Here is a 72089-nt window from a genome sequence, read left to right as displayed (position 1 = left end):
TTTAGATAATTTATTAAGGATGTTCTTCTGATCTAATCCGAGAATCACCAAATAAGGTGAATTTTTTATTTATTAATTTTAAAAAAAAAATCATAATATTATTAAAAAATATTCATCTAACAAAAATTTGACTGCCAAAGCATTTCTGAAATAATATTATTTTATGAGATTAATTGATACCGATTAGATTGAGATTGAAGGCGAAGGAGAGAGATTCCGAATGCTTCCACTAAAATGAGTGTGGTCTGTACCAATCAAGATCATGAGTTGATACTTCCATGTTCTTGCGTTTAGGAGTACTCTCGATCGGGACATTGTCTGATCACTTGTCGATCTTTGCGTACATTTTGGTCTTAGTTTATCGGTATTCTTCACAATTTACAGTACATTTTATTGGGTTGGTCCGACCTATCATTGTCTTGTTCTGTTCAAGATTTTGACCAACTCCTCGCCATTAAATTGTATATAATGTAGCCTAATTCATGTACCCAGCTTGTAGGCCAGAAGAAGTAATTAACAATTCTTTTAAGTTGTTAAATTAAGGTAACTTGAAGGTGTAATACCACTGTATTAAATATTATACCGTACCGGCCGATATAGTCGGTATATATTATATTAATTATTGGTTTAGTATAAATATTATATCTATTTTGTACCGGCTTAAATACCAACCGATATTTCAATCTGTACTGATTTACCTATCGGTTTATACCAATCGATATTTCGGTCTTTATTTTTTTTTTTTTCATTTCTTTAAACTGTAAATTTATTTTTTTATCCCAAATTTAGACCAGATTATATATAATTTATATATATATATGTATTTATGTATAATTTATTAATATATAAACTATTATTCTGAAATATAATTTATATATATAATTTATTCATATATCGACTATCTCGAAAAGGTTCATGAAACGGTATCGGTATCGAAATATTTCGTTCCAATGTCTTGATTGGTATGGCATTCAAAGCTTAGGTTATATATCTATTGTGACTGTGTCGATTGGAATGTGGTCATGTTTTTAGTTACACGTATGTATTCCATCCATTTCTTATGTTGAATTCGGATACCTGAGACGAATTGGCCGGATCGGATAATAGGTAAATCGAATATGAGAGTTTACTTGTATAGCATATATAACTCAATACAATACTTAATTGATTAAATGCTGTCATGTATTGAAGGTGCTATACCATTGGAAGCACAATGAAACTGTGGTTATTTAACTAATTCATGAATTTTCCATGATCAGTACTGTTCAATAGGAGAAAAACAAAACAAATGTATGAGATTGAAGACAAAAGGGCGGAAACCACACCAAACTCATGAGTACTAAATCTGAGTGTGGTTGGTCCCAATCAGAGTCATGAATTCGATCTTAATCCCATATTCTAGCATTAATAAATATTTTAAGAGTAAACATTCCACACAAACCCACCCCCCCCCCCCCCCCCCCCCCCCCCCCCCCCCGGGCGCAAAACAACAAAAAAACAAAAACTCTCGACGTTGGCTTAACTTTAGGGATTCGTTTATTGTTTATTTTTTCCCACAAATTATAGTTTATTTGATTGGCTTGTTCCGACCAATCACTGTCTTGAAATTGCTCAAAGTTTTGAGAAAAATTCTCACCAATAATATATATATATATATATGAGAGATATGATAAACAATGTTTGATGATCAACAGCGTGTCATGTCATACGTACACTGGAAAGACGATGGACAAAGTGGGTTGACATTGGCCTACAAAAGAACACATAAATTAGTCTAAAAGCTTCTTTAATATATGATTTATAGTTAATTTTAGAGAAAACAAAACACACCATAATACCGCCCCACTTGTGTTTATAACAAGGTGGCCTGCAAGATGGTTTTGCGTGCATGGCCATCAAAACCCTAGCTACGAATATTTATTTAGTGGCCACTACTGCAGGGAATTATTATAGAGTAGCTCGAGTGCATAGCTTTTATTTATTTATTTATTTAAAACATATATATTTTAGGCTCAAACGTTAATGTATAATGCTTGCTTGCTTGTGATGATCAGCTTATAGGCACTTTAATTTATATAATCGTGTTATTTTATTATATATATATATATTAACCCTCCATTAATCTTGAGAAGCCACGTTTGTAATCGATCTGGTTAATGCTCTGTTCCTAAGTTTTATTAATTTGTTGGGAATAAGTAGTAGTTTAATTAATGCCGCCAATGACTATTCGAGTAGTTAATTAATAATGAAAGTCATGACCATTATAAATTCTCAATTATTTTACTATATTTTAAGAGTAATACAAAATATAATTTTAGGCCTACTCACTTTTTGAAAAAAAAATGTGGGACCGGCCATCATTAAAAAATTAATTTTTAATTTTTATTATTTTTTATGTGGATTACATATTTATCATCTTTCAGATAGAGTACAAGAAATTTGTATACTTAAGACTGTATAAATCATTTCCCTTACTTTAATTGACCTAAAAATTATCTTTTGATGTTAGAGTAGATCACCAAGATTACATGATATATAACGAATATCTCCATTTATTATCATTTGAGATCCTATTTGGATGTTGAGTTAAGTTGAGTTTTTTATAAATAGTAGTGAGTTAAGATGGTTAAGTAAGTTTTATAGAGTTCACTTAAGATAAATTTAAATGTGTTTAGATGTTAATATGAGTTTAGATGTATTCATGGGAAGTTAAAAAAGGTTGTGGGTCCCGCATGCAAAGATGTGTTAAGTTGAAAAATTGTAGATCTCATATATAAGATGTTTTGAGTTGAAATAAATTTAGTAATTTGAAAATTGAGTATTCAGATGTTAGACTCAGTTTAAAATTAGATTGAACTGATTTGATTTCAGTTCAATCTAACTTTCAAACGAAGCCTAAGAATTCTTGCTTGCAGTTCTTCTTTGATTCATGAAAATTTGTGGTACTATATATACATATATATATAATTCTATATGCAATCACTTTTGCTTACTCTTTTATACAATCTATTCATGTGATTGGTTGTGTATTAAAAAGAAATTGATACAACTAATTATATCAGTAAAGTACACAATCAGAATATGCAAAAATGACTATATGTAGTATTACTCTAAATTTTCAAAATTTTTTTTGGTCAAGTATCCCTATCATCATCATCATTATCATCATCTTTTTGATGTCGATTCTTGCATGAGTAGTGCACGAGCATAAGTACATAATTAATTATGTAAAACAAGTGCCATATCAGAAAGAGAAAATTACAAAATAAATCCAAAAGAAGAGTGCGTGGGGGATCAGATCGATTGAAATTAACAAAAATCCTTTATATTTTTCCTAGATATTGTTGTACAATTATGAGCCACATAAATAACGAAGAAATCTGTTCTGAAAAAGAAATTGCAAGAGAAGCGTGTTACGCAACAACGTAATACATCAAAGGCAACGCCACTAAAGTACGTACTTTGGTCTTCTAATTTGCCAAAACAATGTCATTATCATTGTTTTCTTCCTTCTATCAGCAATAATTTTGTCTTCCAGTGAGGATTTTTTTGTATATATTGGGTTTACAAGTATTTTGGTTTAGGGGATCTTAAGAGGTACGTAGAGCTGCCAGATTTGACATTAGCAGCGCTGGGATATCTTGAGAAGGAAGATCACTGTACATATATACGTACAAGTATCAGAATTTCACAAGTCTCCAATTTGGAAAAACTGTTTTTTGATTATTTCCTTATATTTAGGAAATATTTGGTTTATATTTTTATGGTGAATTTAATTTCAGATAATGCCTGTATATATATATATATATATATATATGTATATATATAATTACATATTTTAATTTTATCCCATACTTGAGATTTTGCATTTTTAAAATCTAATTTTATATAACAATGAGTTTCTTCATCTAATTAAGAGGAGATTTGTATAATGAGTCGAGACGAGATAAGTTAAGATTAAAAGTTAAATTGCTCTTAAGTTGTGTTTTCAGTATTCATGACTGTTCTATTCTTGATTTCTCTCTAGCCTCATCATGAGCTTCTTAATTTGTTGCTTTATTAATTTTTGAAAAAATCTATTCATCATCCTATAATATGATATTAGATGATATGTTCGCAAGTAAAATATAATAAATAGTCTCTATTCATCTAATGTCACATCATGAGATGATGATAGGATAATAAAAATTGAGATGATGAGTAGCATTACTCTTAATCTTTTAAATATCAATTTTATGTTATTAACTGGCCGTCAAAATAATTTTACTTACCTGCGACGTCATATATATATATATATATATATATATTTATCATATTTGAAAGGAAAAAGCTAATGGTCAAAATAAAATGCTTTAGTATATCACCTTTGATATTGTGCTGATGACAAATAAGTACTTAATTAGTGCAGATCATGATCACTTGAGTTAATTATCATTAATTAGAAGTATAATTAATTCTTATAAAAAAATATTATTGGAATTAAGGAGCGAAAGGATTAGAGGGTCAGTGTCAATTTATCAACAAACCATTCAAGGAATATTGTGGTGGAGGGTTATCCACCACTTAGTACACATCTCCACTTATAGAAGCCTCCAAAATTGTCCACGTACACTCATTGCTACATTCAAAAGAAAAAGAACCAGTAAAAAGTCTATAGCGATTGTTGCAAGTGTTTGTTTTAAAAACTAAGTAAATTCATAAGATCATTGGAAAAAGATATGCAAGGTAGGATAATGGCTTCTACTACAACTATATACTACAATATTGTAATTCTTGGCGAGGTACTTCTATTATGTTAACTTATGCTATGATACCAATGTGTTGTCAGAAATAGACACTTTTGGGTTGCATTGTACTACAAACATAGAGTAATTCAACTTGAAAATTCTTTATAAAAAGGATCAAGATTTAAGTCGTTCAACTTGACAGTTTACATTCATTGGTGGTCGGAGACAATGACAATGAAAATTCTTTAATATATATGGGGATCGTGTATAATATAATGTAGCAAATTATAAAATCCCAATACAATTACTATCACAAGAAGTGGATATGTCCGGCCACAAATACAACTTTCCACATAAATTTTCTCTAATTTCCAAGCTGTAAGTGTTGGCCTTTTGTGTGGAGCTTGGTTTTGTTTTGTGGCGGTCTAATGTGATGACCAGACCTGATAAGAATTTGTTACAGCTTTTTGTTGGATTTTCAACGAGACATGGACACAAGCCTTGGGCAGTTCACCCCCGAGAAAATTTTTTGACCCGTTTTTGTACTTAATTTGACTTGACTCACTAATTAGAGTTTACTATATATTGCATTAAACTTTTACATGGTCGCAAACTTGGTTTTACTATATATATATATATATATATATGCATTGTTCCTGTACGACTGTTGTATTGTACGACTGCTGTAGTAAACATACATGTCATGTGTTTGAATGCCAATATTCTTTGCAGTTTGATAGATATAGTCAAGTTGTCGAATCATATTAATTTTGTGTGTTGTATACAATTGATTACGTTTTTGCTAATTTACTACTTTCTCTTATCGTTCCTAATAGTAATAGAGGAATGATATTTGCAGTCGTGGTTGTACAAGTATCGCGCAGTCTTTTTGAAAAAAGCGAATTAATACGGGACCTACATAAAAAAACTAACTTTTTAATCGTGGACTTCACTCTTTTTTAAAGCGATTGCACGGCGTTTGCACACTCTACGACTATATGTAACATTACTTATATTAATATGCAAGAGAGAAATGCAAGATCTCCAACCGTACATATGTCCCACAGCTCCAAAATGTCTCTTCTTTATACTGAGAGATCTATCGATCGATGACAATAATTGAGAATCATTTCAATTGTGTTGTAATTATGGTCTATTTTTTTTTCATCCTGATGGAGTAGTGTTGGAGAGTTTGCGGCACACAAAAAATTACATGTACAACAATTTCTTTCTATAAAATGAAATATTCTTGTAATAACCTCCTATCTCAACATCAATGGAGTTGTAGTTTTTACTGAAATGGTTAATGGCCCTTGTCATTTCTTTCAAGCTCTCCCTTCACATTTGGATAAAACTTGTTTAAAATATCTTGCTTTGGCTGGACTTAAGGAATGATCTGTTATGCAAGCACGACAACGGACAAAGTTACCCCTCATCAGTGTTTGCAATTTCATTGATCTCGTTTCATCTCATCTAATCATTAGAATTTTCTCAAATTTCAATTCAAAATACAATAAACATTTCAACTTTTTCAAATCCTAAAACATGAATAATAATATCAAAAAATAATATTCTAACAATATTTTCTTTAACTTTTACTTTTTATCTCAACTCATCTCATCTCAACACACTATTCAAACCACTTGCATCCTCTTGGCTTAATAATATTACCAATACTTGTATGCGCTCGATTGCATTTATCTCAACCTTGCCTCAGCCTATTCTCTCCATTAGTATTGTTGTTTGTTGGCTTAGATCTCGTTTGTTTTCAGATATGAAATGAGATGAGTTGAGATTAAAGTGGAAAGTTGAATAAAATATTATTAAAATATATTATTTTAATATTAGTTGTCTAACTACCTATTACTTGATGTGCCATGTCGAATACATGCAAGAGTCAAGTATTTTGGGATTTGGATATAGAATATTTAAAAATATCTATAAATAGTAGTGAAGTAGGTATAGGTTTGTGAATAGTAATATTAATGGCAGTGAAATAGTATGAAAATATCTAAGAAGAATTGTGTTTTCAAACATATCCTTACTCTCTCGTCATCTTTGGTTTTAAAACTTCTTTTGACACATCAAAACCTACTAATTGCTCGAGCCTCGCGTGTTTAGTAAGATCAAGAATTGAAAGAAAAATCTACACTTTCTTAATACTTTTGGGTTAGTAGGTCATTTTGGGTTGATTGCATAAATTCGTGATCAGACTTTTAGGATGGCAATTGCAATTTTTAGTTGCATCTATTTTATGTTTTTGTATTGATGGAACGTGGGAGCGAGGATCATTTGCAGTAACCCTATTTTTATTTTTATGGATGTGTTTCACCACTACCAACCCCCGATCACCCGCAATTAAAGAATAAGACGGCTTGAAAGTTCGAGGGACCGCTTCAGATGTCTAAGTTAGTAGTCGAATAATCTCTTAAATACAAAAAACAATTAGAGCCCTTTTACATACTGAGATTCCTCATTTATACAAAGCTCATGAAATATTCAATTACTATGTCATAACTGATCAATCTGTTATTCGAAATTCAAACCTAGGGATTGAGAGAGGGGTTCATTTCATACTTATGTTTTTATATTGATGGAACGTGAGAGCGAGGATCATTTGCTGTAAGCCTATTTTCACTACAAAAAAAGGGCTATTTGCGGCTAAATTTATTTCCGGCGGCAATATTTTAGTCGCAAATATCCAGTTTTGTAACTTCGGGAAAATGTTCGTGTCAACCAGAAAATGTAGCCGGAAAATATAACTATTTGCGGCGAAATTTTTGAGCCGGAAATATTTTGGCCGCAAATAGTTCAATTTCCACTCCAAAATCGACTTAATAAGATTCTCGCCGTTATACGTACATTATTACAGCGACAGTTCTTAATTGTTACGGTGACTTTTTGGGCGCCTTAATAAGTTGACCACTTATTTCCCTCCCGCGTCATACTTTATTTTCCCACGCTCGATTTTTCCCTCTCTTTCTTTCGCTCTCTCTCTCTCTCGCTCTCGGGTTCTTCAGGGGGGTAACGCCATCGCCGCCGACAACTCGCCGTCTTCTCGCCGCTGTCGACTCGCCGTCTGCTCGCCGTCGACTCGCCGTCTTCTTGTCGGTGAGTCTGTATTTACTACTCTCAGGCTCCATTAATCTCTCTCTCACTCTCTGTAACCCTCACCCCTCCGAGTTGTGCCATTTTCATCTGTCCTTGAAACAAATTACAGACTGGTTCTGAGTTTCTTCTCTCCTTTATTTCTGACATTTCTGTAATTTTAGTTAATCAAAATTATATATACTTTAGGTTAGGTTGCTATCGTGCCGCATTATATATTTCGTTGGGTTTGTGTACATGACGAGGCTCTGTTTGTGTATGTATCAGCGGCCTCCAATGTTTGTGACTTTCATGGCTTTCTAGCTGATTATAAAAAAATAATGTTTATGAAACTTATAAAAAATAATGTATTATCTACATAAAGTCAGAATACAAAGCATTAATTTTCTTTTCTTTTTTATATATATATATATTAAGTAGAAACTTGTGGGGTATTTAAGGGCACTAATTGGAAAATCTCAGGAAGTGGAATCTCCTTTGATCTTTACAAAAGTGCATTTGATCTTTAGGCATGTGAATTCTTTTTGGCTCATGGGGCTGACAGGGCAGTGTTCATAAGAATTATACCACAAAGGTCATGTACGTATGACCTAGCTCCTAAGTTTTATATATTAGTAAATTTTTCTAAGAATGTAATTAAGTGACAATCGTACTGAATTAAAGCAATGAGATCTATATATGAGGTTGTTTTGTTTTGTGTTTTTGTTTTTTTGTTTTTAAATGTAATGTTGCTTTATTAGGAACAGATCAAATAAGGAGATCAAGCATATATTACTAGTTGTTGTCCATAACACAAGTGCTGATAATTTCCAAATATCTTCAAAGTTTTATTTTGTTGGAATACTATAAATTATATTTGTAGAGCCAATTATGAGTATATGTGTCCTTTTTTTTTTTTTTTTTGAGATTATGAAACCTCATTTGAACAATAATCAATAGCCAAAATAGAATGTATGTACCTAATTTAGTAATTGCTTCTTTAGAAAGATGCAGTTGCTTCTTTAGTAATTCAGTACATATTTTTTTCCTCTTTTATCTTTTTGGAGCATGTTGCAGACTCTACACCCTCGAATTAACAGTAGTATATATATATATACTACTCCAAAGTTGCATTTGCATGTTGGGTTTGCTGAGGTGTGTGTCTGCATTACGAGCATGCCTGGCCTAGTACTGGATTTAGCATATATGTAAGAAAGGAAACTACGGCTGCTTGAATTATACTCACAACCTTTTCAGAAGACATATCAGTGAATAACTTGATTTTCTCACACGTGTGGGATTTAGCACTGTGGTTTTTATTCCATATTGATTCCTTTACAAACATTGGTGGGTGCTTATGGTTATATGTTGTATTATTATTGAATTGTTCATATTTCAATCTTTACTCTTATGATTTGTCAAATCTGTTGTGTTTATGGGGTGATAAGCTAGCATACAACTTTCTAATCTCCTCCTTATAAAAAACTAGCATATACAACTTTTTGTGTCAAAGATGCATGTAAACTTGTGCATGTTCAATCTGAGTGAACTTTAGAGGGACAGGCCCTAGTTCTATTCAAAGAGCATAACACGAGAGCGAGTCAGTATTCCGTTTGTTACTGATTTAGTGAAGTTTGCTCTTTGTTTGTCAATCCAATCTTTCAACACCAATGTAATGTTTGATTCACTAAAATATTTACAGATTTTCTTTCTTGTTCAATTGAAATTCTCAATCATGATTAAATTGTATGCATTCCATTCTCCTACATTAAGAGGATTGTGACCCTATAGTCAATGATTTTTGTACGCCTATGAAATGTATGCCATGAAATTTAATTCATAATCTAGATTCATTTTTCTATCGCTTAAGAACTTCTGTTTAATTGAAAACTTAAGTGCTTAATTACTCTCTAGGGGACATAAATTTTGGAAGTATGCCATGTCTGCTACAGTCATAAATATATTCACATAGCAGTAAAATAATCCATGTGGGATCGATTGTGGCTGCAGATGAGAACCCTCTCTTGATCTTGACACATGGTCACTTGTTATCAGGCCAATGCCAATGCCAATGCTCTAAGATTGTAAACTCAAGTTTCCAATGTTTTTGAAAAAGCCCAGATGTATGCATTGATATTACTGAAGGAATAAACACTTTCTTTTGTTTTTTTGATTTGCATGCTGTTTGGCAGTAAGCATGTGTAAAAAGAAGAGTTTTTCACTTTTTGGCTCACTTTATTTGTTTCCAACACACATTTATAACTTTTATACATGCATAAAATTGGTACAAGACCAGCTACGTCAATTGGTACTTAAAACAGCACATGCCATGAGCACTTGCATGCATTATTAATTTATAGGATTTGAGAAGCTTTTGATAATGATTGCACAATGTTCTGAATTTTATAATAATTCATATATGCATGCACTTCATTTGCACCTTATTCTCTCATTAATGTGCTACTTATGGTGCTGATCATGAGGGAATTACTTGACAAAAATTAAGCAGTGATGACAACATTTAATTTCTTATTGACCGAACTAGAGGGTAGCATAGAAGAAGATAGCATCTCAACGGAGGATGAGATGAACTAGCAAATTGTGTGCTGGTAATAACCTCGTGATTCCACATTTGTAATTGTGTTTACTTCAATCTAATATCATTTCGCCACTAATTTGGACCTTGTCTTTTCCACCGTTATTCCTCTATTGCAGGAGTTATTACCAGGGGGATTGAGCGTGGCAATATCTTATTGTATTGGCAGTTTGAATGCCCTTGATACTTCAAGTGATACTTCAAGAATATGTGATATTCCATTGAATGGATGTGACTTTCTCTTTATGCTCAATTATGTTGAATAGAAGACTTTTATCACTTTAGTATAATTTTGTGTATACATGCTTGGCAATATATTAGTTTGTTATTTTTCAAAGAATTTGACAAAGTTTATTGATATATTAAGTTCAAACAACAACTAAGGAATCCCCACACCCCTTTATGCCCAGAATTTGGCAAAGTTTATTAGTATAATTGTATATACTTAGTGTGATTGCAGGGATACTCTATTGGTTGCCTTTGCCTTCGATATGCCAATCACTAGAAGAGGTAGAGGTCGATCACAGGGAGTGAGGGGTGGCCGAGGCCGAGGTAGATCTCAAAGAAACCATTCAGTTCAGGATACAGAACCCATTCCTCCCCTTACTGCCCAAGCTGATGCATTCTCAAGCTCAGATGACTCAACTGAGCCACCTGATTGCGTCCCAAGCACAGAACCCAATGACATGCCAGCAATTGATTCACAGAGTGCAAACCCGGATGGTATATCTCTATTTTTCTGAGGTGTTGTTTTACATAGTATGTTAGTGGTTGCTTAATATGATTGTTACATGAGATATATGATGCTAACATGTCAATTGACAACATTAGTACCACCAAGCCAGAAGCGTGGCCGAGGAGCAGCAAAAAACACAGAGTTTGAGAAGTTACGAAAGCATGGAAAGATACCCTTGAGAATTAAGGATGGTGAGACTGCACCTTGTTGTGAAAATGCTACTCATTTTACTACAAGGGTTACATGGTTGGTCAAGCACCATATGGACTTGAGTCATGCTAGCTGGCATGCCGTTCCAGCTAATGAGAAGAAAGAATTGGTAACACGCGTTCAGGTTAGCTTGATTTAGAATTTCATACATTTTCAAATAGAGTATTTGAAATCCCAACGTAATTAATATAAAGTTCAAGCACTAATTATAATTAATACGTTTGTTGTTTACCCCTAGGCTGACTTCATACTCGATTGGACCAAGAAGAATCACCGTGATACGGTTACGAAGACACTTCGGAAGCGGTTTAATCATATTCGTTATGATTTACATAGAACGTACAAGAAATATGAGAGTAATGAACAAGCACTCGCGAATGTGCCACCATTGGTGACACCAACCATCTGGGTGAAGTTATGCGCTCGATATGCAAGCGAGGAGTATAAGGTATGTTGGAAGTATTCACATTGAATTAACGTTGCTTTGTAGAAGATATTTTTTATGCACTGTTTCATACATGTTAAGCTTGACACGTGTGATTGCTTTCATGTATATCATGTCTCGTGTGAGTGCAGCGAATGTCTGAACGGAATAAAGGAAATAGAGAGAAGCAAGAAAACAATCACACGGCTGGACGAAGGTCCTTTGTACGCCTAATGGAGATGAGGGTAAGTACAAGACCAGCTCGATATGCAAGATGCACATCAATGAGACCTTAAGATGATATAGTTTAAGTGTCACTTCATTTAATTTGCTTGTATTGGCAGTCTGGGAATGAGGAGAATTTGGTCGATTTTTTTAAAGAAGTGAGGTGGTCAAAGAAAAAGAACAAATTTGTGACTCCCATTGCTGAAGAGAAATATGTGAGTGTTAAAGTAAAAGCCTAAATTAATATGGGTTCAATTGCCAAATTATTATATGGTGTTGTCTAAGTACATATTCCTTACTAACATATGTGATTTTTCCAATGGTTAATAGTTGGAGATGGCTGCAAAGATGTTAGAGCTAGAGCCGGAAAAGAGGACTAATGAGGCTGCAGCAATAATCTTTAAGGAAGTTTTGGGCCAAAGATCAGGGTATGTAAGGGGGCTTAGCGAGATGGTTATTCCAGAGTCATCTAGAGAAGCAGCTGATGCCCAAATAGCAGAATTAACTGAACGTGCAGAAAGGTTTGAGAAAGCAGCTTCAGATTATAAGGGCCAGCTTGATGACTTACGAGCGAATGTCATGATGCTAATGGAGAGACAAGTTGAATACGATAAGTTCATGGAGAGATATGAGTTGGAGCGGCAGACGCAGGGAGAGTCTCATAGAGAGACTCAGGGACCTGCATAGTTAATATTTGGCCATGAACAATTTTTTATGAATTTTGATAAGGAGATGAAGGTGAAAGTAATATACTTTTCACAAAATGCCTCCTACTTAGTTAATATTTTGTTTAGGGTCTACTGGTGTGGGGTAGGTAGTGTAAGGTTAGGTTTTGTGGATATTTTGTAGCTTATGCCATTGTACGTTTCTCTAGCCACCAACTACTCACATGGAAGTTATTGGTCATTGGATGTCAAACTGCTACAACAAGGTAAGTAATGTCCTACACCCATAGTCTTTTATATTATCTAAAGGGAATTACTTAACAGTTTTCACTTGCATTTTATTTGCATGTTATGATTGAAATCGATTGAATAGTGCAAGAAAGAAAATCATCCCTCTTTGGTGCTACTGCAGTTTTGATTTCTCCTAAACCATCTGGAAACCTATGAAGTATATATGTCACCTATTTCGTATCTCATGCTTTTTTTGTATCACTTTGTATCTTTCTGTTAAAATTTCCTTGTTAAGAGCTTAAAATTTCTGGCTACATACTATTATAGACTGACTATTTGGTTTAATCAATGAAGCGTCGGACGATGATTTACAGATTCGATGACATCCAAGAAAATTCAGATGAAGAGGATCGACAACACCACAACACGGCAGGTGACTTTCTCTAAGAGGAGGAAGTGCATATTTAAAAAGGAACTGGAGCTCTCAACTCTTTGCAAGGCTGAAATAGCGCTCATTGTCTTCAGGGCTACCGGCAAGCTCTTTGATTATGCCAGCCCAAGGTTTCTCTTCCTCCCTCACTCCTCTTTACTTATAGAGGAACATATATCGGGATTATTAGAGTAAAGTAAGTACGTAGCTGTCTACTTGTTTATGAAGATTGACTTGTTCGTGCATTCACTAATTGGGTGAAAGAGAGATAGATGCTTAATTGAAAAGATTTATTTTTCTCTTGTTTTGTTGGTAAAGTTTCTTGAACTGATGGATGCTGCAGGTGAGTCCAGATTGCTTTGCATACAGACTTTTTGGTGATAAAGAAAGATGTAAATCTGGATTGGATTAGATATAGTTTTACTTATATGTGTGGGTGTTAGTTCTGAACAAAAACAAGCTAACCACTGCAATTTGAATGAGTTTTTAAGAATTTATTAAACCCTAATAGAAGAATATAGCTGATTAATAACCAGTCACCATCCAAATTTTTCTTGACATCTGAATCGATTCAAACCCAAGCTGGCCTCCATTAAACTTTTCCATTTTAGTCATGCGATGATTAAATAATTTAAGTTGCATTTTCAGGTTAGAAAATAAATAACTTATTCCCAGCTGTCTTCATTGTATATATGCGTTAATTCAAGTGAAAACTTGAACAGATTGTCTTTTGATTATAATTAATGTTGATATTAAATGTGGAAAAATGATACTTGTAATCTTGAGTAGCTCAATTAGGTGTTTAAGTTTTTCTTTAATGATCTTACCGAAATTGAGGTATTGGTATTGTTGGAAATGACCATCTCATAAATCATAAAACAATTTCTATAAGATTAGATGTTTTCGTGACTATGGTGTTTGTCATTGATATTAATCATTTCTTAATATCAATGACATTACTTGTAGAAATAGAAAGATCAAAACTCCTAGTGTTATATGGAGAATTTCCTGTAGTGAGAAATTTGTTGCTGTGATTGTTAAAAAAAAACTCCCGTGATAAAGGCATGCATGAAATGCAATTGGTATTATTTTGGGATGATAGGTATAGGTGGATGTTGCTGTTTCATGCTTGGGATATTTAGTGAAAGCCTCAAACTGTTCTACTGGGTAATGTTTTAGACACTTGTTGTGATTTTTTATTTTTTTGCAAGGTCATCTATCAATTATTGCTTTGGGTTTTTATTCCTGTGTCCTAGAAATACATTATACTGCTATCTTTTTGGGTTCCATATGTTAAATGTCTAGAGGGTGAGAGCAAATGGGCTCATTAGTGGGATTACAACCAAAAACAATTATACCATATGTAGAACAAGTGAAACAAATATATATACTTGGATGTGCTGCCATCCCTTCCCATTTACTTCTTTATTATCTTGACATGGAGTTCTATACCAACTATGCATGGGGAAATTTATTGCTACATCGTTAAAAAATCTAATTAAAAAATCTGCATGCATAGTTGGTATAGAAAACATCTCTATAAGCTCATGACCTATTTTTTGTTCTTGTTTCTCACAGGATTGAACCAAGCTATCAAGAAATAGAGCAAAAACATTTCATAAGCTGTCAAGGATTGATGGAAAAGCTAGCTAAACCGATATAGAGAAACTTTTACTTGTAAATTTTTGTTACATTGTGATATGTTGGATGGTAATTTTATGTAAAACTTAAAACAATGGCAGTGCAGTGGTTGAGTTTTAAATATGTACTTTGAGATTATATGAATGATGTGTGCTGGCAAAAATTGAATTTCTCTATATATAGTATTTTTTGGTTTATTAACTTTCTTTGTTTATTAACAAGCAAGTATTCATGGAAAAACAACGTATGAATGTACAAAACAAGGACTGCTTCCAAACATTTCCGGCGACAATATTCAGCCGGAATTAATTTGGCAACAACAAAACTTCAATATTTCCGGCTACAAAATTAGCTGTAAATACTTATTTCCGGAGACAAATATATAGCCGGAATAATTTTCCAGCCAACAACCCAGCTCTATTTTCGACTAAAAATGTAGCTGCAAATAAGATTTTCCGGCTAAAATATATAGCCGGAAAAAAAATTGGCGACTAAAATTTAGCCAGTATATATTTGCGGCTTAAAAAAATGTAGCCGCTAATATATATTAGCGGCTAAAAAATATAGCCGGAAAGTATTTTTGGCTATGGATAATAGATATTGGCAAAACTTATTGCGGCAAAATTTTATTCATTTTGCGGCTACTATTATTGTCGGAAATAATATGTATTTCTGGCAATTATAAAAGTAGCCGGAAAATGTTTTACTTGGCTCTTTAATAGCGGCTACTCTGTGGCGACTAGAAATAGCGGCTAATAATTAATAGCGGCTAAATTATTTGTTTTTTCCGGCTATTGGACCCGCCGGAAATGGCACAATTTCTTGTAGTGTTTTTCTATATTTAAGGATCATCAATGTTTAAAGCATGACAAAATCATCAATTATTTGTTAAATGTGAAAAGTATCGTTTCTCATGCACACAAAAGCTAGCAAGTCAAACATTTCGGAGACGTGATTTACATGAATGGAGTGGCCATTTATGGCCATTAATTAGAAGGTTGCATGCCTTAGTTCTGGACTGGCTAAAAACGAAAAACATGACAAGGGTACTCAGGATTTTGGGTTTGCGTCACAATATTGAGGTTGTATTTGTTTTACAAACAACTCATGATGTGCAATATTTTATCACATAACTTATGTGTATTTCAATTTTTTCAAACCGCCACGTGCATTTTGTAACACAACATTTCATTTTCTCGCATAACTAATTATCATATGTACAGGAACTTTATGTGCGTTTTGTCAAGAAAAGTATTTAATTTACATAGAGTGTGAAATCATCACTTGTTTTAAAAGTTTAAATTTATGAAAAGAGGTAGATTTTATTAATATTTATTTTATATCTGAACACTTTCCCTCACGTGTGAGCTAGACTCATCTTCAATGAGTGGCTAAACAAGTGAAATATTTAATTAAATAAGATAGAGTGGAGAGTTAGAATTTGAACTCAGGACTTTTGTTTAATATAATGTGAAATTGTCACTTAAAGTTTAAGTTAATAGAAAAATGTAGATTTTTTTATTCATTTTATATCTTAATACCCTCTCTTACGTGTGAGCTAGACTCCCTCTCAATAGGTAGCCTAATACATAGAATATTTAATTAAATGAGATAGAGTAGAATCAGGATTTGAACTCAGGATCTCTGCTTTGGTACTATGTGAAGTGCTCTAATAGAAAGTCCAAACTACATAACCTATATTTTAAAAGAACTAGTCAATGATACAATTGGAGCCTCATTGAAACCTTATGAAGAGCAAGAATTTTATATTCCCAATCAATGTAGAATCTTATACACCACATATTCTTATCATTATCATTATGATATTACAATCCATTCCTTTAAATTTTTGATGTCCTCGTTGGGCCCGTCCTTCGTAAGAGGAATGGTTCAAGTCCCATATTTTGAATTGGGATAAAGTTTGATACCATTTGAAATCACCACTTATTCTAAAAGTTTAAACCGATATGAATGAATTCTGCTATAATATCATGTGAAATCACCACTTATTCCAAAAGCTTAAACTTATGAAAAAGATGTAAGTTTTATTATTTATTTTATATCTTAACACAGAAATCTTATAATAATAGATATGGCTTGATGCAGTACGTTAAATCTAAAATATCGTTTTATTGTAAAGCATAACTAATATATCAAATCAAATTATGTGTAAGTTTATTTTTATGTGAATCTATCCGTTCTAATTTGTCAAATAACATATGTAGATGGAAAATCTCGAATAAGTGAATAAACAAAATCTGTAACGAGGGCAAAAGGTTAATTAGTGCAAACTCAACTATTTTTATTAATATATATTTTATTATGTCAAGTAAGACAAGAGTACAAGAGTTGTGAAGAGCAGTACCCTTATCATTTTCTCATTCAAATAATATTGTTTATTATAAATATATAGTTTTTCTCAGCATTTATATATATATATATATATATTATCGCGGAATTAAAATAAAACATAATATCCCACGAAATGATAATCACTCTGCTATATACGCCAGAAACTGCCGGAAAATTCCATGTACAATTTTCTGCGTTAAATCTCCACCTCTGCTTCCTTATCACACACCCATGTCTCCCTATATCTCTTCCTCTCCCGTTTTCTTTAATCTTTCCGTCGGTGGATGAGATAGGTAGCTCCGTTTCCAAAACCCCTCTCGGAAAACCATCAGTTGCAGCTTTTACGTTTATACTTTCTATTTTCCACATTGTTTTGTTGTAGCTCAGTTGCTTGAGCTATTGCTTCTTTTTCCTCGGAACCTTTACTCTCCCTTGTTCAATACATAAAAGCTCTTGAGACTCTGTTTTGCTATCTGGTAATTATTCTATAGCTCCACAGCTCTTGACAGAGACTTCCTCTTATATATATAGATTTCCATTTTTATTGTTTGAGCTATTTTCTATGCTATTTTCTGGTAGATACCTTACTTTGTTCCCGAAATTCGAACCATTTCTCAAAGATGAAAATCTCTCTGGGTTGTGCTTTAAGCTTTTTTCTTTGTTATTGGAATGGTAGTTGTACAATCATCAATTTAACGAATAATACGTAATTGCATATGACAAGGAATAAACTTTTTGAGTATTGGTGTACTGATAAGGTTCCAACACAGGTTGAAAATGGCACCCAGAAACAGTCGTGGAAAGGCGAAAGGAGAGAAGAAGAAGAAAGAAGAGAAGGGTACGTATGAATCTGTTATGGATAAAATGAACTGGGTGAAGTTCGGAGCTTGAAGTTAATGTCTTTCTACTGGTTTTTCTGATTTATGAATATGTCATTTTTGCAGTTCTTCCAGTTGTTGTGGATATCACTGTAAACCTCCCAGATGAAACTTGTGTCATTTTACGGGTTTGTTCCTCTTCAGTCCAGCCTCTAGTTATATCAGCAAATTTTGCAACTTGAATTTTCTTACACTTTGCTAATCATTCATCCACACACCACATACCATACTTCTCTTTTTATTCTTGCTATATCTATCAATCAATGAATTTACTATACGTCGCTTATTTTGAGAAGTGAGCAATATTGATATATCAATCAGTCTGCTTACAAATAGAATTTTTCTTAATAAATTAGATATAGTAATAATACTCATGCATATGTACTCTCTTTGTATGTCTCTTAATATAGGTAGGTATATTTGCTAGTTTGTCTAATGGAAACATTGATAATTTTCCAACATCTTAAAACATTTGAGATAAGATTTAGCCATGGTTGCATAGGCCATTGGCAGCTAGCTGCTGGTATTAAACCACTCCATTCTCTTTGCAAAAGCATCCAAATCTGTTTTTGTTGGTAGTAGCCGAAGAGGGCTTAACTTGCACGCATGAATAACATGTTGTGAAACACTGAAAGCTTGCCTAATTTAACCATAAAACACAACAATTTTTGCAATAATTAGAAAATTTGAACATTGAATCCTTATATCTTGAGCCAATAAAACGGATCCAAAATAACCCATGCTATTGTTTTTCCTAATTTATACGAATTTTACTGTTTGACAGGGAATATCAACGGATAGGATAATCGATGTTCGTCGACTTTTATCGGTAAATACCGAGACGTGTAACATCACCAATTTTTCATTATCGCATGAGGTAAAAATCCCTAAGCACCAACACCCTATGTTGATTATTTATTTGTGGTGATGATAATGAAATGAATCCCATTTTGTGTTTTTAAGTGAAAACAGAGATAAAATTCATGTGATTTTGTAATATAGACGGAGCCAACATGGTACAAGACATGTTTGGTGAAAGGGTACAGTTTGGTTTATTAATTTTTTTAGACTTTTGTTGGCTTTGAAAAGAAGTCTGAGAATTTGGTAGCTAAAACCGTAATGAAATTGAAAAATCAAAAGGCTCCAACTGCGAAGTGGTCCTGATGATTGAGATGCTCTAACGCCGTGATGCGCGCTTTGCAACTTGGGCTGGCAGGCCGTGACCAAAAGATCTGTGGCAGTCCGAACGAAACGTACGTTCCCTCTAATGAAAAAAATCCAATTTTTATGGAGGCTCTGAATAAAGACATCCGGGAGATGGGAAGAGGCTCAGACACATCACTGACATATTTTGTTGATAAACAGACACAAATGTACAAACGGAAAAACTGAAAATTATCACCTACGTCGATTTTAGGTAAAAGTAAAAAAAATAAAAAAAAATATTAAAGTAATATTTATAATCTCTTTTATCGATTATTCTTGAAATTTTTTGAATTGGGTTAAATTGAAAAATTTTAAAAAAATTGTCAAATATCAAGATGCTAACTATTATTTTCTTTTAGAGAAATATTACGATAATTTATGAAGAATTTTATTTTAGTAGAATAAATATAGTAATATGATTTTTCTTTCCAAGGAAACGTTGATTTATTAGTACTGGTATGAAAATTATAAGGTGGTTTGGATAAAAGAATATATATTTTTTATTTTATTTCAATTATTATTATTATTTTTTTTATCAAGATAATGAGAATGGGTAAAATTTTTTGATGAAAAGCTTGAAAAATGTTCAATAAATACTCATTTTTCTCATTTTTGTTCAATCTTTAGAATAATTTTATTTTCTAAAAATAGAAATTAAAAAATTTTCTGATAATACTATATCAATATAGTATATAAAATTGATCAAATAATTATAATTTCTCAGGGGTAATTTGGGTATTATGCACTTGAGCTTTCGCAGGTAAGAGGGCCACGTTTGAAGGACACAGTGGACGTTTCCGCACTGAAGCCCTGCATCCTGACTTTGGTGGAAGGTAATTAGCTACTTTATACATTTAGAAAGGACGCCGTCTACAAAATACTTAACGGTGTTCCGTCAGTCTCACGGTGGACATGTTGACGTTGTTGCACTTGCAGAGGAGTATGATGAAGTGCGCGCGGTGGCGCACGTTAGAAGGTTGCTGGACATCGTCGCCTGCACGACCAGCTTTGGCTCGTCATCAACGACCAAGGACGGTTTCAAGTCCGAGGCTAGTAAGAATGCGCCGGGTGCGCAGGATAAGGCCGCCGCTAAGAAATCCACCACCGCCATACCTGGTGGCAGCAGCAAGGCTCAAGGGACTGCGGTCAAGCAGGACCTGGCAATGGAGGTGGAAGGAGATATAACCCACTCGTGCCCCAAGCTCGGAACCTTCTACGACTTCTTCTCTCTCTCCCATCTCACTCCTCCTCTACAGTGTACCCTCTCTCTCTCTCTCTCTCTCTCTCTCTCTCTCTCTCTCTCATATACGCAATATGCAAACTCCCACGCTTACATCTGTGTTTTGTGTATTTATGTATTTCTGTACTACATATTTGTATAATAGGCTGTACTGTTCTTGGAAATAGTTGGGAAGAAGTGTAAGGAGATGTTTGGAGTTTTGTTCTTTTATTTGATTATTATCGTGGTTTAGTTTCTTGGCCACTGTTCAGGATTTTCTTATCGTCTCTCGCTTCCCCGAGAAAAAGGGAAATTTAAGGTTATATTTTAGTCTGGAATGGAAAATGAAGTTGTTCAAGAAAATATTAGTTGCTTTTAAATGAAATTCGTTGCTTGACACAAATTTCACGAACATTGTACCAAAAGTAAATTTTTTCGTTTATTGTTTTGTTTTACGGTTTTGTTTCCTGGGCATTGCTAAAAATCGAGACAGCAGTGCTTGGTTTTGTCATGAGAAACAACAGAGTGACGAGTAATGTATTTCTCAATCTAAGCTTTTGTTAACAATGGTGGATTTGCCATTATTGTTGCAGTTATAAGGAGAGCAATGAGTCGACATTTCAATGAGATTTCAGCGGATGATCATCTGTTCTCCCTAGACGTAAGGCCTTCCTGGACACACAATTCCATACTCATCTATTCATGCATTCGTTCCTGTTAATTTGAAAACATTTGAGGAGTTGTATTGTGATCAATCAGGTGAAGCTTTGCAATGGGAAGGTGGTTCATGTGGAAGCTTGCAGAAAGGGATTCTCTAGCTTTGGAAAGCAGCGAATCCTTTGTCACAACCTTGTTGATCTGTTGCGACAACTTAGTAGAGCTTTTGATAATGTTAGTTTCTTCATTAGGTGCTCTCTCATGTATACCCCTCTACGCACTTGGGCTATGCCCATTGTTCATCAATAACATTTTTTATTACCCATGAAAAAGGATAATGTCAATTTCCCCAAACACTCGATTTTAATAATTTTTTATGTTAGTTCGGTTTAACTTGTATCTTTTCAATTTGAAAATGTTTAAGCTGCATTGCTATATAGAAGTAAAAATGGATCTTGAAAATATAACTAAGATTTCAATTGGATCTTGGTGTTAAATTTGAATTTAATATATTCTGCCATCAGTATAACTTTGAGACAAACATGCAAGATGCTGGGTATAGATTTCTGAAAAACCTGTGCTCAACCAAGCCATTTATGGCCCAAAACAGGCCTTGGTTTGTCTATTTCTTTTTTTCTTTTTTTTTTTTTTTTAAATTTTGCTTTAGTGCTATTCCAAAGTTCTTGATTTTCCCTACTGTGTATTCTCCCCAAACCAGAAGGTTTGTCCCTTGTGCCTTATTCTTAAGTATATTTTTCTTGAAATGTCATTTGTTAGCGCCTAAATAAACAAGATCAAATTATTTGCATAGTTTTAATTAATCATGATGGCAGGCATTGCTTTTTCTAAGATTAAAGTCTAGGGTGGTGTTGAACTCATTACAGGAATTTGCATGATTTGACCCCAAAAGAATGTCCGACTTCATATTTTGTTTTGTATTTTTCTTATTTCCATAACACGGAATTTCGCCTAAGATAGTATATTCTTCAACTTGCAATTATTCAGTTCACTGTTTGATTTTGCTATTGTTTCTCTTATTTACAGGCTTACAATGATCTCATGAAAGCATTTTCAGAACGTAACAAGGTAACAATTGTGGTGCTGAAATTTATTTCCTGTTTTGTACTTGCTTTGACTGACATTGTCAGGTCTAATACTTCTTTCAACCACTGTAGCTCTCATGTTTGGTAACTATGTTCTTCTACTATATGCAGTTTGGGAATCTTCCTTTTGGCTTCAGAGCCAACACATGGCTGGTTCCTCCTGTTGCAGCACAATTACCCTCAGTTTTTCCTCCCCTGCCAGTGGAAGATGAAAGTTGGGGAGGAAATGGAGGTGGTCTAGGAATAGATGGAAAAAGTGATCTTATTCCTTGGGCTAATGAGTTTATGTTGCTTGCATCCATGCCTTGCAAGACGGCAGAGGAAAGGCAGGTTCGAGATAGGAAGGCATTCCTTCTGCACAGTCTATTCGTTGATGTTGCCATTTTCAGAGCCATCAAAGCCATCCAGCTTGTAATGGGACAGCCAATATTAACTTGTTCAGTTTCTGATGGTCAAATTCTCTACAATGATAGAGTAGGAGATTTGAGCACCGTGGTCATGAAAGATGCTTCTAATGCAAGCTGTAAGGTAGATACTAAAATTGATGGAATTCAAGCAACTGGACTGGATCAAAAGAATCTGGTAGAAAGAAACCTATTGAAAGGGATCACTGCTGATGAAAATACTGCTGCCCATGTAAGATACTTTCTGAAAATAGTGATTGATCAATGATGCTTTGTAAAACTGGTACTATTTAGGTAGTTTCTGCTATGATGGTTGAAAAATGTGTTGCATTTGAGTGCAGGACATTGCCACTCTAGGTGTTGTTAATGTAAGATATTGTGGTTACACCGCTATAGTAAAAGTTGCACAGAGAGAGAATGATGAGGCCAGTAATCAATCTCAAAGCATTGAACTCCTTGATCAGCCTGAAGGAGGTGCTAATGCCCTCAATATTAATAGGTACTTATTTACCCTTACAATGTTTGGATTAGTGGAGATTCGTTCTATTTCATTTTAAATTGATAGTATCGATTTAATAGAAAAAAATAGCATTTTAGTCATGTCAGTTTTCAAGTTTTTGATAGGTCAATTTAATCCTTCTTAGAAACACAATATCAAAAAACCCCATATTTTGTACTAAATGGATCTAACCATTTGCGTCAATTAGGGTCATGAATAGCTGGTGCAGCATTTCAGATAATTGTTTTAAGGTTGTAGATCTCATTTTACCGAACATTGGGACAGATTCAAGGATGAATTAGGATCTATCCAAGGCCTTGATGTTACTCATTTGTTATGTACAATTGATAGAGCATTGGATCGAACTATAATCTAGTTTCCTTTTAAGGAAATGCTCTTGAAAGATTAAAACTAGGCTTCTTTCCTGCCTTTAGATTCCTTGAAATGGAAATCATCACATGGGTAGGTTACTTGATGCTGCATGTGTGTGGTGCTTGCTACTAAGGCCCCGGGATACTTTGTTGTTATTTATTATCAACTCTTGCATTATATAGAAGTATCAACTCTTACATCCCTCAAGCACAGTTTACATCATGATTTATTTTGATTGTGTTGCATGTTTAATATATATGCATATTCTCTCTCTCTCTCTCTCTCTCTCTCTCTCTCTCTCTCTCTCTCTCTCTCTCTCTCTCTCTCTCTCTCTCTCTCTCTCCCTCCCCCCTATCCATCTGTCTATGGTTGAGTAAATAATTTGTTAGAAGATAAAAAAAAAAAAAAAGAATCCCCTGGTTCATGAGATACAAATTTTACAGAGCTATCAATTTCATATATTCCACCTTAATTTGTTACCTTGATGCCATAGGTTTGTTAGCTTGCGGCCCTCTTCGAGTCATTTGGCTATGCTGACTGACTCTAAATATGACTTTGTTCCTTTCAGTTTGAGATTACTTCTTCACAAGACAGCACCTTCAGAGCCCAATAAACCAGTATCACATGTCCAAACTTTGGAGCGTGAAGAGCTTAGTGCTTCCCAAGCTTCTGTAGAGAGACTCTTGGAAGAAAGTCTTGCTAAGCTTGAGGAAGAGGAACTAGGATCGGACCATGTTGTGCGGTGGGAACTTGGAGCCTGCTGGATACAACATTTGCGAGACCAAAAAAATACAGAAAAAGATAAGAAGCCATCTGGTGTAAAGAAGGAAATGAAGGTCGAGGGGCTTGGGACAAATCTCAGATACCTTAAGAACAAGAAGAAGAAATCAGATGGAAGCAATATGAAAGTGCAGCCTGAAAACTCAATATCCCATCCAGAAGGTGTTATTGGGGAAGCTAAAAGTTCTATTTTGCCTCTGATAGAATCTCAGCTTGAAAGTGATGTGAAAGAAAACGAGCTTACAATGAAGAGGATGTTGTCCGAAACAGCCTTTGCTCGACTAAAAGAATCAGAGACTGGTCTTCATTGCAAGGTAAATTCTTGTTTGCCTACTTGTTTGCCTGGTAGAGTTTGAAATAACTGACAGTATGTGATTGACAGTCTTTGCCAGAACTAATTGACTTGTCTCGGAAATATTACACTGAAGTTGCTCTTCCTAAACTGGTAATTACTGAATACTATTTTTTTTCCTAATCAATCTGCACATTATTATGGTTATGGTGAATCAGTGACCCTGTCTCTTGAATTTTTCATGCGACTTAGGTAGCAGATTTTGGCTCACTGGAACTCTCGCCAGTTGATGGCCGGACTCTTACTGATTTCATGCATACCAGAGGTCTTCGAATGCGTTCTTTGGGATATGTAGTAAGTGTTTTTTCTGGCTCTGGCCTTTGATTTTTTACTGTTTTATTATCTTCACCTAAATGAGATATCTCATTCACTTTGAAAATAGCTCTTATAGATCTAGAGGATGTGCCTTGTCATATACCGTACTAATGTCTGATACATTAATGACTGTTGGAACAATATTGACTAACCTGTCATTATTGTAATGTATCAGAATTAAATCTCATTCCTTGTTATGTTTGCTTATTTTTTACTTTATTTTATTTTTCTTTCAATTATAGCTGCATCCAACTTGCACCAACTTCAATCTTAAGCTGCTACTTGTATGTGTTTTTCCTCATTCAACAATTTGTGCCTTTTGTTTTCTCTACAGGTCAAGCTTTCAGAAAAGCTGCCACATGTCCAGTCACTCTGTATTCATGAGATGATTGTGCGAGCATTTAAGCACATTCTTCAGGCAGTGATTGCTGTTGTTGACAACACGGAGAAAATAGCAGTATTAATAGCTGCTGCATTGAATATGATGCTTGGGGTTCCAGGAAATGAGGAATCAAATAGATTTTGCAACGCCCATTCCCTTGTGTGGAGGTGGCTGGAGGTCTTCTTGAGGAAGCGATATGAATGGGATCTTAGTAGCTTGAACCACAAAGATGTTAGAAAATTTGCGATTCTACGTGGACTATGTCATAAGGTATTTAATACTAGACCATAAATTCTATGTTTTTGAGAATAGCTGGCATTCTATTATATTTTGTCTAAGAATTTGTATTCTTTAGTTTCTTAAGGATTCATTCTATTCCAGACTGTTGGATTACATTGTATTAAATTTTGTGATACATTGTTGTCTTCTACTCTCTACTTTGCTGCTTACCCTTTTTGAATGCTTCGGATGCATATAGGCTTGTCGGACGTGTCCTCTAAATGGATGATATTCATGATCCTTGCTTAATCTCATAGCTTTTTGCAATATTTTTTTGTACCTGGTAATATAGAGGTTGCAATGTCTCCCCCTTGATTCATGTATTGTGTGCCCGTTTACCTCCTCGACTTGATTTTTTCTTGCAACTGCAATGGTTTCACATAGAATTTTCTATAGTGGGTAGCTTGTATATATTTGTTTGATAAGTTGGTATGTTGTGTATATATTGTGAAGAAAATTGATACGGCAATCAAACTAGGAGAAACCACAACAGGGGAACTTTTTTTTTTTTTTGGGGGGGCAAGGTAGAAGTATATTAAATTAGATAAAAATTACAATGGTGTGTGGGAGGGGGACCTCAACAAACACTTAATGCAGCTAATAAAGAGCAGAAAATAAAAATACATGAATAGGTAAATGGCTCGTTGAGTTGTTCCCATGTTTCTTGGCCTAATGCCAAGAAGATCACCATCAGGACAATTTTTGAAACATTGCAGAGATGGACTGCAGTAAGGTGCTGTTGAACTTCTGTCACACGTTCTAGGTGAAAGTAGTATGAAGCTCCTAGCAAAAAGGACACAAAAAACCAGTTTTTTTGGCAAAACAAGGTTGGGTAGCCACACAATTGACAAAAAAGACAAACGATCAGTTGGGGAGGTGGCATGGGGGCTCTTGGAGAGCTCACAACAGGGCTCGTATGTAACGCCCCAATGGAAGACCCAAACCACATGGCCTATACTCTAAAAGGACTAGTCAATGATACAATTGGAGACCCATTGAAACTTTATAAAGAGCTAGAACTTCTCATTTTCAAGCAATGTGGGATCCCATACACCTCCTACCCTTATCATTATCATATGGGGTATCACAATCTACCTCCCTTAAATGGCTTTGATACCATTTGTAATGCCCTAATGGAAGGCCCAAACCACATGGCCTATACTCCAAAAGGACTAGTCAATGATATAATTGGAGCCCCATTGGAACCTTATAAAGAACAAGAACTTTTCATTCCCAAGCAATGTGGGATTCCATACACCACCTACCCTTATCCTTATCATATGGGGTATCACATCGTAAGTGGCAGTTTGGTGTGGAGTTTCATAGATTTGGGCAGTGGCGGTTTGGTTTGGAGTTTCATAGATTTGGGCTTGAAGGCCCCTAAAAAAACTGAAAAACAGTTGACTGACTGGTAACTGATGTACAGTAGCGGCTGGGAAGGGAGGATTTGGGCTTCTTCCCTGGAGAAGGCCTCCGAAGGAAGTCAGGCGGTGGTTTTTTAAACAAGATCCAGAGTGGGTTCATTTTGTTATATGAGAGACTGCATAATATTTGGTATATGATTATATATCTAGTATTTTTCATGACTTGAAATGTGTAGATTATAGGTGTTATAGATGTCAAGGAAAGATCAATGCTGCCTCAGTGACAGCTTGTTTGTCCCTTTGCCCTCTCTTTCAGGTTGGTATAGAGCTGGTTCCAAGGGATTTTGACATGGACTCTCCACAACCGTTTCGGAAATCAGATGTCGTCGGTTTGGTCCCAGTGCATAAGGTGATGAAGTAGACAGAATAATGGACACGTTCGTTTCTTTGTGTGCCAGATTGATTTTATTTCTCCAGATTTTGTATTTGACTGCATTTTCTGTTTCTTTGCAGCAAGCAGCCTGTTCATCAGCAGATGGGAGGCAACTCCTAGAATCGTCGAAAACAGCTTTAGATAAGGGAAAACTTGAGGATGCAGTTGTCTATGGGACAAAGGTATAAGGATCCCAAAATCATGACTTTGATATCCTTTCATCATCATATGATCTAGTAATGAGGGCTTCAACAGATATTCTCTGTCCCTTTCAGCTGTTCTTTGTCATATATTCGCTGCTTTACTTTTGTGGTTTTGCAGGCTCTTGCGAAGCTGGTAGCAGTTTGTGGTCCCTACCATCGGATGACAGCAGGAGCTTACAGCCTCCTTGCCGTTGTTTTATATCACACTGGAGATTTTAATCAGGTCTATTTGTGCTTCCTTTTGTATTGGTATTACTGGGACATTTCTGTGATAGTATAATGTTGTTGTTATCATTCGGAACTAATGGTAAAATATTCTTAGGAAATGCATATAATAAGTCTGCACTATAGGCTGGTATACTACATACAACTGAAATATAAAAACAGTGTGTTTTCATTTCTTGGTAATAAGGATTTCAAGTCAAAGTTAATTAACTAATTTATCCCAATCACAGGCCACAGTTTATCAACAGAAAGCTTTGGACATCAATGAGAGAGAGCTGGGTCTTGATCATCCAGATACAATGAAGAGTTATGGGGATCTTGCTGTATTCTATTACAGACTTCAACACACGGAGCTGGCTCTCAAGTATGCTTTATTCTTGTCTGATGTGATAGTTAATGTATAGGGCTACAGAAATTTTCATAGGATTCCATGATTAATACTTTTCAGGGTGAAAATTACATCTGATTACTGCTTAGTAATTGTTTGAATAGTCATTGTTTGTGTTATGTTTTATGCACACTCCTATCGTATAAATTTGCTGCTTGGACCTGTGTAATTAGTTGATCCTCTAGCTGTTATAATGGGTTTTCTCTCCATAGTCTTTCACTACATAGTCCATAATTGTTGCTGTCCATAATTGTTGTTGATCAGGTATGTAAAGCGAGCATTGTATCTTCTGCATCTCACGTGCGGTCCATCTCATCCAAACACTGCTGCAACATACATCAATGTGGCTATGATGGAGGAAGGCCTCGGGAATGTGCATGTTGCCCTCAGATATCTCCACAAAGCTCTGAAGTGTAACCAAAGGCTACTTGGCCCAGACCATATTCAGGTTTTGTTTTGGTTATTTTCTTTCTCGATCTGTACTAAAGTACATATGATACAGTCTTATGGTTTTCTATCCTACTGCAATTATACTCCAAAGAGGTGTTGGTAGGCTTCCCCCTATTCCCTTCCCTTCCATATATTTTACCCAATAAGTCTCCTTTATGACAGGGTCGGAAGGGACTTGGGGGAACTTCCAGTGGCTCAGAAAATTTAGAGTTTGGAGTGGGAGCTGCTCCAGAAAAAATGGTCAGAGTTGGAGTCGGAGCCAATATGGGCTCCAACCTCCTAACTCTGACTCCGATATTCATACTTAATATATTTGATATTGTAATATAAGTAATAGGCAGTTGAGTGGCCTAATGGTTGAGACACTGTTTTGCTAACTTTTTTTTAAGAAATGGAGAAAACGACGCTGTTTTCTCATCCTATATATTCATCTTAAAACCCTAGTTCTTCCTCCTATGCATTTCCTTAGCCAACATTTTTTTGTCTTCTCCTCAGCCTATTATCAGGGTCCAAAACTGCGATTTTTCCCTCTTCTCATTGCTTACTTTTTCTTTGCACTCTGTTCCAAAAGCTTGCCCAAAAGAGAAAGGGAAAGAAAATTCTCTCAAAAAAGTCAGTCTAGCAAGTAGCATGCACGTCCATGGCTTCCCTACCTTCCGGTACTTTTATTGTTTGAAAGCTGCGATTTTTTACATGTGATTTTTAGGGTTTTTCCATTTTTTGGGCTCCAAATTCTTTAGTCGATTTCTTTGTATGTAAAATGTAATGGAGAATTTTAAGGAGGAAAAGAACATTTCTGCTGTTCCTTTTTATAATTTTTGTGAAATGTTCTGTTTCTTTGGCTGCTGCTGTGGCTTTTGTTGGGGGATCATGTTGTGAGATGCTAAAATTTTTGTTTGTGGATGTGTGAATACTACTTCAGTAGTACAAGGTTAAATATGGTATTTTCTTTTCTGTTATTTATTTATTTATTTTTATGTTTTCTTTTCTTCTTTTCTTCAACTCCGATTGGAACTCCGACCTCCGACTCCAACTCCAGCAACTCCAATCGGAGTTGGAGCCCAACTTGGCCTCTGACTTTGGTTGGAGTTGGAGGTCGGGGTTGGGCTTTCCGACTCCATCGGAGTCAGAGCCCAACCCTAGAAGGGACTGTTGTTGCTTTGTGTTATAGGTGCAATGGAATGTGGTACAACTGTTATTCTATTTGGTAAATTGCGGTCGGGTTCCTAGATATTCAGTTCTAGTTCCTGCTGTAAATTGGGTTTCCTTTTCAAAGTATCAAACACAAAGGTCATAGGCCAGACGTATATTGAAATGATTGAATGAATAGGTAATCATCATTATTGCAAAATCTGGTATTTGCTCATAGGTTTTCGGACTTTCATTTGGGTTATAGTTGCTGAGGCCTTGCCTCCCCTTATAAAAGAGGTATCCCAATTCAGTTAGGTACATTGGGATGCTCTTTCTGAAAGAAGAGAAAACTCATTTGATGCCTCAATCTTTTGGAGTAGTAACTATTAAGGTTCTCAAAATCCAGATAAAATATAACATGTGAACTAGCATTTTCTGGCAACAGTTTTATTGCGTTTAAGGGTGGCCCATCCAGATATCTTTTCGAGTAAAATCTGAAGTATTTACAGTGTCATTTATCACTAAAACTAAGAGGCTAACTAGGATTTTTGTTTTTAATTCTTGTCAATGAAGAAAAATTTCTCTGGTTCTCAAACTCATGCCAAACACCTTCTACTGGGGATACTGTTAAATATTATGTAACTGAACAACAGAAACTGATAGACATGATGGACTAGGCTATCAATTGTAGCAGACTGCACTCAAGTGACTCACCCTAGTTGCAAGAGAGATACTAATCTGTGAAGTTAGGTGGTAGAAAGCTTGTTATTTCTTACATGCTTGCAAATGATTAATTGTTTACCAAACCTCTGAATTAAATTTCATTGTACACTCAAATTTTACTTCAAAAATTTGTTTATTACTTCTTATAAGTAATCCCTTTTTCTGTTAATCATACAGACAGCAGCAAGTTACCATGCAATTGCAATAGCACTGTCATTGATGGAAGCATATCCTTTAAGTGTTCAGCACGAGCAAACAACCTTGCAAATTCTACGAGCAAAGCTTGGCCCAGATGACCTGCGTACTCAGGTATTTTGGTAGACTATTATGGCCACGTCATACTACTACAATAGAAGCAATGGTATCCGCACCATTCATATTGATTTTTTGTTGGAATTTATATAATTCCATATAATTTTTCTTCTCCCTGCTTCTCTCTTGTAAGTATGTTTTCTAATTTCTTTGAAGCTCATTTAAGCTTTTCATACATATAGTTATTTTAGATATTGCTATAAATTCATTCAGGATGCTGCTGCTTGGCTTGAGTACTTTGAGTCCAAGGCTCTTGAACAGCAAGAAGCTGCACGGAATGGTACTCGAAAGCCGGATGCATCCATAGCCAGCAAAGGCCACCTAAGGTAAGTTAGCATTGCCCTCCATAATTTAGACCTTCATGTAATTGTTGTTTAGTTTTGATGCATGCAGCCGCTGCTAGTATATTTATGTTTTTTTTTTTTTTCACCAAATATTCATAAAAAAATCTCTGTATTTGTCAGATTTCTTGATAGCATGGAGCTTTATGCACCTATTCTTATATTTTTCATGCACTGCTATTGTCAAGTTGCTTTCTTAATTGGCCAATAGTTATTGAAATATTAGTTGATATTACAAAATCTTAGCTTTGGAAATGTAAACATGAAAATGTAGTGGGACCTGTTGCCCAGCTTTATGCTTCAATGTTGCTTTGCAATGATTCCGATGCTACTTTGGTTGGAGTGTAAGCTAGTGATGCTTTTGGCTACATGACCAATGCAATCCGGTTTCAAGTTTACTGGTGTCGTCTAACAGTCAGTTGCTTCCCCCATATATGATTCAGTCTCAAGTATTTTAAGTTGAGTTGAATGTAATTCTTCTGTACATTACTCTTTGTGGCCTTTCCATGCATGATAAGACTGTTGAGATTTATATTAATCTTGTCAAGATGCACTGGAATATTTAACCAAAGAATCCTGTTGTGTTGTCCCCAATATACAAATCCATTAGACTGCTGTGTGCAAGAGGCCAGGCATATCACGCATTGTGATTTCTGTGAAAGTCATATCCTTGTTACTAATGGAGATGATTTTTAAATGTGGCAGTGTCTCAGATTTGCTTGACTACATCAATCTAAATGAGGACACCAAAGGGAGAGATGGGGCAGTGAAGAGGAGAAGCTATATTACAAAGGTATGTCAGAGTTAGATCATGGTTGGTCAATATAAATTCAAACCCACCAAATTATTGAGCCAATTATCCAGAATAAATGTGAACTTGTTTTTCTTTTCACACTGAGTGTATAATTAACTGTCCAAGTTCTGGGGTGGATGGGCTGGGGTATTCAAGGTTAAGACCAATTAAAAGGGATATAGCAATTATAAAGATATGAAATTAACCAAAAAAGCCATATTCATGATGTCCATAAAATTTGGTCAAACCCATAGCATTTTATTAGTAGTTGGAAGCCCAAGGTTCCCTACTATACTATACCAGGCCATGAACTCTTTTAAGTTTGAGAAATGCTTTAGTTACAAAAAGATCCTACAGAAGTAAACCCACAAACTAATGTGGTTTGATGTGATACGTTAGATTATAAAGCTACTTTTATTGTAAAGTAGATCTAACGTATCATATGAAGCCATGTCAGATTGTGGATTTATTTTTGTGGGATCTCTTTGTGGCAGTAGTACTTCTCTTTAAGTTTTGTGATCTGTGTCTGCTTAGTATTATGGAGGGATAACTTAGGAGAGAGCATTTTGTTGCACAAATTGGCACCATCTCTTCTGACTGAAAGGGAAAACTTCTCTTTTTAGTTATGCCAGAATATGTGAGGGGGCAGCATTTTCCTCCACAAAGAACTTTTCTTTCAAACATATCAAGACATTCTTTTCTTTGAAACATATCTAGAATTTTCCCCTTTTACTAAAAAAAGATAGACGTGAATGTTTCAGTCTAGATTAAATTAGCTGCAAAATATATTGAAGTTGTATTAAAAATGGGAAAGCCATGATGTATCATAGATTGAGGATGAAATTTACTGGGCAGACTGACTCACCTGTATTGTAAACTCCGACTGCATGTGAGAGAGTCTTTCAATTCTCATAATGTCAGCAAACATGCAGCAATCTTGCGCATATATATGTCTGTACTCAAATCTAATGAACATCATAAAAATTTCCACATTCTTTTGCAGGCGAAGGGAAAATCTTATCAAAATATAAGCCTAGCAGGTTCTGATGAATCTCCAAAAGAAACCCCAAAAGAGGTTTCAAAAGAGGTTTCAGATGAAGAGACACCTATGCTTGAAACAGAAGGTAGTGCAGATGATAACCAAGAGAATAGCTCCAGACTTGTTGAGTCCCAAAATTCTGTTGTGCAAAAGAATGAAGAGGAAAATCCAAATATAGCAGATGAAATATTTTCCGAAATGCATGCTGAAGCAGAGGATGGATGGCAACCAGTTCAAAGGCCAAGATCGGCTGGCTCACATGTTCGGCGACTGAAGCAGCGCCGTGCCACTATTGGTAGGGTCTATAGTTATCAGAAAAAAAATGTGGATACTGATATGGAGTATTTTCCATTTAAGAATACTCAAAAGAATACTAAGTATTACCTATTAAAGAAACGGACAATTTCTCATGGGAGTTATACAGATCACCAAGTGGTGAACCCTGCCCAAGCTACCAAATTTGGACGGAGAATAGTGAAAGCTGTAACATACCGGGTCAAGTCAATTCCTTCATCTACCAAAAGTATTACAACAAATGCCCCTAGAAATAGTGGGCATCTAGTAGGTTCTCCATTACCTTGTCCGACTTCTGCACAAAGTGATGTTGGTCCAGTGAAAAATTCAATTGTAGGTCTTGGAAAATCTCCTTCCTACAAGGAAGTTGCATTGGCCCCACCAGGCACCATTGCTAAATTTCAGGTCTGGGTGCCTCCAAGTGATTTTTCAGATAACCAGGAACATGGCTTTGGAAAACACGAAGAGGGAATTAATGAAGTAAAAGAAGAGGGAATTAATGAAGTAAAAGGAAACGATGAGCTCATCCAAATGGGGGTCGAAAGTATATCAGAAGAGAATAAGAATTCTATATTGAATTCTACAGATCATTTGAAAGAGGAAATAGGAATTGTTGAGAAAAAGGAAGACACTCAGTTAACTGATACAATCGAAAATAACCCTTCTTTAAAAGCATCTGATATTGTGGAAGGACTTGAATCTGGTAGTGTTGAGGTTCAAGATGTGGTAGAGGCTAGCATATTGATTGATGGCGTGCCAGACTCTATTGGTTCACCGAAAAGGGATGTGAGTGGGAAGGATTCATCTATCAGTTCTGAAATCCATCGAAGTTCAAAGTCAATATTGCAAGCAGTAGAGGATTTGAAGGAGAAACCCTTGATTCCGAATTCAAGTGATTTTCGAGGATTTCCGAATAAGAAGTTGTCTGCATCAGCAACTCCATTCAATCCCTCGCCAGTCATTGCACGTCCTACGCCACTTGCCATGAATATTACTCTTCCTTCGGGTCCTGGTGCTGTTCCAGCTATTGCACCTTGGCCAGTAAACATGAATGTTCACCCTGGGCCTGCAACTGTCCTACCCACAGTTAGTCCTATCTGCTCCTCCCCTCACCACCCATACCCATCACCTCCACCAACCCCAAACATGATGCAGGCATTGCCCTTTCTGTATCCTCCCTATACTCAAAACCAAGCAGTTCCAACCAGCACGTTTCCTGTAACGAGTAGTACCTTTCATCCCACTCATTTCACATGGCAGTGTAATGTGAACCCAACTGTATCAGAGTTTGTTCCAGGTACGGTTTGGCATGGATGCCATCCAGTGTTCTCTGTCCCACCACCTGTTGTTGAGCCAAATTATGATCCTAAGTTGGAGACAAAACTGCAGGCTGATGAAAGTGGAAGCCCAAGTTCAGCAATTCTTCCAGTGGAAATTGACAATGTAGGGGAGGCTAGGAAAGAAGTGAATCCTCTACCATCAGAGGAAATACATATTGCAGATGAAGTAGCTGAAATAAGCTTGGAGAATACAAAGGAAAATGGTCATCCAAATCTGTCTAACGTCGAAAATGCTCATAGTGAACCAACTTTGAGCAGTAGCTCAGACGAAAATGCTGGAAACAATGATGAAAGGAAAAGTGATGGAGATAGAACTTTTAGTATTTTGATCAGGGGGAGAAGAAATCGAAAGCAGACCCTTCGAATGCCAATAAGTTTGCTCAGTCGACCATATGGCTCACAGTCTTTTAAAGTTATTTATAACAGAGTACTCAGGGGAAGCGAAACCCCAAAGTCTTCCAGCTTTCCTTCAAGAGATGATTGTACAGCTAGTGCTACGTAACCCAGTCTTCTCTTCTTTGTACCAGTCAAGCATAGCAGGATTGTTGAGAGAAGTAGAAGATACAGACCTTCATTTATGCAACGTGAAAGGGAAAAAGGTGTCTTGGATTATCCTGGCTCTTATAATCATGAAGTGCCTCGTCTCATCGGTTCTTGATTGCACCACCTTTTGGAAAAATTCAGGTGACTTGTCTATGCTCCATATCAACATTTTTTTGAGTTGAAATCCTTTGCAAACAACGTGTCTGTCGTGGCCTACTTTGCTTGGTTACCTCTTCTATCCTCCCAAATAAATATCATCTGTGCCTTTTGTTATTTTTATTTTTTGGTTTTTGGTTTTGTTGTGCACACGTGTTGGATCCTTTAAGCAAAATTAAGTGGGCCAAATCTTTTTACCATTCATGGACTGCTGGATGGGTAAAAAGACGTGTCAGATTTATTTTAAGAGATGATATTAACGCTCGGAAAAACTTGCAGATGTGCTTTTATTTGAGTTAAATCTTAAATCAGCAAAAGGAAATTGGTGATGAAGGAACATAGGATGGTTTCCCTATGTAAGTATTTTAATCTTTACAACCTCTATACTTTTACTCTGGCAAATGTATCAATTTTCTAGTAATATGTTTGCCCTCATCGGAGTGGAGACAATCTTTGTAGGCTAGGTGTTCTCATGTGGTGGAAGTTAATTTCTTGTTGATCTATCTGAAAGACGACCATTAAGTGCTAGAAAATGTGTCGTACTACTGAATTGTCATTGAGTTTTGCTCACATTTTATCTGGAGAATGTCCCTAATAACGTCAGATTCTAGTCTGGGAGTTCATTCATGTCATTTTGAGTGCCGTAGGGTTAAAAACTTAAACTGGTACAAGAGTAGAATCTATTGACCTTCCTCTCTGTTATAATGAACGTGTTTCCTTGGGCTAATCAATGGTTTTGTTCGATATGCAGGTTTACAATGGGGAATCTGATGGGACTTTAATGGGTCAACTTTTGAGGTGACAATTTTGGTTCTTATATAGTTGGGAAATTTTAACAAATTGGTCACAACATCTACGGACTTGGTTTTTTTAAATTTCCCTCCATTCCCATGGGCAATGAATTTGATATTTATTTTGGTTCAATCATATATGACTTTCATTATTTTTTTGCTTGGTTGGGTATTCCTTTTTAGCAGTATTCTTATTAAAGCTGAGCAATGAACAATGTTGCCCAAAAAGAAATCCAAAGTTTTGAAGTGGTAATTTATGGAAGTAAACTCATTTAAGGCTCACGGACTGAATTTTCTCCTCAGGAAACTAATGTTGAATATAATTTTTATAACTGTTCACGAGTTGGTCTCCATGCAGTATATGCTCATTCCTGGAGAAAAATTCTATTAATAAGTCCCATACATCACACATTACTCTTTTTATTATTTTTTTTATTTTTTTTTTCTCTTATCAAATATGTGGTATATGAATGATAAGTAAACAAATTTAATTATTTTAAGAAGAATAAAACTAAAAAAAATTTTAAAAAATAAAAGATTGGGTTGTATGTAGTGTATGAGGCTTATGGATGGTAAAACTTTCTGGACCCATTTTGAAGACTGACCTAGTGTCCTGCCATCAGCCTTGACTATCCAGGACCATCACCCACAATCCCTTGTCTCCAATTTAAAATAAAAAAAAATAAAATTAGACAGCTTGTGGGGGGGGGGAACAGCACTCAATGGCTACCTGTATGATTTATAACTCTTCCACTTGGAATCAGTGTAATTTTCATAAAAACAATATTCTCGCTTGCTCATCACCTTCTATAGTTCTATATACAGATTTTGTACAGAAAGAGAGCAAAAAATCCTCAAAATATCAAAATAAGAACAACCTCTGCTGACATCAAGAAAGAAAATGACCACATCAAAAAGTGGAAGTTCATCACTCTTGTTAGTTGGCTTGAAAGGGAAGCTGAGAATGATAGGTTTTGTCCAATTTGGCAAAGAATAAGAAATCGAGATAGGATCAAAACCCAAGTTCGAACGGGTTGCAGTGGAAATTGAACCAGAGTGAGATTCAACAAGCTTGCCCATTTTCAAGATCAGAAATCAACACAAGCATATATAATTTCAGACCCCTTTGTCAGAAATGCAATATAGCATCAATGATCAACCTGTTTCAGTAACGTGGTCATGAAAGTTCAGAATATCTTCATAGATAAAATAATGAAATGAACATTTTTGCAAAGAGAGAATCAAACCTTTTAGAGAAAAAACTTTAGTGTAACTTATTGAACCGGATTCATTTGGAAGGATTGATCCATGTCAGTAGCCTTCTCTGACTTTTTCATCCACGCCAATACTTCCAGAACAATGACTGTGACGATGACTACACTCAGAAGAAATCCGTAGCCTATTTTCCAATCGTTCCCTGCACCTCCAATCTGGATTCCCAACACAATGTTCAAAGCTCCAAAAAAGAGGGCAAGTCTTCCAACCCAATGATGGTACCAATTCCAGAACTTCCGAATCTTGGCCTCCCTGTTCGGCCGTAGAAAGAAAGCCAGAATCTGAACATCAATCATAATTCTCCATTAGAAGTTGTGTAGATGCAAGTTACCAATATTAAAAAGGAAAAATGCACCTTCCAACTTCCAAATAAGGGGGAGTTTTAGATTTAGCATGATTACCACATTATAATATTCAACTACAAACAGCATTCGTTTAGTTCTGGTCATTACCACACCAGATGAAAATTATGTTGCAATTTTGATGGCTGGAACCTAACTGAGATGGAAAATTATTACTTTCAATTGTTCAAAGTTGCATTGTGTTAATTAGTTTTTAACAAATAGAATAAATACTAGAGAACTCTTAGATTGAATCATAGTGTTGAGGTTGAACCTGAAGAATACTGAGTACAAGAACAAAGATTCCTATGCCTCTATGCGTTGGAAAATCAGCCTTTATCATATTATAAAGTCGACGTCCGAGTACCACGCCAGCAAGCCCAATGACAAACCCCACAACTTGAAAAGCCGAATGAAGGTAGTACCATAAGGGGTCCTTATGCTTGAAGTATCTTGGGATGATTGCCCCAATAGGAAGGATCAGACCCCATCCGATTATACCCAATATCCCATGGTTCTTTTTCATCGGGCCAAAATCAGTGGATGCAACGGCCACATGAGAACCTGTGAAAGTTAGAAGCAGTATCAGTCTGTGTTCTGTACTGCAGAAAGAATCAAGACTTGTTATTGATTGCATCCAAAGGTACTTAAAAAGTCAAGATAAAAGGGCCACTTGAGTTGTGAATAGGGTAATGACTGTATACAGGGGATTTTACCATGCAATAAGCTGAAGGAAACAGTTGATATATATAAGAGTTATGCTTCTTATGAACTGACGTATAAACATCCCACTTTCTATGGAACTCGTTACAAAACTCATTACAGTTATTAAAAGAAGTCAAAATAGCAGTACTCTTTATGGTGGTTGATGTGGAAGGTTTCCACATCAATGGGTGTGCCAATAAGCAGGCTTGTAAATAGATTTTTTCTAACGCAAAGAATTCAAGTGACAGTGAGAAAAAACCTGGAGAGAAGTCAAACATGATGGTTGTTTTGTCATCATGCTTAGATAGGTGGGAGTGCCTTGGGGTTGCGCTTCCAAAAGCCAATATAATTGGCTGCCGAGCAAGGTGATTTTCAAATTTCATCTGGTATGCCAAGTGAATCATGGCCCCATGAATCCCCACATAAGTAGGAATACCAGTTAGTGGCAATTCGCCTTTGTCTGGTAGGACTTGCCATTCCTTGGAACCTTGCAAATAGTATTGCTTGATTTTTGCATGACCTTTTCTGTTAAGCCATCCCACCATGGCACTGGAACCAACCATCTTACCATCCTTAGAAAACCCCAATCCCACCCAACCAGTGGTGTAGACAGCCGACAATATAATGTTTATTACATGATCTTCGTTCTGGGAGTGCTGCAGCAAAAGATGTACATTAGTATTGATCTACCAATACGACACTGTGGCCACTTTTTATTAGGAGGACACGTGAATAGAGATCCTTTCTTATTACCTGACCGAATTGAATAAGAATTGAATTATTCAATTCTAGAGATCTAGACATAGACACAAGTTTTACAATATTTAATACTGCCCATATACGAATTTCGAGAACAAGGAGCTTCACATGATGAACATTAATGTTGTGTTAATTTATGTGTTTATATCGGACCATTCAATTCTTTTAAGAAACTGAAAAGGATTTCAATCGGAATAACCTCTATAAAAGGTATTTTTTTATTATAATTACCTGTCAATGTTTGGAAACATGATTATGTTTTTTACCTAAAAAGCCAAAACTTTATGAGTATTTTACCCTACCAAAGGACACGCTCAGCAATAGAAACGAAGGCAAATTAAGCTAGGAACCAAGCAAGGAAAAAGTTCACACCATACTAATATAATGGCAACCATCATATGTAAGATCATAAACAGATTAACTTGCTATATCATACCTCAAAGTATGCTAATCACGTTAACTGAAGAAGATTAAATTAGAGCATCGGACTTACCCTCAAGACAAAAGTATTCCAGATAGGTTTACAGAAGACATGGGATAAGTTTCCATATGGCGTAGGAAGGAAACTCAAATCCGTCCCACAAAGCTCTGGCAGTTCACCCCGGCCGCCACCACCACCAATGTTACCACTCTCATGATCTGCTAATGCAGGAACGTTCAGCTCCAAGACAAGAATCGAAACACAAAACCCAACAACGACAAGTTGATTCGGAACCCAAGATCTCAAATTTGCCATTCAGAAAACTATTAGCGAAGTGTTGATTCTGGGAACAAACCAGCTACAAGAACAAGAAGTGGGAATGTGATTGTGAAGCAATGTTGTTGAGACGGTTGAGGAGTCTAGATCCCTTGGGTTTGAAGGTGTAAGGTTGGTGGTGAGAGAGGGGGTCGGAATGTGATCGTGAAGGAATGGTGTTGAGGGGTCTAAATATCTTGGTTTGAAGGTGTATGATTGGTGGTGATGATTGGTTGGTTGGTTGGTTGGGGGGGGGGGGGGGGGGGGGGGGGGGGGGGGGGGGGGGGGGGGGAGGGGTTGGTTGGAAATGGAGTCTGGTTTGAAGGAATCATCATTCCCGCCCTTTCTTGCAAACTACGTACTGCTGCTCGCATTTCTTTTTCGTTCCACTGTTTTTTAGTCCTAATCTATAGAAATAATTATTTTTCATTTATTTTTCAGAAAAAAATTATTCGTGTGGATCTGCGACTAATACCATGTAATTTCCAAAGTATATGCATCTCTCATGAAGCATCCTTATCCGCTCATTAATTTAATTATCATTACATGAAAAAATATTCTTATAAATTAGCCATATATATCATCCCTCAAATTGATTTATAACTAAAACAAAAAATTAATAATATATGCAATTGAGTTAATATATTCACAACAGGCAGATTGTGCTTCTCGACACGTAGAGGCAAGTTCTTTCCATCGCGATTACCCTCTTTAGCAGACATACACCTGGACAGTGGAGGACACACCAATTTATTAACCAACCCTCATCGAGAATTGCGAGACTAGTGATAGGCTACACACTTGGTACAAAACGCCTCGTCTCACCGAGCTCTTTCTTCACGTTGTGGGATCTCTGTAGAACTTAAAGAAACTCTCTCTATCTCTGTCTCTCTTCTTGTCGTCTGCTCTAAGTAAGGCATAAGCTCTGAGTATGAGGGAAATGCACAAAAGTTCACACTCTTAGACGCCAGAACCCTCATTGAACAGGGGGAGGCCAGATCATCAGCAAAATTTGGTGAAAGCTCACGATACATGTAGGTTTTCTGCTACGATAACACTAGAAATGTCAGTTAATGACTATGGGTATGTTGGGTTACGATGTGTTACATTTTTGTTTCCCCTTCTTTTAATATTCTTCCGCATGCATGATACTTCATTTGATTCACGAGTTTTGCTACATACAAGCAAAGTCGCGTACTAATCTGTGTCCCAATACTGATTCATTCATATTTAAAATTTAAATTAGCGTTGTTTTTTAATAAAATCTACTTTTTAACCAATCACATTAGATTAGTGCACATATTAGTAAGCAGTTATACTTGCGACTAGATTTTTCATTTCTGTCTTATGAGTGGATCATGACCCCAAGTCAAGATGAGACATTATCTTGGTGAAGTTTCTTTGGTTACTTGGGGCATTAAATGATGTCATATGGGTTATCGCTAGGCGACAATGGGCTTAGCCGAGATGGTAATGCTCTAGGGTTAAAGTTGTGGTCTCTCAACTGACAAAGGCTAGAGGACGCCACGATCAAATACGAAGTGTGAAGTTAGGTGTCGCTTGTTACGAAGTTGTACGTGCGGTAGTTACTTGTGGTGCAACAAAGAGAGCTAGGGTGTACATATGACCATGAGAAAGGGGAGATCGTAGCATGCATATTAATAAATGGAAATGGTTGATGATATGGATTTCATGTTATTGAATGGACCTAAGGTCCGATGTTGATGGTTTTCACAATGAGTTTGGACCTGGGGCTAGGAAAATGTTATGAGATGCTTTGGGCATTGGGTGCTCCAAAATTACTATGGTGATTTATGTTTACTAATTGCTTGAATGCTGGAGCCTCGGTTTGTATATTATTTCTTTGATATTATCTGAAATTCATTACTTCATATTCATTACCACATCTTGCATTTATAGTTGTTGTATGGGTTACAACTTAATGAGATTTCCTCAAAATCTTACCATGGTATTGCCACTAAGGTTTCACTTTTCGAAACCGTAGACTTTGATGCATATGTAAATAATAAAGCAAGATACGAAGAGGAGGGGCAAGTGCAACCTAAGGAATAGTTTGGGGGCCTATCTCTGATAAGCTATAAATGTTTGTAATACCTTGTAATCTTTTGATTTGGGTGACAAACAATTTATGGTTTGTAATACTACTAACAATGGTGTGGAAGTGACTTATAGATAATATTATTGTTGGGCGAGTTATGCATAGTTCTCTGATACTCATTGTTACAGGCTTGAATACCTGCAACACAAGTAAGGTGGTGGCTCGGGATATGGATAACCTTCGATGCCTAAGTCAGTGTTCCTCTATTTTTCAAGAGAATTTTAGTAAATCAAAGAGCATGAAGGTTGGCTTTTATACTGCTACTTGAGGTGGTCCCTTGTATCCCATGTCGGAGAGAAGGGTCACATCCCCTCTCCCAGCATGCTCCTATTAGTGGCAAGGGGTTGTGTCACGCACACTATAGGGGATATGTTGCCTTACTGTGACATCTGCTAGTGTAAGCATTTATCTTTCGACGGTGTGACCCTATAATTACATGTGTGTGTAAGAATGTTGGCACCCCGTCACCTTAGAACCACCTCTCCTTAGGCTTGGGACTTGGGCTTCTTCATCCCTAGGCCCTAGGTCCCTTATCCTTTACGCAAGTCGTGGTTGGGTCGCAAAGGGGGGTTGACGTGTGGAGGCCCTTCAGCATAGACTCAGCTCGGCTCGAGTGGGATATAAGCATCCCTCCCCAATTTTGCCCAACCTAGTATGGGATTTGCATCCTCTCTAGTTACCCAGTCAATTCTCATTGTACGTGTACACTGGGAATTTTATAATCATTTTCTTCTTTTGTGTAGGTTGTGATGCTTGGCGTGGAAGGCTACTTGTCACACCTGACAGATCTCCTTCCTATGTTGGAGGTTGTGTTTGATGGTGTGGCCCTACTTTCTCTTGCACAGTGGAAATTGCAGGATTTGTCACTTGTCGTTTTGCTTCACTTGTCGTTTTGCTTCCTCATTATGCTTGTCATTTGTCTATCTTCGCAGTCACCTATTTAAACTCAAGTCCCCTTTCATTTTTCACTTTCTTGCTCCAGTCTTCTTGCTCACTCGCTTTTTTGAGCCCAACGTCTACTTCCATTCTCAAACTTTTCCAAGTCTTTTTCTTCCCCTGCCTCCAAGCCCTATCAATGGCGCCAAAGAACACCTCACATTTTGCTTCTTGGGTGCTCGTTCATCCCATCTTGAGGGATCTGCAAGAGTCCTAGAGGGTCCAGAATTGCCCGAGGCTCGCGATGAGTCCCAACATTTTAATGGGTGTCACTAAGCCTCGTCAGTGACTCTTGTAGACCTGAGGTCATTCAAGAATTCATTTGGAATGCCTCGCACTACAAACTTCGAGGCCCTGGCTAACCGCCAACGGGTCGTGGACTAGGAGGGGTTTGCCATGAAGGTGGCCCTATACCCCTCAATGTATACCAATGGGCTGCGATTGCCCTTTACTGCCTAGTTCGTGAGATTCTGGACATCCTCTGCTTGGCTTCGGCGCAACTCCACCCACACGTGTGGAGGATCTTGTTGTGCTGCTATATAGTTTGGCACATGGTCTTGGGACCCCTCGGTGAAGTCTACCCAGACCTAACCGCCAAGGAATTCTTATTTACTCACAACATGTTGCGCTTGGATGGCAACCTGTGCAGTTTTCGTTCTCAGGTGAGATGCAAGGTTGCCTACTTGGAATCTCGTTATTCATGCATCAAGGACTAGTTCAAAAGATTCTTCTTCATGATGAGCAAAGGTTGGGAGTTCCCCATTCGTGCCATTTGGGGCATTGTACTAGATGATAAAGAGATCAGCTTGGAGTTGATCGGGCATGAGTAGGGTCGGTTAGAAGCTATCAATGCTTGGGTGAGGGCTCACCTTGATGACATTGACTACAAGGCCTTGCTAACCAGGGCCAATATAGACCACTTCTTGACTTCCCTAGACCGGTCTTGCTTCGTCGGGAGAGGGCTACTAGAGAGGCAATCATCTTCATGGGGATGAATGAGACCTCCCAACCCCTATTATAGGGAAGGGGGAAGAAACCTTGCATTGAGTTTAAAGAGGAGTTGTCGGAGTCGGGCGATAGCGGCAGTAGCTCCGAGCCACAGAGACAGCCTCTTGTGGGTCAACCTTTCCATGACCCTTCCTCCTCAAGAGTCTTGGAGCCCATCCACGAATAGTTGCATCCTTTGGTAAGTGCCAATGCTTCTTAGCTTGAGCGGGCGTCGCCTTTGCTGCTGGTTGCACCCTGGGCTCCCACCCTGCCAGTATCGTGCCAAGTTCCCACCTCGTTGAACAATGTGGGGTCAACAAGAATCCTCAACCATGGGGAAAAGGAGTTAGATATGGCCTTCTTTATGGCCTTTCTCAACCCTTCCCCAAAGGACTTAGGTTTTTGTTCTATCACTTGAGGTCCCTTTAGAGTTTGTCACCTCTCCTAGCGTGGGGGATTTCGACGTGGCTAGGGACACCCAAATGATAGCGTGCTCGGGCAACACTGAAAAAGTCATCTCCTCGCACCCTGACTCGGATATGGGGTTGTCTCCAAGCCGTACTCAGGTCATGGATCTTGGCGAGGATAGGGTCTCCATCCAGGAGTCCCCCATCTGTGTGTCCCCCAAGGTCGAGGTTGTTTCAACCATAGCCTTGGAAAGGATAGGTTGAGGTGGCTCCTCCTTTGGTTGTTGCGAGGACATTGGAAGACCCCCGAGTTGAAGAGCGGGTGATTCTGATCATCCCCTCTAGCTAGGAATCTAGTGACGCTGAAGCCTTGCCGGATGGGGCAAAACTCGAATTGGTTGGTTCGGTTTTGGCCTAAAACCGAAACCGACCAACTGGTGTTTTTTAGGAAGGAAAACCAGTTAATAAAGAGGGTTGGTTCAAGGTTGGTTTGACCAGTTCTAGCTAGTTTGGACCTATCTTTTTGGGCCCTTGTTTTTACACAATTCATCATCCTTTTGGGATTTTTTTGCTCAATTCATTATTCAAGATCATTTTGGGCTTTTTTTGTTGAATTTTTAAAATCCATTTTAAATATTCAATTTCATTTTAATTTTAATGTCATTTATACTATTACTAACTAGTAACTACTAAGTATATACTACTATACTAATTACTAGATAACTAAAAAGAAAAAAAAATTCCACTAGATGTTTAATACACATTACAAACAAAAACAAATTGTCTTAAGCAAGTAAGCAGCAATTGTTCTTTTATAAAATTGTATTAAATCTTCAACATCTAGATAGATTCCCAAGCAACATCCAAATTGTTTTTAGTCTTCAATAGTTGCAACACTTGATTGTGCTCTAAACTCTATATAGAAACATTAATAAGATTAAAACATCACATATTAATGAATTTGGATAATGAGAAATAAATTAAATGAATTAATAAAATTAAATGAATATTGAATGAGAAAAACATTACTAGATTCTACCACAAAGATCTCCACATTATCCATAGACTCTCGAATATCAATTGGCGTTGACGGATATCGCAACCAATTCTGAGTACAAATAAGTGCCTCAACAGTACTTAGAGCCAAAGAACTCAAAAAAGAATCAAATACACGATCTCTTGTGCTAAATGTTGACTCTGATGCAACCATGGAAACAAACATAGCCAATAAGTCTCTTGCAATCCTCATAAATATGAGATAATTAGGCTCATCACCAAACTAACAAGTCAAAAGATGTGCTGAGTGCCTCACAACCATCTAATAAGTACCTGTCCACATCTGTTTTGGAAACTGAAGATCTAGTGGCAGAAGATGCTTGATACCACTCATAAAACAATTTTGACTCAAGATTTTCGTCACCATCATTTGTGGTTGTAAATGTTGGAGGGGGCTCATGTTCACAGCTAGTCGAGGTAGAACTAAACATAGCATTATACTCCACCTACAAGTCTGCTAATAACTATCTCACACTCGAAACCAACTCTTCAGCCCAAGTCTTATCATGAATCTTTTTCAGGTGGAATGTAAGAAGCTCTAACTTACTACGTGGATCAAGTACAATTGCAATCAACAACAAGTTCATCATATCTAATGAATCCCAATACTTATCATATTTCATTCTTATGCTTATAGCCATGTTCATCAAATAACTATTGTCACTCTTACTCAGTCAAACCAAGTTTTTTTGGAGCATAAAAATCTCCAAAAAATTGGTGTTTGTCGTGATATATAAAGACCTAAAAAATTGATTAGTGGTGTCATAAAACATCTACAAAAACTTCACAAAAATCCGCAGTGTCTCCCACTCCTTAACTCTAGTAGGCCCCATGTGTCCATCATTAAAGTAATAGAGCAAATTGTAGTCCTCACTCTTTGTCTGCTTAAAAGCCTTCTTAAATTTTTCAGTCGCCTCCAACATCATGTAAGTTGAATTCCATCAAGTTTGCAGATCAAGAGACAACTTTATTTTATAATCAATTTTCTCTTTCTCTACACTTCTCTTAAACTTGTCTAATCTTGTAGAGGATGAGCGCATATATCTAATCGCATTTCTAACCATTATGATGACATCATTACACTCCTTCAGACCCTCATCCATGACAAGATTCAAAATATGAGCATAATATCTCATGTGCATATACTTTCCCTCAACACATTTTTCGTAAAAGAATACTTCAAATATGAAATTGCGGTATCATATGAGTTAGCATTATCAACAGTTACAGTAAATAGTTTATCAATGCTTCAATCAAGAAGGCACAATTCAATATATTTCATAATACTCCCAATAGTATCCCCTCGATGATTAGGGATTAACAAAAATTAATGATTTTTTTTTTGGCAATTTCCAACCACTATCAATGAAAAGTGTAGTTAGGCACATATAATTAAGACTTTGTACCGATGTCCTTGTATAGTCAATGAAATCCTCATTCCCCCATCTTTATACAACTTTTTAAGCTTGGCATTTTATGATGCGAACAATTTTATACAATCTCTTACAATCGTGACACGACATGGAAATTTGAATTGAGGTTCAAGCAACCAAACCATCTTTATAAATTCTTGCCCTTCAACAATTCTAAATGGCAATTCATCGATGATTACCATATCTACAATTGCCAACCTCATAGCTTCTTCACTATATTTGTGGGTCACAAGATTCCTTACCACACTATCATCACTCTTTCCAACCCCTTCAACCCCCTCCTCGGGTGTTGTCTCAACGCCAATATTTTTTGGTATCTATCCAAAAGCTCACGTTTATGAGGATTTTTAGGACATGAAGGCAAATGGTTTTGCATGGCTGAAGTTTCGTTCCTCTTTGAGTGGCAAGCGTACATCGTACCACAATAATTACACTTGGCCTTAGGATATGGGACAACCCTCAACCTTTGTAAAATGGTCCCAAAAAATTGATGGATTCTTCTCCCCTTCAGTTTCTTAGGAAGTAGATAACTACTACTATTAGGGGCACTTGGGGATCTTGGTATATGGGTCTCTCCCAAATTAATATTTTGTTCATTTGAATCAATTAATTAGACTTGACAAAGAATCCATCTAATATGTGAAAAATTAAATACATAATTAATTACAAAACACAACAAATTAAATCAAACAAAGAACAAACATCAACACAATTATACAATAGCTAATTTGCAACATGGCAAACATCATAAACCCAAGACTCTAATCTAGATTTTAATTCGCTCATCAACCTCATAATTTTAAACACAATATTAAATCAGTGCACAAGTTAAAAATTGATCTAACAGTAACACTCATAGCAGGAATTAGGTCTTGGATAATTGTTCACAGTCCAATAACTGGTCCAAAAATTCTCAATCCCTGTACATACACAATAAAAAATTTAGACAAAATAGTATGAAAATAATTTGATATGATGATAAACACATTAAAACTGAATACATTAAAAGTTAAAAAGGAAGAAAAAATTAGCAAAAACAAAGGTGGCTATTGTCGTGAGAAGTGAGAACAAAATCCCACCTCAAGAAAATCACTGGCCTATGGCAGTACTTGTGGGAAGGCTAAGGCATTGTTTTAAAACATGGTGGGATAGTGGGCCCTGCTGCTATGGGGGTTCTTTTTAACACAATGACACACGGAGGTAAGGGAACAAAGTCATGGAGGAAATGAAAGTTGGGTGTCGTCGACGGAGGGAGGGGAATGGTTGAGGGGGATGGAGGGGAGGAAGCAGTTGTAGTGCGGCGTGTGAAAGTGGGGAAAGCCAAAGGGATTTGGGAAGGGAATTCTAGATTGAAGAGGAAGTAGAAGTCAAGAAGAAGAGGAAGGGGAAAAAGGTGCTTAAGCCCTAGGTCGAAAATTTACTTTTTTTACAAACTACAAGGCTAAAACGATGTCATTTTATATATGTATAATTTAAAAAATATATATAATAATCAACCGGTTTAGCAGTTTGAACCAGATTCAAACTGGAAACCAAATTGGTTGACATCGATTTTAGGATATTTTTGTTGCCGATCCACCGGTTCCTTGTTGGTTCCATACTTCGGTGGCCAGTTTGACTCCATTACAGCTAGTTTGGCCCCTTTTTGTACACCCCTACCCACTGGAGCCTAGGGTGATGACTGAGGAGGGTGCTCCTATTGACGCTGCAGTTAGCTACAGTGTGGGGGAGGTACTTGAGTGAGCCCATATCGTTAAGCAGGAAGAAGAGGAGTCTTCCTTTCCTGAAGTTTCCATAGTCCTTGAGGTCAAGGAAGTATATGGACAGGGAGGCAGGCCCGTGTATGAGGCTGAAGGCGGGCAAGCGTTAGTATTGGCGGGTGCCTTTGGGTGAGCTCCCAAGGTTGATGGCATTGAGATGTCGTTTGCTGGGGACGTAGGCACTTCCTCCCAAGTCCCTTCCTCTCCCCAATGGCAGTTGGGATGTAGGGCTTGGATTTCAGGGCTGGGGGAAGTGGTGCTCCTCGCACTAGCTCAGGCCTCAACTAGGCACAGGTCGAGGCCGTTAGTTGGGAGGCCAACAAGCTAAGGGCTTCTTCTCCTCGATAAGAATCTCTTTTTATTTCTTTTCTTCAATTCTTTTTTTTTTTTGTTTTTTTTTTTGCCTTGCTGATGTTCTTTTGCTTTGCCAAGGAGTTAATCAGCTTGCCGCCATGATTGTGGAGGAGAGAAGGGACCTGGAGGAGGAGGTTTGGGTGTTGCAATCCCTCACCACCCTGGCTCGTGTAAAGTTTTAGCAGGCTAATAAGGAGCGAGACAAAGATGATGAGGCCTTTGCCCAGACATATGCCAGCAAAGAGAAGAAGAAAGAGAAGATCACTGAGCTACGTCGGGAGATGGCCATCTTTCTAAGCGAGCTAGCCCAGTCCCATGAGGAGTTTGGCAGTGTCTCCTCGAATCCAAACTCATGGAGGAGGAGCGGCACAGCTTGGGCGAGTCTCTGGACTTCTGAGTGGCGAAGCTGGAGGAAGCCTAGAACTTGTGTCTTTGCCTCGCGGCCAATAAGGACGAGTTGGCCTGGCAACATGAGGTGGATGCAAGGTTTGAGGGAGGTCGAGCGGTTAAGGACCTTTCTTGCCTAGGTACTCATCTCGAGGGAAGTCGGGTAGTCTGGTGACTCATCCCACCTCTCATTTCTCGGTGATGTTTTGATGAGATCAGATGGTCCCAGACCGTTCTTGCTTGGGTACTCTTCTCAAATGAGGTTGGGCAATCTATTGACTTGTCTCACCTCTTGTTTCTCGGTGAGATTTGAGGAGGTCAGGTGGTCCTGGATCTTTTCCCGCTTGGGTACTTGTCTCGAGGAAGTTTGGGTAGTCTGGTGATTTGTCTCACCTCTTGTTTCTCGGTGAGGTTTGATCCCATGAAATACCCTGAAAAGCTGAACACACTAACTTTGGAGGGAAGATAATTTCATTCATAATCTTTTCAAAAGTTTTGCACATACTTTCCCTAACATATTTAATTAAAGTATATTCGCAAGTGCTTTGCATTCCAAGGGTGTGGCAGCTCTTTTCCTTAGGTGTCTCATAGTCGATAGGAGCCTAGTATGTTGCTAACTGTAACGACACATGGGCCTTCCCATTGTAGCCCCAACTTTCCTTTCTCTTGGGTAGTCATCTCGGTTTGCCTTAGCACCAAGTTGTCGACTTTGAAGGACCTCGGTTGGACTCTCTTGTTGGAGTAGTGTTTGGCCTTTTTTTTGTTGATTGCTATCTTTGATTCAACTTCCTGTTTTTTTCTTCTAGCAGGTTCAGTTGTTGTTCTAGTTTTCATTGTTGGATCTTTGGTCGAAATGCTGGACCCTTTAGGTCGGCACTGCTACTTCCACGAGTAGAATAGCCTCACTTCCATAAGTGAGTGTGAAACGGGTCTCATTCGTTGGAGTTCTAACTGTGGTTTGGTAAGCCCACGGAACCTTGGGTACTTCCTCTGCCCAGTTTCCCTTCGTGTTGTTAGCTTCTTCTTCAATATCCCAAGTAGCGTCTTGTTGGTCACTTCAACTTGTCCATTAGCCTATGGGTGACCAAGGAAGGAGTATTTGAACTTGATTCCCAAGTCTCTACACCAGTCTTTGTAATGATTAAGTCAAACTGTGATGCCCCCAACCCTTGCTTGGGATTGAACGGTGACTGAAGCGTCAGGATTTGTAACACAAGGCTACATACTCCTTATACATGACAATAAAGATGTAATGTACTCATTAATCTAGTAGTATGCAGTATATCACAACGAAAACTCTACTTAGGTCAAATAAAATAAGAGAGATATCATGGTACTGAAGCATATAAATCCCAAAACACAGTTTTCATAAAAATATTTCAAAGGACTTGATTGCTCCAAAAGAACTCCCAAAAACTAGGACCATCATACCAAGTGTTATCAAAACAAAATATCCATCATCAAAAGGTCCTCTGAACCAAAACCAAAGTCCCATCCTCCTTTAAACTCAAGAAGACTCCCCTGGTCTTCCGGGGCTCTGGTTCTAATAGCCCTAACTCCACAGCGACCTCTTCTGCCTCTACAGTAGAGTCTCGGGCGGCTTGCTTGAGGTACCCGGATTCAAAGTTCATATCATCCTTGAACCACAAAATCTTCTTAGGATCTAGAAGCAAAATCCCAGCATCTGACTCATTAAGGGCTGCCAAAAGTTTTTTTGAGTCGCTAAGTCGTGATCTTCAACACGTCTAAAGTGAAGAGATGGCGAGCTTCCATGGTAAACTTGTCCTTGACTAATTCATTAATCTTGTCCATACCTATGGGTCTCGCGTGCTTGCCACAATTTCTACATTCCAAGTGAGGGAATGGTAGTGAAAATTACCATAGTGAGATTTTGAGAAATCTCAGTAAGTAAACAAATAATGTGTAATAGATATCATAACCACATGAAAGCAAACCAAAATAAATGTATGGACATGAAACTTTACTTATGCATTTGATTTTTAAAGAATACCATGTGCATCAGAACTTTCATAATCTTTTTCATAAAACATCCTTTCATCATTTCATTCTTGTACATTTAAAACATACATGTGAGCTCGAGTTCTTATTCATATAATATAGCACAACTTGTCATAAAGCTCAAGACCTTAATCTTTAACTTTAACATATAATTGGATACCTCATGGCTCCTTTAAGTACCGTGTATACCCCGCTAGTTACTGTATCAACTGTTGGCCCACTTTGACCAAGGTGAATACGTCTTACTTTTAATCGTTTATTATGGTAGTTCATCTTTTCGCCTTCATCGTAGGGCACCTACTACCTTTATGTGCAACCCCATTCCAGTATCATTTTCTTTTAGGAACCATTCGACGTCCACTGACTATACTTCGTCGACTCATGGGTTACCACTTCATTTTGGACATTTCTGAGTGGACAGAGAAGTTCTACTAGGGCATTTCTCTATCCTAGCATTTAGAGTTACGACAAAACTTTAAAAGACTCTTTTTCTTTTTAGAAAATTTTCACAAACCCCAATGCATGTGACATGGACTATGAAACTTTGTGCTTTCATGGGACATATGCAAATACCACAACTTAATCATAACCGTACATTAAGAAATTAAGCACAACCATGCTCTTAATCATAAATTCTAAGGCATTCAATCAACAAACAAGAAGCGAACATTCACAATTTCACATGTATCATGCAATGGTTGAAACACATAAACACTACCATGCATGAGAATTAATTTTATGTCTTTAAAACTTTAATCACATCATGCTAACCTATTACTCCTGAATATACATTACACCAACTTTCATGAACTTAGAATCTTCTAATGTGTTTAACAACACTTTATCCAAGAATTGCCATGTATAGCCGAAAACATATAGGTGAGCATGCATATGAAAAGAACAAGTATTTCTTGAGTTCGATCCTATAAAGACTCGGTAATGTAACAAGCTCCATGAATATGTTAAGAATCATGTAAGATCTGAAATCCTAAATGTGTCCTTTCATTCCATTTTCATGACATAAACTAACCATAGTAACTATTTCAATCATAAGTTGAACATTCACACAAAGATCTGATTGTATCTCATGGAAGAACATCATTATTTTAAACATAATTATACAACAAACAACAAGTGAGTTCACATTATATATACATAAAATATCAATACAAGTTAGAAATTTACTTACAAAAATCCACAATCGATAAGTGAGCAAGTTGAAAAAATATATATAACAATCGTTAGGTTCAGTTATTCAAAACCCTAACCTGTGTGAGTGAGTGTGTGCTCTTGACGTCTTTTCTAAGAAAAAGCTCCCAATATTTCTGACCTCCATTCTTCAAGTCTGAACCTTGCATAAATTAAAACCCTAGTTCAAAATAAACACTAAAATTGTGGCCCTCTTTTCTCAAAACATAATGCTTCCAAGCTTAAAGCAAGTAGGGTTGAGTCCTCATCCCTAGCCATGTGTGTATGTGTAAGCTCATGTGGGAAGCTTCACAAAACGAGAGCTAACTTCCTCTAGTCCATGGGTGAGTGTGTTTCTGCATGATTTCATGGTGAACTTGCCAAAACTGAAACTTGCCTCTCATGGCTGTGTGTGTGATGTAAAGAAAAAGGTAGTTTTTTACTTCATACCTTATGTGATTCCTTTCTTAGAAAGTACCCTCTAACTTTGTTTGCCCTCAAAATGGTGTTTGACTTAAATGAGTGTAGTGTGGATGGTGTTTGGATGGTGATAAAGTGATGGAAAGTAGAGAGAAAGGTGGTGGCAAAAGCTTCACAAGAAAATCCTCCAAGTGACTAAAAAGATATGGTTTTCAGCATCATTTCCTTTTTGTAGATATAAGAGGCTTCTTGCACAAGCCAATCTTCTTTGCATGGATGCCATTTGGCACCTCACCCTTGAGTCTCTTCCCTTTCTCCGTCATTTGATTATGTTGGGAACACAAGAGAGCTTTCTAGATAAATGGTGCCTCCCTCTTAAAAACTGAAACCTCCATCCCCTATTTGCCCTTCATCTTGTGTCTAGGTCTTGGCAAAAAGGTTTTTTTACCTTACTAGGATCTTCATCAATTTCCTACAATTATGCATGTGTGCCAAGTGGCATGTGAGGAGTGTGTGTCTATGGTGGCTGAAAAGTTCATCTCTTCCCGAGAAGATTTTCTTCTACCAATGCCTTGGATATTGTGTGATTGGTCACAAAGGTGGCAAGAGTGCACACACTTTCTTGCCCTAGTCGTCCCTCTCAAGTGGTCTTCTACAAGATCCTTCTAGAATCCCTTGTAGGCGTGTAAGCCTTCTCTTACCAAGCAAGATTTTGCCATTTCCCAAGACAAGACTCTTTAGCTTCCTGTTGTATGCATGACACAAGGAAAAACTGAATCATCTTCCCTATGGTTACCGTGCATGCCCTTTGGGATTCCCTTAGGTTCCCACTTCCATGCCTCTTTATCTTCCTTCTAAAAACTCTTCCCCCATAGTGACAAGTGTCATCATACTATTATTACCTTATAAGAAAGTCTTCTCACATGCATGACACATGGAAAGAAAGGAATCATTCCCTTGAGTAGGCTCGTGCCTAATTCCAAAACCCGTACAGGAATATATGGACCTTGAAGGTCTCCAAGTGTTCGAGGGGGTCTTTAGACACGTCATACATCTCCATCTGTGGAACTTGAAACTTTGGAGGCAGTGGGGCGGCCATCATCTTCGCACTGTTGGGTAGGTCCATGTTGGTGAGCAGCTGGTCGATTGACGATGAAGCTCCATCCTTTTCGCTATTTCCTTGTACTTATTTATGAGGCTGCGTAACTCATGGTTTATAGTTTTTCTCTCTTCTTTGCTAGCTTCAACCCCGCTGTGTTCTGGGACTCTTCGAGTTCATGTTAACTCTGCCCCGTACCATCTTGTACCTCCTTCCATGTTTGTCAATGAAGCTTCCTATCTGCGTGTTGTTTGGGAATGTCTTGTAGCTGGCATACAAAAGATACATTATTTCAAATCAAGATCCCACAATAGCGCCACTGTTGACGATGTGTTTCACACACCGGCTACTGGCCTTGATTACTTGTACACAAGTAAGGTAGTGGCTGGGGGTATGGGTAACCTCTAATGCCTAAGTTAGTGTTCCTTTACTTTTTAGGATAATTTTAGTAAATTAGAGATCATGAGTATAGTCCTGGTCTAAGGTTGGCTTTTATATTGCTAGTTGAGGTAGTCCCTTGTATCCCATGTCAGAGGGACATGGGTCATGTCCTCGTGGCAGGTTGGGAACTAGACAATTATTCAACATCATAGGATAGAAGATCATGTGGATGAATAAGTGCAAGTTTCTCTATATTTTAATACTCTGTAACTAAACACTTTGGTGGCTCCTACATGTAACACTGAGGTCCAACACCAAGCCATGTTCTATAATTTTTGGGTTTATATGGATGAAAAATCCACTTGAAATTAACGAGTATTTTTTTTTTTTTGGAATGGACCACAAGCCTAAATTATATTTTTGGTGGATATTGAATATTTTTTATTGGGCTTGCTAATTAGGTTAAAATCAATAAATATTTTTAAATTATGTCAAAATTTTTTTATGGGCCGAGAAATTTGTGGGACAATTTGAATTATTTTAGAAGTTGAATTAGGACCTAAAACTAGGGAAAAAGCCCAAACTTAACTAAAACCCAAGCCCGTGAAAGCCAGGGACCAATTTCCACATCTGGCACGCTTCCATGCCATGCATGTCTCTCATGCATGGTTCTTTCCTTTATGTTCTCATCTACGGTTTTTCCAATCAACCCTATAAATACATGCATGTATTCTCTACTACATGTAGAAATTGCCGCAGCCTTGAGCTTTCTTAAAACCCCTCCTTCACATAACTGCCACCTTCACCCCAAGAAAACCACCTCCCCACGGCCACAGTCCATTGGAAATGTCCAACCTACACCTAGCCTCGATCTCGCAGTAGCAGCCGAATGGAACCACGGCCGAGATCCCCCTGCACGTCGGAAGTCACTAGCTCACTGCCTAGCCCCATGTGAAACCGGCAACCACTTTGACTCTATTCCATAAACCGCATCCACCCTCCTCCATGGCCAAGCAAACACTGAAGGTACCTCTGTTTTACTCCCCGAAAATAGAGCAATTTTTCTTTTCTGCTTGCCGCCCATTCAAAGTAGCCTAGCCTTGTTGCCATGCACCACAGCACATCTGTGAGACGCTGCCTAGCCATGAGACACTACCTAGCCATGAGACGCTGCCCAAATCGACCACCTCTACACCACCGTAAGCACTTGTTTCTCCTTCTCGCATTCTCACACTCTTACCCTTCGTCTCTTTCTTTTTTTCTTTCTCACGTCTCTCTCACTCTCTGTTTTCTCTCTCTCATCTATCTCTCTCGCTCTCTCGTATTCAACCACTCAATCCTCCCCACAGTGTCGTTGCTGCAAGTCCTCTCTTTGGGTAGACTGCTGCACGATTATTCTTCTTCTAGGTAAGCTTCTGCCGCCACCCTTTGTTTTTGTTCTCTGATGCATGTTGCTCTTGTATGAAAGAAGAGTTTGGTTTATTTTTAGTAACCGTGGTATTTTTCAGAAGGGTAGGCTTTTAAATTTTTAATTACATATATGTCCCTTAGTTGCGCGCTAAGCAGACTACGAACGTTTTGAACTTATATTTTTATCTTGAGCTGGGCTTAGTCTTAAATTAAAGTTGTGTTTAAATTGGGTTTGGGGGTATTTTGTTAAGCCTATAAATCTTATTTTACAGAAATCTGATTTCCTTATAGAAAATAATTAAAGTATTTAAACTATGTTATTTATTATTATTTTTTAAATATTATTAAGTCTATTTTTTTATGAATCGAATGTTTCCACCAATTATTTTTATAAACTTAGATAAGAGAAAATACTTTTAATGATATTTGAAAGACATGATATGATATTAGTATTTCTTAAGATCGATCTCTTGTGCAGATTTAATAATTATGTTACGTACAAGAAAATAAACCTATTTAAGAAAAGAGTTTTTCACTACTCATTTCATTTGAATTTAAAGTAACCAAAGGATTCTATTATTGTATAATATATTGTTGGTATTTTAAATATTTTAAAATATCTGTATGTATTGATTTGTGTGTAGAATAGATTATGTATTTGATTATGTGCTTCAGTAGGTTTTCGATTAAGATCAAAATATTGAGGAATTTAGAAAGTGATAGTGATTTTAAAGTTAAGAGAATTTTAGGCTTTGAGGAATTAAATTAAGTATTTCAAGTGTGATTACAAGTTACGTGTTTAATTGGAGAGTTATTTAAGTTATATGATCTTTATATAGGTGACGATGGATTTTATGGTTAGCACTATTGTGAGGAAATTCGGAATAGCTAAGAAGTTCAAATAAGCAGGGTTCCTATTCTAGGTTTTACACGAGTTATTGAGTCTAAGGTTGACGTTCTAAAAATTTTACATGTTTTGTTATGAAATGAGAACTTGGGAAAAACAAGCTTGGTCGTTTATTTGTATTTCTCATGAAATCTGTATGAAAAAAGGAAAATGTTTACTAACATGCATTGTGTAGACATGAGCTATATTTTGTCATGCTATCTCTGAAATGTGAACAAAAGAGTGATATTGAAATTCTAAGAAATTGTGCATTGATCTAGAGAGATGGTCCTACTTTTGTTTTCAGTATGTGAGAATGATCTGAATATGTTTTGATACTATATTTTCTTTTGATATGGCATTTGAAAAACCTTTGGCATAGTGTATTGGTTTTGTATCTGACTTTGATCTCTGCTCTGCTCTGCTCTGTTTAGGTTGCTACCAACTTCTCTGTCTCTGAGTGCACCCACTTTGGAAGCAAAATGGTTTTGTGTGGTCTTTTCTATATGCATACTCTGAGCTTTGAGAATAATAAGGGGAAGATTCACCTCTATCTTTGCCTAGTTTGACCACTAGCAATAGCACAATCCTACTATAGGGGTTAAACATAGCCTATGTTCTTATGTGATGCTATGATATAACATGATGATGATGCTCAGTTTATGTTATACCAAAGTACTTTAGATTATACATATTTTGAACCATCGCTCTGTTAGTTTGAGAAACATGTTTTGTTCTGCATGCTAATACTACAAATATTTTGTTCTGCATCCTGTACTCTGTAAATGCTCATATTTACATACTGGTATATGTTCTCTGCTTACTGAGTTGTTGATGAATTATCTCTTATCTCTATAACATTTTTCAGATAATTTGGATGGTTCAGCTGGAAGTGAAGAGTAAGAAGTGTTAACAAGCTTTGATGATCGTAGATGAATAAATGTCAAAGGGTACAAGTATCTATTAGAGATTTCTTTCAGTAGATTTATTATTTTACGTTATTTTGGTGTTATGAGTTATTGATATGTCTGAGTCTATGGAGATTTTAGTTTATTTTACTGAGGTATTTCTAAGGTAGTCTGATGGAGGATTTGGTTGGAATAAATGAATTTATATTTTATTTGAAGTTTTGGAGCATACCATTGTGTTATTGGAGATTATTTTAGATAACAGGAGCTAACTCTCCAGACCTCTAGGACTGGGCGGGTGTTACACTACATGTATCATGTGCATCTCTATATTTTGATTTTATAAGACAAAGTTCATGGCAATTTCATATAAATATGAGTACAAGTTAATAAATCAGAATTATTTAATGTATGATCATCATATATATATATATATGACTAGTTAGATTTATTGAGCAAAAAATATTGTTTCTAATCATGTTGGCATGGACTTAAGCCAAAACACAATGAATAGAATGGTCTAAAGGAGTGTGACTCACTAAACAATGAGTAGTACAAAGGTTATCCCAAGTGCAGGAGGATGTCGTGTAATAATTAAGAATAAAATTCCTATATCGTCTCCTCGGAAAAAATTGTTTAAATCTAAACTCATATAAAATGGTGAAAAGTTTTACAAACAAAAATGGTGGTATGTACAATAAATGGAAGATTGCAACGGAAATAAAAAGGGCATTAGTCATAGACTAGATTCATACTTTTGGATTTTTTTTAGTGTCGAAATGGAATGTAAAAGACTAATAAATTGAAATTAACAATTAAGGATTCAATTATGCTAAGAAATTTTAATTAATCTAAAAATTAAATAATAAACTGAAATGATTTAAATCATAATTAGCATTTTATCAATCTAAAATGTAATTGTAATGCATATTTAATAGAAGCTTAAAGAAATAAGAAAAATAACTGACATAAAATAAAATAAACAGTAAATAAAATGTCCAAACTTTTAAGCCAAAAACATCAACAATACACCATAAATTTCAAATTGAAATTAAATAGAAAGTAGGGAATGAAAAGAATAAGCCATATGAATGGAGATTGAGAGCAGTAGTAAAGAAAGCTGGAGCGACAATTGGACCCCAAAAGGGCTCTTCAAGATGGGGCATGATTTCAATCCCAGAGAAAAATATAAGATGCGGTGTGAAATGAATTGGCTCAATGAAAATAAATCGTGTGGTGCATCAAAGTCCTAGTGGAAATAAAAGTTGTGCGGCGCTCAAATGAATTAATGCCTCTCCAAAATGTGTTGCGGTGTGAATGAATTACCCAAGGTCGTGCGGCGTGCTTCTTAAACCAAAATGATAAAGTCTTCAATTTTTGAATCCCGTCACTAGGTCAAAGTCCATCCCAAAATGAATAAAAAATCCCCCGTGTTGTGTAAAATTCTATTGGGTTTTATTTTCAAAATGCCGAAATATGTGTGCTTGTCCATGACTTTCTCCAAACCAAAAGACTAACATTATGGGTCCTGCATAAAGCAAGCTTATCTCATACCAAACCAAAAAGTATCATTTGAGAATAATGCCGTATGCCTTTTTGCCTTTTCTCATTTCTAATTTTTGTATTTCTTAGACCTAAAAAAAAATAAAATAAAATAAAAAGGAAGAATAGAATATCAAAATTTTGTTGTGCATGTAAAAAAGATTGTCTAATTAAATCACAAGTTATAAAATTAAGCATAAACCATATATTAACCAATTTAAATCATAATTCGGATTTATGCCTCTTAATCATTTTTTCATCTAAAACCAATAATAATGCAATGAAAGAATTAAAATATACTGGTTCTAGATGTATAAAATATGCAATAATTCAGCTCAATTAGAGTGTCAAAGTTAGTTTAATTTAACATATTGATGCTTGGAGATCTATAAACAAACATTCAAACCTTAACAAATCTCTAATGTCGAATAACACTCAAACATTTATAAGCATTTGTTTGCTCATTTTTGAAAGATGTTGTTTTAAAACAAAAAGAAAATTTGAATATGAAGTAATAACTATATACGTTCAAATGCTATAATATACGTACGCCAGATCAACGATGTAATTTACATTTGGACATGCAATATCTTATGTTCCAAATCCAAAATTGTTGTTTATAGTAGCATATCAAGTGTTATATTTGCAACTTGTTTACCTTTATTCTATTGTCAGAGCTGAACACAACACTTAATGCATAAAATCAGGATAATGTTTAATTATTTGCTCCATGTGAGTATCTTAATTGGTTTCAATACTTCTAGCTTTATGTTGTGGTCGAACATTATTATAATACACATGATGTTCTTTATTATAGTATGATTTTGTGGCAATATTATCCTAATTTGACGACGAAGTTGATGATAATAATAATAATAAAATACACAACAGAGAAATATAGGACAATACTCGTCTTCCTTTTATCCAGGCAACAAGCGCCTTTGCTTATATGGGTGCCCCTCAAGCACTCTCCTTTAGTTGTCTTGTCTGTCTTTCATCTTATATATCATACATGCTTTTCTCCAACATTTACCACCTATATATTTGAGTGTAGCAGCTAATTTATTCAGACATAAATGAATCATCACTTGAACTCTGATATATAGTATGTAATTGTCCACATACACAACATTAATGTTCAAACATCAACACCTAACATTTTAAACATTAAGCATGTCTTGATCTAGTTTTGTTCTTGTTCAAATCAATTTGAATTCAACATCGTTCTTGTACGTTTGAACACATATTTTCCTCACACTTGAAGCATGTTAATATTAAAATGTTAAAATAAGTTTGAACGTTGATTTTGTGACAGAGTTCAACCATCACAAATAGTTTCTCACTTTCAATGCTCAACTGAATGAAAAATTAAGAAGAGTCACAAAAGCATTTTTGTGATGCTTGAACTCATGTATGTAAAACCATCACAAACAATTTGTGAAAGGCACTACAACATATTTGGTTTTTAGTGAAAGTTGGAAAATTGTGACAGTTCCCAAACCGCCACTAAAAAGTATTTTCTGTGACAATTGTTGGAAACCGTTACTAAAGACAGATGATTTTTTTTTTAGAACATTACATTTACGTTCGGACATTGAGGCTATTGACGTGCGAACATGAAATGGTTTGGTGCCAACATTTGAAGGTTAGTAATTAACGTTCGAATGTTGTAACTTTAAGTTAAATATGACTATAATTTAAAAATTATATGGTTTTTAGAGTGCATAATTCGTGAACAAGTCTAAAAAATTCTAATATATATATATATATTTATCTATACACAATTTGTAAAATATAATTATATATAAATATATATTTATGTTTTAATATATAAATATATATTTATATATACATATATAACAATATATTTATGTTTATATATATTTGAAGTACAGTGATTTAGTATTATAGTTGAAAAATCTAATATTAAAGAAGATTGAAAATTGAAATTAAAAAAATAATAGATATATTAAATAATATTGTTCCTTACATATATTAAAAACAAAATACAAAATATGATAGAATTTTGTAAACAACACTCAGATGAACGTGTTGTTCACAAAATTCGTACTCCATATCTCCTCAATCAAGGATTCAACCTTGTCATTGAGGATATCTACACAACGGGCTATCTCAGCTACAAACTTCTCTCTAGCCATGATCTGTCAATCAATATGTGCAGTTAGCTGTGAGGTCACCGCATCCACCAAAGCAGGCCGTGCATCTCTCGCATATGTACTCGTCGACTGTTGACTACTACTCCCCACACCGGGCTTGGGTTGCGTCGGAGGAACTAGATCCGCTACAGGGAGTGGCTAATGTTGAGGATGCCCCATCGCCTGTCCAATGCTACGTCGATGCGTGGTCACGTCGAGGGGGCTCATATGCTCTGTGACTCGCTCACCTGGCTGGATTGGCACTCTCCGATCAAGTAATAGCTGGATGATGATGACACCGTATAGGAGGTTGTCCATGGAGACGATGCTCGCCTCGTAATGGATCCTCTCAAAGATGCACAATGGCAAATTGAGGGGATCTCCACTTGCCACTCAGATTAAAAACTGTGCCTGAGTCTGACTAAATGTGGTCTTATGTGCCACATAATCCACGTTTGTTGCAACAATAAGTTGCAACATGCGGAAGAAAGGTAGCAAATGTATTTGGTTGAATGCGTTCTTCCTCTCGATCGGCCATAATCCTGAGCCTCACGGTCAATACCCTCAGCCTCTGACCGGTTTGCACCTCCAGCTGATGATGGCTCAACTGAGCTAGTAGAAGTGCTTGAGTGTACCGTGTGCAGATGTAGATGTGCGAACCACGGCTATATCACCAGTCAGAGATTCAGCTATAGTTGATGTCTCAACTCTTCGACGAATCCCGAGGTGGTCGGCGATGACATCCAATGAAATCTCAAACGACACACCGCGTACAGTCACGGTGTGAGAGGATGCGTCCTGAGAGGATGGAGCACATCCCCATATAGAACTCCCACAATATTGAGGGGTATACCTTCCCCCTTAATGTGCATATATTTCCCCAGCGTTTACTGAGGAAGACATCTCTAAGGCTCGTTTGCTCCCATCTGAGCTCATCAAACTGATTAATCAGGACCTCTCACTCTACCATAACAGTGTGAGCCTCGATCCAAGCAGTGTCCCCAGTGACTACTTCCCTCCCCCATTTCCTGGTATGCAAAGGATGAGCCATATCTTAAAAATATAAAAGAAAAAAAAATTATTAGCATCAGAGTAGTATTAATTTTAAACTGCTCTGCATTAACGTTTGAACATAATTGGACATACGTTCGAACGCTAAAACCAACTATATATATAGTATATTATATAAGTATCTACGATACTTATATAATATACTATATATATATAGTCTAATACAATATAGTATAAACATATGTAGTCTATAAATATAAAGTATATAATATATATTATATATATAATCTAGTAGCAACTATGTATACCAGGATATATATAATTAATATATAATAATAATTAAATGCATAAAGTGCAAAATATAAGGGTAGGTGGTACAACCATCCTTGATGCATGAATAAAAGTAAATGACAACATATGATGAAACTAATTTCATTAAAAACATAATACTTACAAGGAGATTAATTTTCAAATGATTTGAAGGGCAAGAGACATGAAAAGGAGTACAAGAGAGAGTATTTTGGAGATTGAGAGTGACAATTAAAGAAATGGGAAAGGCTTCAGATGAGAAGTTCTAAATTCCCTTCTATGCTTACAATCAACCTATTTATAGACACCACAACAATGACAAACAATAATTTACAATGATATGTCTGACATAAACAATAACTCCAATAACTCTTACACAGTTAAATATTAAATAGGTGTGAGTGGCTAAACAGTAAATGGACAGCTGAACGACTGCCTTTCTTGACATGTTCTGACGGGCATCTTGAATAGTAATCTGGAAAAGATAATGCTTCTGACTCATTCTGATGAGTATCTTGGATAGTATTATGATAATAGACAAAAAGGACAATAATCTTCTGGAATTACATAATTTGAGGGTCATAATTTATAAGTTCCAATTCAAATAGAACTTGAGAGTCTATCATCTGTGAAGGATAATATGACAAGTTTTCGTGAGAGGGAAATGTCTGTTGTAATGGTGATGATGTTGCCTGCTATGCTGGAGATAATCTGACTTGATGGTCTTCTTCTTTATCACTGTTCGAGATTTGTGACATTGCCTCAGCTAAATTTTTCAAGTCATTTTTATTGGTAATTGATGCTAATTGAGTCTGGAATTTGCTTCTCTGAACTAGAACTTTAGGGGCCTTGGTAATTTTTGAAAATATTTTTACAACATGATCATAATTATACTTTTTTTACCATTTTACAGAAACTCGATGTAATGCCCCGGTCCCGTAGGGGTTGGAGAATTACTACCTGTCACTTATAAACTTGCCTCTCATCAAAACTAAAATTTTCAAAGACTTTGAAAACAATAAAAAATATCATATTTTCCACAATTAACGCATAATGATGTCCATATGGTCATTTCCACGAATAACATAAATCAAAGGGTCCATAATTTCCCATTAGTTCCAACAAAATAATTGGAAAATCCTTAAGTCTTACTAAGTCCAAAAACAATAACAAATCTAAGGAACAACAAAAAGTCCTTCTATAAATAGTACCCTAAAGTATCCAACACTTTATCCCCAGTTTAGCCTTGTGCACAAATTTCTATTCTTGATCCTCAGTTGAACCATCCACATCATCTGAAAAATATTTGGAGATAAGGGAGTGAGTTATCAACAACTCAATAAGCAAAACACATATATTAGTGTGTACAACATGAGCATTTTCATAAAGTTTCATATGTAGGATAAAAAATCATTTTATTTTCGTGTGCAAATCTCAAAGCATGTTATCAGGAAAGAAAAATAGAGCGACATTTCAATCTTTTCATTTTCAAAATAAAACAACTATTCATATTCAAAAACACTTTGGCATAACATAACAGAACATTCTTATCTCATCATATCATATCGTATCAAATACCACGTTTAACCCCCGTGGTAGGATTGTGCTATCCCTGGTAGCCAAACCAGATAATATTATATTGTAAAACTTTCCTTATTTCAATCTTGGAGCCCTGAGTGTGCACACATGAAAGAACATATAAAAGACCACTTTGTTTCCAAAGTAGTTGCACTCATATTGTATCATGTTTGTACCAACCATATCACGTAAACTAGTATCATCATATCATAACCATATTTAGAATCAGAATAAAAATAGATAAGTATGCCAAAGATTTTTCATATTCATATCATATCAAAACACGTGCTGAACACATTCATATAATTTTCTAATGATCAATAACATATCCAAAACATTTCATATAACACGTATAAAAATCTCAATTTTCATATTCGCTCTTTTGCACATTTCATAAGCATGTCAAATATTGTTTATGTCTACACTATTCATGTCAAAAAACATTTTTCTTTTCATATAGATTTTTCATGAGTGAATGCAAAACACATATATTGAGGTTGCTTTCATGTTTTCTTTTAAAAGCATAATAATGCACATTTTACAAACTAACCTCAATTCATTTTTGTTTTTTTATGCAAATCTAGCATAGGAACCTCGCTTACCTGTCTCCCGCAGCGTATTATCTAAGTCTTGAAATTGACCACTAAAAGTCTCGTCACCTATTCATAAAATATATATTAAGTATTAATAACCAGCAATACAAATGTTTAACTACCAAAACCAGTATAAAAAACTTAAATAATCAATATATCGACCCCAAAACAGTAGCCTAAAACTCAAGATAACCACGAACAATTCAACCAAAACAGCAATACACATCAAACTTCCCTTTGTTCCCAACTCCACAAAACTGTCCTAAACTTCTTAATTTTAATCGGCACCCAACAAGATTCACCACTATTTATTCTCAAACAAAATCTAGTCCAACAATATTTAATCATCTTGCACACGTACTCAGTGAAAAACAAAGGTTTGCTACCACATACCGCATGTAAAAATTTTATTCAATAGATTTTATACTAAAACATGGAATTCATAAAGAAAAGAAAAAGAAAGAGAACAAAGCTTACAATTGAGAGGGTCACAGCAACCCCAAAAGTTAAAACTTTGAGATTTGAGGATTTAGACTTTACAGTACCTAAGAAATGATTTTCGGTACTATGAGAAAGAGATTAAAAAAAATATCACATGGACGTAAAAATCATAGCATTTTAACACACTTTTCAAAAGTCTAAATCCGAAACTTGCAACACCCAAAAACAAATCACCAAGAAGAAAAAAAAAAATCTACAATCGATGAGAAAGCATGAATTTTACATCTAGAATCAAGATTACTCTGAAAAGTTTTCATAGGAGAGTGAAATCGTGAGGTATCTGAAACCAAAAGAAAGAGGTAGCAAGACAAAAGTGAAACTGGGAGGAGGAAAATAATGCTTACCTTGATCGATTCAACAACCTGCGCAAGAAAAAAAAATCACCAGAAAAATCAGAGAGTGCGAGAGGGGAAGCGAGAGAGTAGATGAGAGGGAAGTCTTCTGGGAGAAACTGAAATCCAGATGTGAGGTAAATGGTAATGGGTTTCTGGGGCAAAAGTTTATGGAAGAGGAAATAAAAAGAAAATTGAATGGAGAGAGAGAGTTAATTGTCGGGTGGAGAAAACGAGATGAAGAGAAAAGACGCTTACCAACAAATGACACCGTGTGATGGGTTTAGCATGGGCCTGGCTTGTGCAGCTGGCTTGGGTCTTACACTTGACGGGTCAGGAACATAATGTTTTTGAGAGAAGGATGTGGTTTAATGAAATATTCTCACTTCATAATCCAGTTTAATTTGGTTTTAAGGAAGAAAATAAGAAGTGGTGGACAGTGTGTTAGTGAAGGTGGATAATCATTTTGTAATGTAGAAGGTTGGAGACTTTCCTGGAGGAAGAATGAGAGATTCTGGTCCAAACTGATCCCACCATATTAGGAACAATCATGGGAGTGTTTTAATTTCCTGTAATTTGTCAAAATAAAGAAACCAAGAATGGCGCAAATTCTTATTTTGTCTTAAAAATACTTTTGTCCATGTCTGCTGATAATCATAATAATCAAAATAGGGAGGATCATATGGCTGCGAAAATCTTCTCGTCATCTCAAGTTAGTCATTTCTTTCGAGTTGTGTTCAAGTCACGTTATTTTATGTTAGGACTTCTGTTTTTTTTGTATTCCAATAACGTTTCATCTTGAGTATAGTGTGTGTATTTCGAGAACAGTCAAGTCAAGTTATACATGTCAATCACGACTAGGAGTGCTATAGCCCCTCCCCCCACCCCGCCTCGCATGGTACTAGGGTGGGGTCTTTACATCTGCCCCCTGCCCCGCTACGTGAGGTGCGGGGCGGGTATGCCTTATTTCCACTTCAAAATTGAATTATATTTTACTATGTTTAAAAATTATTTCTAGATCAAAAAGTGATCACAAATATATTTTTAGATATAAATTATAAATTTAAAATTTGTAAATATGACTATAATTTAAAATTTATGTAGTTTTTAAATTTGCTAGTGCATATTTTATATAAGTTGTAGTGTAGTAGTTTTAAACTATATAGTTTTTAAATTTACTAATGCATACTTTGTAAACAAATTGTAATATATATATATACACAATTTGTAAAATATAAATATCTATTTATATATATATATATATATAAACATATATTTATGTTTTTGTATATATATAAATATTTATGTTTATATATATATAATATATATAGGTGGGAGCGGGGTAGGGGAAATGCGGGGCGGGGTTGGGCTCTCCTCGCCCCCCGCCCCGCCATGCGGGGGTGGAGCGAATGGGGGCAAGGTAGCGGGGTGCAGGGCCCCGCTGCCCACCCCTAGTCATGACCCTAAGTGCTAGGATGGGGTAATATTTTAGTGAAACTCCTTTGTTCACGCTAGAGTGTTTAAATAGGTATGAAATTTCCTGAGTTGATGAAATACTGTCAACGGGTAGTGGGTGGGGACCTAACTAGTTGGTTACCGGAGCGATCCAGGCACTAACGCCAATGAAGCTACATTTAGTTTCGTGGGGTCTACAATGAGTGTGGCACACAAAGTATAGGGTCACAGCAATTGTGGCGCATACACTACGTGAGATATACCAATTGTGACACACAGAATACATGGAGTCACAACAACTATGGAGTATGTATTAACGCACTCACAGATGGTCTAGATACCTGTATTGTGATGCGGTAATCGGTAGAGACACATGGCTTTAGGGGACCCATGTAGCACCCAAGAAGTTGAGTGTAAGCAGTTAAAGAATAAGTTTCAAATCAAGTTGAAGTTAAGTCAAGTTTCAAATAAGTTCATGTTAAGTCAAGTTTCAGATCAAGTTTATGTCAAATCAAGTTCATGTTAAGTTATATCAGTTATGTTATGTTGTATGTCAAGTTGTGCTATAATTACTTATGAATTTGACTATGCATTCATGCTTTTACTGCCATGCATGCATCATTAATCTGTTTGGAGGTTTTCTATTAACTTGCTACGATTTGTAATCAAATCTCATTGTGGTAGTCCCAACTACCATTCCCCCCGAATGGTAGATCTTGTTATAGGATCTCAAGGAGAGTCGGGAATCGACCAGCTAGAAAAGGTCGACTGAGCGACGGTGCGACGTCGATAATAGTATAGTAGTTAACTTAAATTACTACTTGTACTTATGGAGTTGAATATCCAGTACTCTTTTGATCACAACCGAACTTAAATTACTACTTGTACTTATGGAGTTGAATCTCCAGTACTCTTTTGATCACAACTGATTTGGACTAGTGTTGTAATCTTAGTTATTTAATATGTCATTATGTACGAAATATGTTTTAAGTATTTGAGATATTTTCAATTTGATGCATAGTATTGCTAAAGAAAAAATTTATCCGCTGCGAATATTGCATAATGCATGATGCATGTTAGGAACATTGCGTCTTATATATCATGAACTGGGGCAGGTAACCTTGTATTACATGTCTCAATGCTTCAAATGTTCGTCTAATCCCAAACAAAATTTAGGGGTGTAACAAAGTGTAAGGTAAGCAACAAATCACTAACTTAAAAAAAATATAAAATTAAATTAGATTAACTGGCCAGGAGGCTACCCCTGTGAAAACAAGGGGTTTCTAGCATAATAAACAAACAAAAGATTTTTTTTTTTTCACAAAAGATTTTTTTTGCTAACACTGCATATTTGGTTTAGCGAAGGCTTCAGTTAGAAAAACAAAAAACAAAAGAATTGACCTTAGATGTTCACCACAAATTATGGTGTACTAGATAGCCACTAAATCAGCTTTACAGGGGAATTATACGATCTTACTCATTAAATTCGATAAATTGCATAAGCATGGTGAGGCAATTAAGTTCAACATAGTATGAAAGAACAAGAACTAAAGCAATCAAAGTGGAACTTGAGATTTTAAACTGACAACAAACTAAATTCAAAGAAGATCAAGACCATACACTTATATCCTTTCATTGATCAATCTGACCAAAACACTTCTAGTTTCTCATAGAACCTATCTTTTAGCTGATCGAGGAATCGAAAATATGCAACTCTCCATTTTTGATTTAAAACTAAAGGACCACACACTCCCCAAAATCCTATAACGAAGCCAAGCACCACAGTAACATGAAACCATGGAATTGTATGTCTATCTTCCTCCTCTTGAATGTTCTCGTCTTGTTTGCTACTTGTAAGATGGCTACATGGAGGAAGTGGGTTTCCACAAAGTCCTAGATTGCCCTCAAATGCAGAGGCATCAAAAGTCTGGAGTTGGAGTGCCTACTGGTATTGCTCCATGGAGATTATTGTTTGCTATGCTAAATTGACGTAGGAAATGCAAGCTAATTAATGATACTGGTATTTCACCATACAAATGATTTTCAGATAGATCCAAATATTCCAAGTCTGTGAGCTCTAATATTTGGGTTGGAATGGTGCCTGTCAACTTGTTATGGCTAAGATCAGAGTAACGAAGTCACTTTAAACATCCTATCTCAATGGGGATAGTGCCACTAAGACTATTATTTCGAAGGACTATCAACTGAGAATAGAAGTTGAAGGAATTGATAGGATTATTAGTATCGGGGATAGCATAGAATGGCATACTTAAAGAACGGTTATCATATATAGCCTGTGCTAACACGAATGTCTGCAATGCACAAAATTTCTTTGGAAATTCACCTGACAAGAGGTTATCCTGCAACAATATAACGCTGAGTCTTGGAGGGCTGACAACCAATCGGGAATAGAACCTGTGATTCAATTAAAAGGCAAGCCTAGAACTCACATATTCTTTAGCTTAAATATCCATATGGGAAATTGACCGGTCAATTGGCAATACGAAAGACCCAAGAATCGGAGATTTTGAAATCCATCTGTATCAATCATACTAACATTATTTGGCATGGACTCTTTCAAAAATTTGTTTCCAAGGATGGCAACCTCGAGACTGTTGCAATGCATCAAAATTTTGATTGTGGCAGTGATATTAGTTAGCTTATTGTGACTAACTGAAAGGAAAGATAAATATTGCAGTTGCACCACCTAAGAAGGGATTTGTCCCTCTAGCTGGTTTCCAGAAATTCTAATTGCTCTTATAGATAAACATGAGTGAATGCTTGCTGGAAACTTACCAACGAATTTATTGCTTCCCAGATCAAGTATGTTGAGTCGATGAAGACTCGATATATTCAAGTTGGTGATATTTTCATCAAAGAAATTCATTCGTAAATTCAAATGGATGAGATTTGTGCAATTCAACAAAGAATGGGAGAAAGAACCCTTTAAGTAGTTTGAATGAAGGATCAATTGCTTCAATTTTGAAAACTTTCCAATATTCAAAGGTAGATTGCTGCTCAATTGATTATTGCCGCTCAATTGATTCTCATATAACTCAAGCCTGGTCAGCTTGGTAAGGTTCATGATTTCATTGTTGATGGATCCTGAAAGATTATTAGATGGTAAGGAGATTTCTTCGAACACTGCTGTATTATATTTATCATGTCGAAGAAATCCCGAGAAAGAGTTGAAACCTACCCAAAAAATCTTCAGTTTAGAACATCCTCCTATTCCACTAGGAAGTTGGCCACCTAGATGGTTGGAGCTCAAGTCAAGAACCCTGAGTTGATTCAAGAATGAGAAGAGTCCAGTGTGACGACCTGCTTTCGAGTGTATTTTCGCTGAAATGGTTGTTTTTATTTTAATTAATATATTAGTTTATTATTTTAATTTACATGCGTTTTAAAATTGGTTTTTAATTTACTTGATGTTGTGTTTTATTTCTTTTAGTTGTTTTGTGGTTTTTAATCTCTTTTCGGCGGTTTGTTTTGTTTTCCCAGAGTGAGGATTGTACCTCATTTCTTTTCACATCTTTTTCCTTTTTCCTTTTTCTCTTTCCTTTTTCTTCTTCTTTCTTTTTTTTGTTTTTTCTTTTTCTTCTCCTGCTTTTCTTCCCGTGCGTCGACCCCTCCCCCCCGTGCGTTTTTCTCTCATTTATCCATCCCGTCGCTGCCCCTTTGACCGGCCGGTTCTCCGCCGTCCGGCCACCGTTTGATGCACCGTCACCACCATTCTCTTCCCCTTCCACCATAGATCATCCTCACCAATTTTCAGAGCCATTGGACCAGCCGTTAGCTTTCGAGAGCCGCCGGAAGTCGCTGCACCTGCTCTGTTTTTGCCCCTATCGCCGGAATCTTCTTCAGCCCAGACCGCCGCCGTCCGGCCACCGTTTGGCTCGCCGCCGGTCTCGTTCGAACCCCCTCCCTCCGGCGCACCTTCCCACCAAATATCTCCCCCATCCGGCCGGCCGTTTGGCCGAAAAAGCCATTTGAAGCCACACGGTTTTTCACCGATTCCGGCGCCGTCGCACCACCTCCGGCCACCATCTCTTCACAGCTTCTTCCCCTACCTCTTGCCGACCTAACCCACCTAATTTCGGCCCCGATCCGTTGCCGGAGTAGCTCCCACGAGCTCATCTCCGTTCAGCCCCTTTTTGGCCTTCGACCGCCGTTTCCATCACCACCCACGGCCAAAACTCGTTTCCTTTAGCTTCATAAATATCTCAAGACCCTTCCCTATCAATCCCGAGATTTGGTTTGTCCTCGTTCGAAAGTGGGTAATTTATTACCCACGGCAACAGTGTAAATTACACTGTTACGTTGCTTTTCCTCCGCCGTTTGCAACGCCGCTTGTTTTCTAAAATTGCCATATAGCGCTGTAAGTATTTTCCAAACCCTATTTTCAGATTTTAATATATATTGCTCATTCAATTATTTACTGTTGTTGGTTGTTGATTCCGGACTGAGTCCGAGGAGTTTCGAGGGTCGGATGGATGGAGGACGAAGTTGCCTGTTTATTTGATTTATGATTGTTGGATTATTTTATTATGCATTGTTATGGCATTACATGGTGCATGCACGTGTGTTTGTGGATTTATGTGAAAAGCCTGTGTATTGGCGTAAGTGTATTGCGGGTGCGTGTGTATCACGAGCCCAAGCCGGGATGTGTTATTATCTCGGTGGAGCTCCTCTGGTCACTCGGGAGCGGAATAAACTGAGTGATGTCCCCTGAGTTGTCGAGAGCGATGAC

The 72089-nt window shown here is 36.6% G+C and overlaps 3 protein-coding genes across 4 annotated transcripts in view; 1 reads left to right on the top strand and 2 right to left on the bottom strand.

Moving 5' to 3' along the window:
• Positions 1–17471: 17471 nt before the first annotated feature.
• On the top strand, positions 17472–36448 carry LOC122311294 (protein TSS). 2 transcript variants are annotated; one of them, XM_043125802.1, is made up of 26 exons: positions 17472–17800; positions 18095–18162; positions 18269–18330; positions 18987–19079; positions 20169–20241; positions 20345–20665; positions 21221–21288; positions 21387–21518; positions 22329–22370; positions 22499–23023; positions 23133–23290; positions 24231–24756; positions 24825–24887; positions 24987–25088; positions 25444–25761; positions 27451–27543; positions 27648–27749; positions 27889–27993; positions 28226–28359; positions 28648–28831; positions 30865–30996; positions 31213–31325; positions 32046–32133; positions 33137–35490; positions 35785–35861; positions 36257–36448. In XM_043125802.1, exons 2-24 carry the CDS (start codon positions 18102–18104, stop codon positions 35306–35308), a joined length of 5667 nt encoding a protein of 1888 aa, XP_042981736.1. In that variant the 5' UTR covers positions 17472–17800; positions 18095–18101; the 3' UTR covers positions 35309–35490; positions 35785–35861; positions 36257–36448. The 2 variants fall into 2 exon arrangements, with proteins under 2 accessions (XP_042981736.1, XP_042981743.1); XM_043125809.1 differs by having other exon boundaries at positions 18048–18162.
• A 550-nt stretch (positions 36449–36998) lies between these two features.
• On the bottom strand, positions 36999–40278 carry LOC122311307 (cytochrome b561 and DOMON domain-containing protein At3g61750). Its single transcript, XM_043125821.1, has 5 exons — positions 39870–40278; positions 38877–39273; positions 38187–38476; positions 37544–37852; positions 36999–37456 (listed from the first exon to the last, which is right to left on the bottom strand). The coding sequence occupies exons 1-4, from the start codon at positions 40110–40112 to the stop codon at positions 37571–37573; spliced, it is 1212 nt and encodes a 403-aa protein (XP_042981755.1). The 5' UTR covers positions 40113–40278; the 3' UTR covers positions 36999–37456; positions 37544–37570.
• A 28609-nt stretch (positions 40279–68887) lies between these two features.
• The window catches only part of LOC122309071 (receptor-like protein 3), a 19777-nt gene continuing 16575 nt past the window's right edge, over positions 68888–72089 (bottom strand). Inside the window, exons 3-5 of the mRNA XM_043122462.1 lie at positions 69844–70046; positions 69684–69754; positions 68888–69473 (exon numbers count right to left, since the gene is read on the bottom strand). Of these exons, the coding sequence (XP_042978396.1) occupies positions 69259–69473; positions 69684–69754; positions 69844–70046 (489 nt within the window). The 3' untranslated portion in view covers positions 68888–69258. The remainder of the gene's footprint in view (positions 69474–69683; positions 69755–69843; positions 70047–72089) is intronic.

The sequence above is a fragment of the Carya illinoinensis genome, chromosome 1, assembly GCF_018687715.1.
Source record: "Carya illinoinensis cultivar Pawnee chromosome 1, C.illinoinensisPawnee_v1, whole genome shotgun sequence".
NCBI lineage: Eukaryota > Viridiplantae > Streptophyta > Magnoliopsida > Fagales > Juglandaceae > Carya > Carya illinoinensis.
This window is presented reverse-complemented; position numbering and strand designations above follow the sequence as displayed.

Bases quoted from the DNA above. Each gene is read 5' to 3' on its own strand.
- LOC122311294 (XM_043125802.1), top strand. From the start codon at position 18,102: ATGGCACCCAGAAACAGTCGTGGAAAGGCGAAAGGAGAGAAGAAGAAG. The intron at 24,757-24,824 runs GTAAATTCTTGT...TGTGATTGACAG, and splicing joins AGACTGGTCTTCATTGCAAG to TCTTTGCCAGAACTAATTGA. The intron at 24,888-24,986 runs GTAATTACTGAA...CATGCGACTTAG, and splicing joins AAGTTGCTCTTCCTAAACTG to GTAGCAGATTTTGGCTCACT.
- LOC122311307 (XM_043125821.1), bottom strand. From the start codon at position 40,112: ATGGCAAATTTGAGATCTTGGGTTCCGAATCAACTTGTCGTTGTTGGG. The intron at 39,274-39,869 runs GTAAGTCCGATG...CTTTTGCTGCAG, and splicing joins GGAATACTTTTGTCTTGAGG to CACTCCCAGAACGAAGATCA. The intron at 37,853-38,186 runs GTTCAACCTCAA...ATTGATGTTCAG, and splicing joins TTGTACTCAGTATTCTTCAG to ATTCTGGCTTTCTTTCTACG.